The sequence below is a fragment of the Tinamus guttatus genome, unplaced genomic scaffold (assembly GCF_059628265.1).
Source record: "Tinamus guttatus ecotype Peru unplaced genomic scaffold, ASM5962826v1 Tinamus_guttatus_pri_ptg000240l, whole genome shotgun sequence".
NCBI classification, from domain to species: Eukaryota; Metazoa; Chordata; class Aves; order Tinamiformes; family Tinamidae; genus Tinamus; species Tinamus guttatus.
The window spans coordinates 12,814,050-12,874,997 of NW_028288774.1; the positions used below are offsets into that span (position 1 = coordinate 12,814,050).

The 60,948-nt window shown below is 37.0% G+C and overlaps 2 protein-coding genes across 3 annotated transcripts; both read left to right on the top strand.

Annotated features, from left to right (window-relative positions):
* Positions 1–3,080: 3,080 nt before the first annotated feature.
* On the top strand, positions 3,081–4,643 carry FSHB (follicle stimulating hormone subunit beta). Its single transcript, XM_010226635.2, has 2 exons — positions 3,081–3,275; positions 4,407–4,643. The coding sequence occupies exons 1-2, from the start codon at positions 3,117–3,119 to the stop codon at positions 4,641–4,643; spliced, it is 396 nt and encodes a 131-aa protein (XP_010224937.1). The 5' UTR covers positions 3,081–3,116.
* Positions 4,644–28,433: 23,790 nt separating this feature from the next.
* Positions 28,434–35,960, top strand: ARL14EP (ARF like GTPase 14 effector protein). 2 transcript variants are annotated; one of them, XM_088525896.1, is made up of 5 exons: positions 28,464–28,537; positions 31,610–32,115; positions 33,145–33,275; positions 34,698–34,921; positions 35,716–35,960. In XM_088525896.1, the coding sequence occupies exons 2-5, from the start codon at positions 31,693–31,695 to the stop codon at positions 35,796–35,798; spliced, it is 861 nt and encodes a 286-aa protein (XP_088382022.1). In that variant the 5' UTR covers positions 28,464–28,537; positions 31,610–31,692; the 3' UTR covers positions 35,799–35,960. The 2 variants fall into 2 exon arrangements, with proteins under 2 accessions (XP_088382023.1, XP_088382022.1); XM_088525897.1 differs by lacking the exons at positions 28,464–28,537; positions 35,716–35,960 and adding an exon at positions 28,434–28,451 and having other exon boundaries at positions 34,698–35,380.
* Positions 35,961–60,948: the final 24,988 nt, after the last annotated feature.

Consider the following 60,948-nt stretch of genomic DNA (forward strand, 5'->3'; position numbering starts at 1 on the left):
AAGGACAGGGACCCAGGGTTTCCAGACTCGGCAGCTGCCAGAGCAGGTCCCACGCACCCCATCAGCTTCAGCAGACAGGAACTTGAGTCAGAGGAACCTGAAGCAACTCCGCAACACAAGCCAGCTATCCTTCCGTGACCATTTTCAAGCTTTTGTCTTTGCTATCCTAAGAAATCGAAAATTTACAAGCAGTTCATCCTCTCTGTAAGGAGGAGGGAAACATTGCTTCCATTCACATTGGCTTTTCCTTAACAATCCAGGAGTAAATCCAGAGGGCCCTCCGTTTATGCACAAATTATATAACATTTACCTCTGAATGCACCAAATGATCTTATATAGGAAGTCAAGATCACACAGTGTTTTTGCAATAGTAAATAGTCAAAGGTTGCAAGAATCACATCAATCATTAAACTGGGAAAGAAAATGCAATTGTTTTCAGATGTATTTCGGAGATTTGGTATAAATATCAGCCATGAACGAATCTACATCATCTGAGAGCTATAGGAAAAATAGCTGTTTATGCCGATGATATGCAGTTATCATCCCTTATGCTGTTCTGTGTTTATTAAACTTTTCAAGAGGATTAGATACTGCTGCTGTTGATTTCACACAGACTTTTAGAAAGACTGTTTGTGCACTTATTTGCAAACTAGGAATGTACTGCCCTTTCTCCACGCAACAGAATGTGATATCTCAACTAATACTCAAGATGACATATTCTGTGTGCATATGGGTGGGTCTGTCAAGACTTCATTAATGATTAACTCTTTATCTGAGGTTAATTAGTTTCAGCTACCTAGCTAAATGCTTGGCAGGTGCAAGTCACTTAATTCTGTATCATCAGTGCCAGGAAACTAAAATGTCAGTAAAAACTGCAATAGTGACCAAATACTCAATGCAATTACCACCACGGCAATGAAAGTGTCTCCAATGAATTTAATGAGAATGAGCCCCAAGGAGATAGCAAGCAAAAAAAACACCAATGAATTTAAAAATAAAGCACAGACCCCACTTGGAGATTCCTAGACCAGATTCTCAAGCATACGATAATCTTTGCACTCCAAAGATACCGATTCAATTGTTCAAACCCCTAGAAATGTAATGAATAAATTCCTTTAAGTGTCTTTAAAACTGCCTTAATGAATACTTTCCATACAGAAGTCAGGTATTAAAATCATAAAATTTACATTAGGAAAGCGGCAGATATTTGCTTCCGCAACTTTACATTTTTCATCGATCTGTTTTCATTCAGACAAACTATAAATAGAGGAGACATCTAGAGAAAATTTGCCGTCACCTTCTAACTTTGGTGCAAATAGGAAATTCATTAACAAAAGGCAGGTAGTGCAAAGTAAAGGGGAACTGGGACAGATGGCCAGTACAGCACTAAGTGCCAGACACTCAAAAGCTTCATTTGTTATAGCCATTTTGAAAAGTATCCCGTTTGCAGGACAACTAGTAAGTACATGAGAATTTATCATGATAAAGTGCTTTTAACTATATGTCCTTGTCTAGTTTTCTCTTGTGGATGGATTTCTGTAAAAGTCAGACTGACCATAATAGAATAGTCATAATAAAGCAAGACTGGCTGTTCTGGGTGCAGACAATAGTAAACACAGTGCTACCGTGAGTCACTTTCGCCGAGAATGATCATATGTGAAAATCAAATCTGGTTCTTTGTCAGTGCTCAAGTGAGGAGGGACACTTGCAACCAACCTGGGGAAAGCAGAAAGAAGGGCAGTAAGAAATGGAACACTGACAGAAACTTTTATCATGGTGAGCAAGCAGAGAATGCCTTTAAGTCGAGCTTGCACTGTTGCCTGTTAGAAATACTAGAAATAGTATTTCCCTTGTAGCAGAACAATACTTGAAATGAGATCACAGATAAAAAAAAAAAAAAAACACCCACATATCTGGAACCTCATTATGATATCTTTCGAGTCCCTTTCTATAATATAGACATCCTTTCAAAAAAATTTTAAAAAGTGTGACAAAGTAAGAGACTGGTACCAGAACTGCCTATATTGGAATAGAAATCTGAACTGTTAAGGATACAGTTGTACTTTACCTGGTTAAGGAAAAAAAAGTTGTTAGCCATGGTTTACCAGATCTCATACTGTAAACTTCCTTGGATAACAGAATAATAAAAAGCATATATGCATCCCACTGGGTAAGGTAATCAAAAAAAGCAGTCAAGATGGTTTCAGAGTTTTTCAGAACATATTAGTCATTAGCCTAGAAACCCTGTGGCAATGGCTCTGCTGTAGATGATCTGAGGACAAATGCCCCAGCATATCAGTTTGGACATTGCTTTAAAATATACTTAGCACACATTAAATTTTATTTCCAAAAATAAGCTTCTAAAACAATTTCCAATTTGCAGAATGCCCAACAATTTCTAAAGACCATTGAATCAAATCCAAAACGACACTGAGGCAGTAACCTTCACCACTATTTCCTGAATGTGTTTTGCTTTTCTTCTTTCCTCTTAACAAGGCTTAATCTGACTGTCTGGCTGAACACTAATCCTCTTTCACCAAGTACCAAACTAATGCTTGCTTCATTAATACACCGCAAATCCTCAAGGTATAACTTACATATGATTCAGTATAAAAGGCACCATAGGCTTTCTTTTCACCACAGCTCTTACCTGGCAAGCAAGGAGAATACAGGTAAGTTCTCACCATGCCTTACTTTGGAAGGCATCTTTTGAACTGCAAACAGGGTATGCAATTAGTTGTTTTTTAAAAAATAGATTTTTTGCTCTTGCTTCTTTTTCTTTTTCATAAAAGACAGGATGCATTCTCTGTACAGAAACAGCACTCAAATACTTGACTAAAAATGTCAAGTATTTGCTTAGATGATTTATTCTGCATAGGATACTTAAAAGTCGTTCAGGAAAAATCAAGCCACTTTAACAACCACAGATAGATTTGCAAACTCTCTTCTCCTTTCTCCTTCTCTTCTTCTCTTCTCACTCATTTTTCAAAGTTTGCTGATACACATACTTGAGGATAATATGAAGAATCAGTTTCTGCCCCTTTCTATAAATAATTCCTGTTAAAAATAATTGCCTGCTTCTCCAGTAAAGATGTGTTTTCTGCTTCATATACAGGATGAAGACAGTTAACTATTACATGCTGCTCTTCTGTTGGAAAGCAATTTGCTGCAATACCTGTGAGCTCACCAATATTACTATAGCAGTGGAAAGAGAAGAATGTGGATTTTGTATTACTGTGAATGCCACGTGGTGCTCAGGATACTGCTTCACAAGGGTGAGAATCCTAAGTTTAAAACTCAGGATAAAGAATTCATTATTGCAAAACATTGTTCAAAGGAGGGTCACCAGCTCATAATGAGTATGTGGGGAAGAGTAAGTCTTGTGAAATAACAAGTTTAGTAACTGCTGGGCTATCTGATAAGAAAGTATAAATACAGTCAATTTCAGATAAGGATGAGCAGATGCTAGTAAAATTTACACTTTTATATGGCTATATACATGGGCTTCTTAGCTATAGATTATGCAAAGCAACAAATAAAAAAAAAAAATCTTTTAACCTGGTTTGAAAGCCACATACAGTTGGGTTTTCCTCATGTTTCCGTATGTAAACACATTATGGAGTATACTGTGATATTTTCACAATGAATCAGGCATTCCCTCAGTTCATTAAAAATGGTCTTAAAGAAATTTAGGTGCCTACATTACAGTGAACTTAGGCACCTCCAAAGCCTTGTGGTTCCTTCTGTGTCCCTGAATTCCAATAAAATCAGCACATCCTGTAATCCCCAGAATGTTCAGCATCTGATGGGATTTATAGGGAATCTTATTCCTTTGTAGACAGCTAGCTTACAACAGCCACTGGGAACCGCTCCAGTACTGCTGAGATGAGAATGTAATCCTATTAGTTTGAATTTAAAGTGATAATGTATATAAATTTGATAAAATATGTTTCAGAGTACAAACTTTAGTAATATTATATTAGGTGAGCATGTCTAAAGTTTAGACTACTGACAAGAATCACTGATCATAATTCATACATTTTATTACGCTTATATTGAGCAACTGGAGTTGGAAGAACATTAATCTGGATCTCTGCCTTCTATCCAATTTGTGATCGCAAACAGATACAACAAAACAGACATTGCTCTGTGGACTTCTCTTGCTTTTACAATAGGAAATAATTTGAAGATTCAAGCCACTAATCTGTAGGCTGATCTGGTACTGACACAAATTTTACTGAAAGGAGATATCTAAAGGTCTTCAGTACACTTACTAAAGTTGGTCCAGAGCTTTTAGATTTTATTGGTTTAATTATGTTTCACATCAGAGTCTTTTCTTCAACGAAAACTCAGAACACCTACCCCATGGCAAATTGTTAAAAAGTTTCCTTTTTTGTAATTTTCAGGATCCAGTATATAAATACCCACCAGTATCATCTGTTCAGCAAACATGTACCTTCAAGGAGATTGTGTATGAAACGGTGAAGATCCCTGGCTGTGGTGACCATGCGGAATCTTTGTATACTTACCCAGTAGCTACAAGGTGCCACTGTGAGACCTGTGACACAGACAGCACTGACTGCACTGTGAGGGGACTGGGACCATCCTACTGTTCCTTCAGTCAGAATGCAAGCAACCAATGACAGGTGCTCAAGGTGGCAGTTTGGCTTTGTTTGCTTTAAAGATTTACATGTACCGAAAGGGATTGAAGGGGAACATAATAGGCAAGGCTCTTTAGAAACTGTCAAGTTTGAAACAAAGCCTTAAGGCCAAAATGGAGAGCTACTGACTAAATTTGTCTTCAGGCCTCACTCTCCTACCTCTACCATTAGTTTCCTTCAAATCATTTTCATAGGGCTATAGAGCTCAGCTGCTGATTATTTCACTCACATTCTTTACATTTCTCTATTTCCTATTTAGCCTAGTTCACAATTTTATGATATCCTATAGGCTTTTAAAAAGTTCCCAATCTTCCATGTTTCCATCCTTTGTTTTCTGTCTCCTCATAGACCTCACTTTAACAACGAACATCTGTGCCCTTACTTTACAACTGTTAGACTGTAAAGTTCTCTTAGATGAGATCTTGACCTTTTTCTGAAAAATATTTCATATAGTCATTATGCTCCATAAACAAGAACAGCATGTTTGTTTCAAAGTTTCAGAGCCAAAACCCAGAGTAACACTTTTTTAAAGCGACTTAGGAACCAAAGCCCTACGTTGAAATGTTGAAAGTCGCCTGAACCTCGGTGCCCTTTCAGTAAGGCTTGTTAGCTCGGAGTCACAATAACTCAAGTGACGTGCTCCCTATTTCCTCCCTGGATAACTTGGAGCTTTAAGAAAGAGAATGCTCCACTGTGAGCTTGCTATTTTCACCTGTGAAACATGTCTTATGTCATTTAAGCAATTTTGTCAGCTTTACTATGTATCTTATGAGAAGCACCATATTTCTTCTTATTGTGAAATAGAATTTAAAATTCAAGTTTATTTTAATACCGATTAATATAGACTCTTACAAATGATTTCACAATCAATTTGGAGGCACCTGATCCAGGCAGTGCAAACCTGGTATGGTAACATACCTTAAAAGCAGTTCTCAGTAGCTCCCTCCAAGAGCAGAAGTACACTGAATTCTGCAGAAGTCTAATTCCACAGCAGGCAATATGAAGTTGAGATGGACTACAAGCAAGCTGAAGCACTGAAACAGAATGGAAAATTACCTTAAGATACTGCAGAAATGATCTGAACACGACAGAATGAAATTCCATCACAAAAATGGAGATACTGCTCTTCAGCAGAAACAATCCTGTTCACAAACAGAGACTGGAGAACAACCAGTTCAGGAGCACTTCTGCAAAAAGGACTTGGGGGTTATGCAAGCTGAGGATGAGTCACCAGTATCACACTGCTGTGGAAAAGTTCCAACAGAGAAGTAAAGTCTACAAGACAAAGTAATTCCACCACTCCATTCAATATTAGAAGGGCATCAACTGTGTTTCTGGACACAGAAGTTGCAGGTTTTTTCCAACCATACTGATTCTATGATTCAAGATCATCAACCCATGTCAATGCCATAAAGACAGAAAAACTGTAGAAAGTCCACAGAAGAGTGGACTAGAAAAGATGGCTTAGGAGGAAAAGACTTAAACGTAGTTGAGACAAGAAGAGAAACTTTTACACACTTGAAGACTGTTATAATGAGAAGTCAGTTCCCATGATCATAGCGAATGGAACAACTAGCGAAAGATTCATGAGTATTCATTAACAAAAACTTCCTAAAGTTAAAGACTGCTAAACACTGAAGTTGTCAGTGGGGTAGAGGAGTCTGTGGAGTACTGACTACCATGGGCATTCAAGAACAGGTCAAACATGTAATGGGAATGACAGAGGTACAGCTGCCCTCCTACAAGGCAAGGGAATTAAGTAGATGACCTCCTGAGATGCATTCCAGTAATACTCTCTACTACATGATAGCTTAAAAATACTTACACATTTAAGGGAAGTTTGTGTCTGTTACTCTGTATCTCTCAACATAGATAATTTATTTCATTTTTTAGTTTTTTTACTGAAATACCACAGTTCTCTTAATATTGTTTTATTTATAAAACACATTATCATGGACATTTTCTTCAGTCTACTGAGTTTTAAAATATGTAAATAAGATTTCCTCTCACTTATCTCAGTTTTACAGAGGAGTTGGCTTCAGTTAAAATCAAACACACTGGTCACATCAAGAATTATTCCTTTTGAGATGAGAGAATTTTGAACAACAATTGCAAAATGGATAGTAGCTTGCAGCAAAAAAAACACGGAAAAATATTTGCTTTCAAAATACATCTGCAAAAAAAACTGTATTGTGTGCTGTGCCTTTTGGAATAAAAATAATTGTTTCATTTCTGTTATGTTCTTCTTCCTTAATAGGCCGATCAAATTTTAGTCTGTGTAATTCATTATGCTATGAATAACACCTTTTTCCTCACCTGTCATTAGGTTGCTCATGTAACTAATAACATGCCTATCTTGTCATATTTGCATTGCCCTCATGGGCGAAATATGAGTCCCATCACTTCACATAAATGACTGGTATACTGTATTAATGCTATGAGGAAATGCTACATAATTTAAAAAACACAGAACTGTGGATCAGAGTCCAAGTTATCAATAAATATCTTTCTTAAACTATAGGAATTAGACCCACTCCATAGCTGTGTCCACACCTGTCAAACTACATGAATTGTACATTGTACAATTGTACATCATACATGTCTAAGGATTTGTACATTGTACACGAATACAAAAATTATATAGATCACATTTCAATCAGAAATGCAACCACTCATTTTTATTCTGCAAAGAAATCTAGTCAGAACTTGAGAACTGAAAGTGTAATGAACAGTGTAACTAGTGTAACTAACACAGCCAAAAGAGCAGAGGTCAGCATCAGAGCACTAACAAAGGCAAAGCTAGTCATGAATCAATGCAAGCTTCCAGACTCTCACTTCATCTTTCACACATCTTCGGACCAGAGCAGAGTTAGATGCCAAAACCTGAGACTCGAATGTACAAAGAAAAGGTGCTTTCCGTACAAGCACCAACACTTTCAAGCAAGGTGCTTGAAATACCTTTTTCAAACACTATATTAACTCCTATCCAGAACCTATATGTGAATTCAAGCGGAATCTTTCTTGAAACTTTGAAGACATGCTCATCATACATCAAAATCTTCTCTCCCCACGCCCCCCCCCCCCACCAAATACCAATAAGGAAGCAGAAACTTATAAAATTTATCTTCTTTTTCTGATCACAAACAATTCCACAAAGGCAATATCTATATACATATGCTGAGGTATAGATAAAGAACAAATGGGTACATGTCAACATTAAATATTTCTGATAATATCAGTAAGCTTTGAATACAAGCATCCAATTAAGTGTAGATTAGAGTTGGTCTTGTATCCTGATGTGGCATTCATTCCAAATAATGCTAAACAATTATTTCTTTTTCTGTAGACTGACTGCAGACATTTTATTATCAGTAATTTTAATAATATTCTTCCAATGCTGCCTTGACCTGAAGAGATCTTCAGCTACTTTTGATAGTTTGTCAGATTTTGACTTTATTTTCTCAAAACATACTTTCTGCACAAGCCCAACAACCATTTCTTTAACTTACTTACGCATCAGTTTGTTTCTAAAATCTCGAGTAAGGATATCTGCAAGCCATAAATACTAATGTAGTTTGGGTCTAAATCTGTTTTGGATTATTATTTCAGAAAAATATTTAAGAAGAATTTGTATGTTGTTTGCCTACTTCTATCATGACAAATATACGACAACTTTTTCAAGAGGTGAAGCCTTGCTATATAATATGCTACTAATTGTTAAATTAGTGAAAATGCTTCTAGACCTATTCTTAAGATTCGGAAGAAGATTTTCAAAGGTTCCCATCAAGTGTACAAATCTGCCCACTGAAGTCAACAGGTAATGTTTTTCAGCTGCAGTAGAACTACTTTGCCAAGATGGAACTTTGCAAAAATTGAATTCCAATTTCAAAAATAGGCTCTGCAAAAGACTTCCTGGAGAAACTTCACGTTTTTCGGGAAGCAAACATTAAAATGGCCTGAAGTATCTTTACTCTTACGGTACCCTAGGTAAGCAAAGCTATCTTTTCACATCTCCTTGAAAAAACAGCATCTCCAACTCTTTGATGAATACATACTGCAAAGAGGGAGTACATACATGTTGAATTGTCCCTTAAAGGCTTTTAAGAGGGACAATTAACTTAGGATTCACTGTGCTGTAACTGAATCTTCCAAATACCCAGGTGTATAGATAAACCACATGAAGATAAATTATCTTTGTTACCACATTTTTGAATGAATTACTATTTCCCTATCATTTATTAAGCAGACGGTTTGGCCTTGATCTTATGAGCATGTGGCAGTTGTATTGAAGCTCTCCAGACATCAAGATGGGAACATGAAGTGCCACAACCATATTCATAGCACTAATAATTGAAACAATTGCTTAATCCCTACCACCTTTTAGGTGGAAAGCACACGCGTACTCTAAAGCCACTGATAAAGTCTCAGCATAACACTGCCTTGTCATTGCCAATGGTCTGCTCTCATTCCCAATTTAAGTTTTATAATCTTTCTTTCTAGTTTAAAATGGGTTAATACTTGGCTTTGTGATTTTGGAATATAGCTGGCCTCATAAAATGTAAGCATGAAATACAAATGTCTTCTCTGAATTTAATAAATTCTCCTTTAAGTTGTCATCTACAAATCCTTAGAAAATTCTAACCTAAAACAGAGAATAAATACTAGTTCTAGGTGGAAAACAGCACCTCTAGGACTCTGAGTGATATAAGTGAGTTTCAGGCTACACTTCCTGTGGGTTTTTTTTAACAAAGGAGGAAAGATAGTTGACTATGGCATAGTAATCCAATTTTTATCTCAGCAAGTCCATTTTTTATCTCAGCAAGTCCATTTTGCCTGTCAGTATTCAATACCTAGCCACACATTTCACCTTCTTAAAAAATACAAGGAACTAACATAATTGTTAAAACTGCAAAGGAAAGAGCCGAGCAGTTAATCTGAATAATTGATTTGGAAATGGCAGCCTTGAACCTAGTGGCTCCCCTCTACTCAGAATGGGAACTATAATTTTTTTCTGTATATCTCATGTTTCTCTTCAATTCATGTTATTAATATTAGCTATCAAAACCTTGGTCTTTCAGTATGACTTACACTGATAGACACTACAACAGCTCACAAGGCTGCAATCTCTGGGAAATACAGCAAACCAGACAGCCGCAGGGTTAGAGAAAGGACATACTTTCAAGAAATGAAATGTCAGTGTCCCAAAATGTGTAGGCGGGAAAGAGGAAGAATTAACTAGCTATGCCTTAGTCATTAACCATTGGTTTTCTTTCATATAACAACTTAAGAGGCAAGAGCTAAGTACTTTATGCTTATGGTCTAATTTGCTGAACTGTATTGTTTTTGCTTTTTTGCCCCTCTCCTGCCCAGCAGTATTACTTGTGTATGAGAAAAAACTTCAGCTCTAGTATTTTAAGATTATATTATTATGCTTATTTATGTTGAATAATACTACAGAAAGAGGTATTGCTCTGCCTGCAGCATTACCAAAAGGCTTTCAGCAAGAACGATGAATGTCAATTTTTCCTTGTGCTTCTATAGAAAAATCTAGATTTGAACAGATACATAGCTCTACGTATTTACATTTCAAGTTTCACTGAAGCATAATCTTAATTATTTCATCATCTCTCATTAGACAGGATTGGTGAAAATTTATAGATGCTCTGAAGAGCCTGGAAATACATACAGAAAGCATAGCACAATTTTATATAGTGACATTGATGTAATGTTATAGAAACTCCCGATCAAAATAACACGATAATGAAAAAAGTAGCAATAAAGTTAACTTAAAAATTAAAGAATAAAGATTGCCTAAAATTAACTCTGGGACTGTTTTTAAGTGGGAGAAAGACAGCTGTTAAGCTACAGATCCAGCCCAATCACCAAAATTCCTTCACTGTCTGCTCCTTTTGGAACATATTTTAGATACATACATTATTTCTTATATCTGTGTGTGAATATATATATATATATATATATATTTAAAAAATCTTCGTGAAGATGCTAAATCACATGTGATCTAATGCTTTAGATGGGAGGCTGAATTACGCCAGTGTACTGCTTTACCGTATTGGTTTTGTTTATGCAATCTAGCCTTAAAACAAGTAGATTCTGATCCGTAGTATCTGGATGTGTTCATATACTTGGATTATTATGTCTCGAACTTGAAACCACTTCACACCGTGATGCTTAGTTCAGGGACAATGTAAAAGCACAATCACATTGACTCCTACCTATGCACAATCTATTTGTTGGAGAGCATGCACAACAGCGCTGCCATTTTAGTAAGGCACATGTTTGTACAAACACAAATACTAACAAATGCTAATTTGCAAGCTATATTGAGAATTGCAGATTGATTCCACTAAAACTGTTAAGTACAACAATATCCCACAAGTCTCAGACCTTTTTTTTTTTATATATATATATATATCCTATTCAACCTACACCTTTGATGTAGCAATACTTGAAAGGAGACATGATGAATATATCAAGCTATTAAAGGTCACTATCATTCTTCTCATAGAAATGGAGTGTTTCTACTATCAACAACAGTATTATCATCGTTATCTCACATTTCTACCATGAATCAGCATAAGAAACACACATGATCTGAAAACATCTCACCTAACTTTAGATATGTATAACCAGGTTCATCATCCACTTAGTGAATAATTAATCCATACATAGAAGAGACAGAGAGATCAGTTTCCAAAGCAAGATAGACACTTAAGGTCAGATGAATTACCTTTTGGCAGGAATCATTTTTCTTCATGGACTATAAAGGAAGTCTTGGATTGCCAGACTCACTTTAAGTCAGTAAAGTTAGATAAGACAAATTCCACTTGAAACAGCTTTGAGGATCAGATCCTTAGCTGATATAGATCAGTTTTGTTTCAAAGGAGTTCTCAATGATTTGAATTTAGCTGGACTGGTTTCTAGAAAATACTGTTTCCAAATACTTCAGTTAAAAGAATGATATTAAATATTTTTTATGACAATTTAATGAGAAAAAAGATGCAAAAATGCCAGCAGTCTCCATAGATGTCAAAAAAGAAGCACTTTTATAATTCTGTTTAGTTTGACTCTGTCATATTTATGTGGATAAGTCAGTTGACATATCTGCATTGCCAAAATTATTTCACATTTTAGAAATGTCAGTAATTCTACATTCCTTTAAATATAACTGTCTCTGAGGACAGAAAACAGGATAAATCGGCAGGCCGTGGAATTAATTTTGATGACAGACATCTGTACAGTCTTGAACTGATTGTGCATTTCTAATTGTTTAACAACATTTGACACATCACTTCGATTTCTTCTTCTGGCATCATCTTTTGTATTAATGATGCTTTCTGTTCAGTCTCTAGATTACTCCAGTTCAGCATATTCTTCTTACATTGATAAAGTTACATTCTTTAAGAAATGGACATAACTGGAAAGCGTGCTGAAACCAATGGGAAGGATCTCAATTAAGTTCAGCTTAGGTCCACTACCAGAAAAACTATGGGAAACATTCCTGCAGTAGAGCTAGGGGTGAGAAGAGCTGAGAGAGGGAGAAGAGATAAACAGACACAGAAAAAGAAAAAGCAAGAATGGAGTTGACCCTCTCCATACGCAAACCACCCTAGCCATCTGTAAGTATATAAAGATACAATTCCCCTATTCGATTCAGTTTCTCTCCACAGGAAAGAAGTCAAACTCTGCCCCAAGACAGAAAAGAAACATATCCATAATCTCATATTGTCCTAACAAAAAGTATTGGCACATCAGCAAGATGCACTGAAACCTACCAAAATGGTTCTACACTTTAATAAACAGAGTACAACACACTTAATTTACCATTTTCATCCTTTCTTCTCAGCCCCAAATCTACCACCAAATCAGAAGAGAAAATTACTATTGTGTTTTTTACACAGAAACCTTCATTCTACTTGAAACACTTGATGCTAATGAATTTGTTTTCATAGTTCATTATTTTTTGGCAGACTTTATTCAAAAGCACGGGACTTTAGCAATCTTTCTTGGCACAATTTGTAAATATGAATGAAAAACCCTTGAGGATAACGTATTCTGTTAGTTAGCTGCTGTTAGTGGCAGCCAGCTAAGTGACCTACAGCTGGAGCAGCCAGCAGCATGCCACATAACATACAGGGAAGTGCTTTTTATACTCCTCTCTAAGCAGGCGGAACTATCCTGTCAAATTCCAGTATCCAATCAACAAACTAAGTGACAATGAAGATGCATCACTTTGTTCATTCACTCCAGCACAAGCTCCAAGCAGCACTGCTGAGAACAAGCACTGTGGTAGAAAGAACGATGCCTAGGGTGGTCGCAGACTCCAGAGAAGCACTTTTTTTTTCTTCAGAAAACATATTTGGCCATATTCTGTTTTTACTGCTACTAGAAAAATGCTTCAATATCTCCAATATTCTGTAGCAGTTCTATTACCAGATATTCTAATTTCCAAAAGAACAAAAACTGCTTACAAACTATCCTTCAGCTTCCAAAGAAGGAAGTTGGCAAGAACTTTACTTTAATACAAAAATCACTATACTCCTAATGTATGCTCTGACTTTAAAGCGTACCCCAGCATTATTCATAAAAAGTTCAGTTCTCCTTATTTAGATGGGCTGAGACCTTACCCTAGGAATCTTCCACTGAACTTTACAATAGTAGCATAGTTCTTTTTCAGGTGAAAAAGTTTCTTACAAAGAATCTTTCTGGTACGAATTAACACAGGCATAAATTGAACATTTTAGCTTAGAGTAATATAACAACAAGTCCACAAGATGGCACTACATCATGATCAAATGAAGGAATGTTAGGGAAGACTATCAGTGACTAGCACATACTGTGCTTGCTTATATTCACAGAGGATTCACCAAACCACTTGGAAATAGCCCACAGGAAAACAGACATAGTAACTTCTGGTAGTGAAAGTAACATAAGAAAACAAATAAAGCAAATGAAAATGCATACCAATAAAAACTATTTTTCCTTTTAGAAAATTTGGAAGAGTCACTTCATAGACAGGATTTTATATAAAAACAAACTGCAGGTGAGCAGTCTATGACTTATCAGTATTCAGGTATATCCTGCGCATTGATGTTCACTAAGTTCCAAAAAAATTCTCTAGCTGCAGAAGTATTTTATTTATTGATTTTTTTTTAAAAAAACACTCAAACTGGCCGGTTCCTGGGTGTCCAGATGGTCATTTAAGCACAGTGAAATTTAAAACAATCCCTGTGTTGGGGAGCCAGCCTCTCTTTGCAGCTACTAAGAACACTTAGTAAAGCTAAATGAGAAAAAAAAAAGTGTAATTCAGTATTCTCATGAAATTTAAATAAATTGTTCTTAAATTATTGCAAATGTAGAAGATACATGCTATCTCTGCAGTAGAAACATGACAAGATTTCAGATCATCAAGATTAAGGCAATATCTTCTAAGGCTTGGCAAGAGACTTGGCAGGAAAGCAGTCTTGAATGCATGTGTGGAGACTGACACAATCCTACAGCAGGACCCTATGAACTGTAACACTGCAGAAGTTGAGCAAGAAAATCTAGGCAGCAAGAATTAGGCCTCAGGCTACACAGCTCCAGGTTGCTTGCTCATTTATCTAATTCTACTTTCACTTCTTTTGAATAAAACAAACCAGATTCATTCCATAGTGGTCAGTTAAGGGTTATCCTGTTTAACAGCACAGGAAATCTGCAGTACAGGGTGGATTAAACTACCAGCCTCAGGGAAGCCTCATATTTACTGACATGCAGCACTAAAAAATAGGCTCAAGTGATAGGAATACCTATTAAAACAAACAGCTATGGGAGCTTCCTCTGCTTTACTGCTATTTTCATCTGAAACACTGAGGATCAGATCTAATTTAGAACTACCAGCTGACTTCACTGGAATCTAGGATCAAGCCTTGTCTGAGAAATTTTTTTCAGTTAACCCTTTAATAAAACACTCAGCAGATTATCAAGTCTCCTGCCTACTGCTCAGATGTGAATGCTTTTGTTTTTATGCTCCTTAGGGCAGCAGGTATGCTAGTACAGTCATCAGCAAGAGAACTCTTAACAAACAGCTGTATCTGCAGCATCCTCTGGTGCATTTGCACTGCTTAGCAGTTTTGAAAATCCCCATAGCATCATCAGCTGGCAGATCTACATTTCAGGATCATGCTATTGCAGGACTCGGTGAAATGCTGATTCTAACAGAATAGCCGATTTTGCAGGGCTTTTTTCCAAGTATCAAAAAAAATCTGATATTACAAATCAAATTAGACAACCCTGAAAAAGAAATAGCTCCAAAGATTTTCTAAACTGAAGAGATGAAGGAAGCTTAATAAATAAATGAAAAAAAATGATGAGCAGGACACTGTCAGCTCACTTTTCAGAAGATATTTAATGGATTTAAAAACATTATGAGAAAGATATTAAATAGCAATTGATTCCAAAGAAGCAAAAGTTTGTAAAAAAGACAAACTAAGTCTGAACAGAGCAGGACTTTATTCCCACCAGGAGGACTATAATTAGTGTGTAAAGGAGGGAAAACAATGGTTTGAAGCCATTTTTAGCAGTAACAAGCAAAGCAGTCTGAAGTTGTCTACATCAGTTTATTCCTTATCTCATATTTCAAAGGAAACATGCATAGCTTCTTTCTTGCCAAACTGCACTGGTAAGTGGTAAATTGAAGGTTGGCGCAAAAAGCCAGACATGCACAGCAGGTCTTGCCTTCTGTGGAATAAACCCAAGAGTAAAGTAGCTAAATGCTCATAGTGCAGTTGAAATTATCCACACTAGTTATCGCATAGAACTTCTTCCCAAACCAGAAAGAATTCAGCATGAATCATCTTGTTGGCAACTCATAAAACACACATATCCTCCTTCTCCACAAAGACTAAGTCTCTGTCACTGGAGTTAACAGATTTCTTATAACTGATAGCACTTTGGGAATACAACATGAATTTTAACTGAGAATCGGTCAGAAACAAAGAGGCATAATAGTTGTTCAATTTATCTTAATATCTACCAGCAACAAATGTATTTAACAGGAGCAAATCCACTTATTTTATAGAGATTTCAGGCATACGATTCAAGTCTATTCTAGAATTTCACCACTTATTATAAAAATAGGAAGTAAATCTAGTTTTGACTACATACCTACAAAGGTAGCAAGTGATACAAAATAAAGCACATTCTGCACATGAACAAGACTTAGAAATATAGGTAGATCCTTTACAATCTCATTCATAAAGCACAGCTATAGGTTTAAGAAGTAGGAAAATGTTTTTGACAGGAATTACCTTTTCAAAAAAAGAAAAAGCACAAGAAATAAAACTGATCACAAAGATATCCTTTTTGAACTTACAATATTTGATTTTACAAAACTATTTATATCTGTAAAGTTAATAAATATAACTAGAAAAATTAAACTGCCTGTTTATTTAGGGCACAGATTCTTAATATTTGTAGGAGTCGTCTTCTCCCTCCACTTTAGTGTGATCTGAGGTGAGCCCTCATAAAGCAGACAGTATATACCCTCTTTGAAACCTCCTTTTGATAATTGTTAATGACTGTAACAGAAGAAAGATAAGAGAACTGGGTCTACATCATTACAGTCTAGTAAAATGACATGATGTGCTGACACTTCTTTCCCTTCAACAACATAAATTAGAGGATATTATCTCCCTCCTGCACTTGACATTCAAATGAGTGATTGGGAACATAATGGGAAGCATAATTACATGGGTATGACAACATATAATTAGTGGGATAAGACTGGTAAGTCTTGCCTAAGTATCCCAGCCCTAGCATCCTAATTGTCTGGTCCTTGGTATTTGAAAACCAAGCCCACCTGGCTTAGTAATTTGAGATGAATCTTTGATTGCAGATTCATTCTGTTTAATAACCCTCTTTATGCTTTTCTTCATTTCCCAGGATTTATGAAAAATAAACTAATTTGTCTATTGAATAAATATCCACAATTGCTCTGTCTGCTACATTTAGCTACAATGTTAACAATGCTTCCTGTTTTCTCTCCCACTCAAGTCTATTACTTGATTTTCATTTTTTGCTACAGACAATTGAAACATACTTATCTCAAAGATTGTAATAGTCTCACATTCATCCTAATATTTCAAGTCCCACACCAGGACTTTGGGCCTATATCAGTCAAAACTGACTGATGACAACGAGTTTTCTTCCTCAAATTTTAAATATACAGAGTTTAAAAACCAGCACCATCTAATAGAAACAAGAAACCCACTAGGTAAGCCTGCTCCTCATGTTTTGGTTTTACAAAACAAGACAGAATGGAATTTTACACTAACAGGAACTGAGGTGAAAAAAGATTTGCCAAATGAGCACTGCAGGCGACAACAGCAGTGATTTATTTTAAGAACAGCTTACAGACAAATTAAGCATGTTGCTCTGTGATACTACCAAGCAGCACCCGACCCTGACAGAACCTCTGAAGAGCAACTTGTGACTAGTTACACACACCTAACATTCCTGAAAGACCATGTCTGTAAGCAGAAGGCAAGCAAAATCTTAAATCAGTGTTTCCATATCACCTTCATCCCTGTAACGGGTCTTGTGTAACATGAGAGGCCTTGATTTGGCCCTTCTTATATTCTTAGCTTTTTCCCTTTTGAACTTCAGTGACACTTTTTGATCACCAGAGGAGGAAGAACGGGCAGAAGCCTGGCATATTGAACCATAATTCACTATAAATACACTCTACCCCAAATTCTCCAGTTTAGAGAAATTATTCTCCTGCCTCCTCCTCACCAATAACTGCCAACAAGTGCTACTGACTGCTACAAAGATCTCCTGAATTCTATCCAAGAGCAGATTTATTTCTGGTGGGGAGACTTACCTAAGAGCACAATTTTGTACAGTATCGGGACCCATTTGAGATCAGGCTGTTTTTTAGTTCAGTGAACAATCATAGAACTGTTAGAAAATGTTCTCTTCTGCCTGAACTACCATGTTTTAGTAGCACACACCTCCTTCTCGCCTTCTCTTCCCGATTTGATCAGAGACAAAATATAAATATGTTTAAATAAGTGAATCAAAAATCTTGACATTTCTTAACTTACAAGCCCCCAATATTTTATTAAGAAGGCACTACATACATAACTTCATCTGCAGGTACCAGAAAAACTTTAAATTTTATCTTCGAGCCTTATTATTACATGCCAATTTAAACTTGCTTGCCTCAGTATGTGAGCCAAACTAGAATGTGTAAGCTTCTTCTTAACCCATTCTTGTGCAAGAAATACAAAAACGTAAACAATTGGTGAAGAGAAAGATGTTTAGCATCACCTACTTGACAATGACTGGCCCCTTGTGAACTGGAGAGGAAAAAGACATCTTACAGGATTTTTTTCATGCTTACTTCCTGAAGTTAAGCTCTTGTCTTCACACTATTCCTCTATAAAAAAGGGTGTACCTCATCTACCAGAATGACCAAAGCCAGATTTCCCATGTATTGAAATTTTATCAAGTTAAAATTTCTAGAAAAAAACAGAAAGAAACTGCACTACTTTGAAGACTCACTTTTGTTATTAATATTTCTCTTGCTTCTGCCCTTTCTGCTGTTTATATCTTTATGCTGTTTATATCTTTGCATGCTTTTTTCCCCTCATCCCTTGTGTCCTATCTTCCATTCTTGGGCCATCTCAGAGCTGGTTCTCAGTCCCAGTGTTCCTCTGTTTTCTGCCCAAGCCCAGCTTACTCTCCCCTCAAGTGTGGTTTTCTCCCCTTATTCTTCATCTTTCTTACTTCAGGCATAAATACTTTTTGCCCCAACATCTGTTCTAACTTCCCAGAGCTAAACATTTTCTAAAGCTCAGGTTTTCCCACATGGCTACTTTATACAAGCATCACCTGCTTCTGCTTAAAACAAAACAAAACAAAAAAACAGTTTAGACATCATTTGGTGCTTGGAGAAAACATGTAATGAAACTGACTTGACAGCTGTAATATTTCCACGCAAACTATTTCTTTTTCCTTGGTCCTATTTGGAAGATAACCACAAAACAGAAGTTAAAAAAAAAAAAAAAAAAAAAAAAAGACACACACACCTAACACCAATTCTCTCCGATGATAGAAAAATATCTATTCCGTACAAAATTTTTATCCTGTTTTTTGAAAACAGTTGGCCATTATTTTCCAATGCTTTCCACTGTACAAGCATTCCATGCCAAGGCACAGAACCACACTGAAAGCGATGTTAAATACAGCACTCCGTGATAGAAGCAACTCCGGAACACTTACCCTGATCCTAGTGCAGTTTGCGGTGATCATATTTCACCGCAGAAAACTTGCTTCCCTCTCCTTCAACAAAGAGCCAAGGAAAGAATGAAATACTGTGTAGGGTACAAGTTACTTCATGGGAACAAACGCTGAACAAAGCAGAAGCTTCTGAGTACTTCACTGAGTTAAACCACTGCAAAGAATTTGTGACTGCCAAAAGAAAATGCACTTCTATGCACAGACATCTGATAAATACAAAAAAAAAAAAAAAGTGAATTTATCAGAAGATACTCTCCTCAGACAGAAAAGCGCAGTCCTGTTGCGTAACTCCTGACACCGCTCCTATGAGCCAAGATAAGCCTGAACACTAGGGTCTTTCAAATCCCTTTGAGAAGGCTCAGATTGAAATCCAGATAAACGTGTATTTTACAGCTATCTCAGCACCAGTCATATCAATACATAAAAATATCTTAACAATTTCAGCTGAGACTTTCCAAGATATTATAAAATATCAACCATCCAAGGTAGTCCTTTGGGACAGGAATTTCTTCAACCAGCCTCTCATAACCTATTTCATGAACCTATTTTTCTGGATAGATTTCTAAAACTTGTTTGCTTGCACCAATGCAAAAATAGCTAAACTCTTGGGTTAACTTTTTTTTTTTTTTTACATAGCAAGTGACACAGGAATTCTATACCACAATTGAAGCTCGTTCCTGGTAGACCAATAAGTAAACAAAATAAAATTATCGAAAAAGACATATAGAATTTGAGAACTCCATTGGCTCTCACTGCCTAGATGCAAACTGCTAGGTATAACAGTATTTCTAAGTGTCTGGATCTGTACATGCAATCCAAGCACAACTTGATTTACAGGGGAAAAATTCAGTCATTGACAACTTTTTCTCATCTTTCCCACTCAGTCGGGAAGGTATTACAAGATTAATTTTTAAATAGTCATCTGCATAAAGAGTTAAAGTTCTCTAATTGCCTGGTGTGAATTACAGGTGACAGATTTGCTAATGATCCAGATAACTGAATATGGATTTTTTTTTTCAGATAAAAATAAGTAACTCATAAGTAACTAATTTTTAAGAATTCAAAAATTCCTCAAAAATTGGGCAGGAAAGAACAATATCCCTCAAGAGTGCATCACAGATTAAAGGTACAACACCAGATGTTTTTGAACTGAATTCTGAATTTTATGTACCAGAAAATACACAAAAAAACACATTAATCAAAAATAATGTTTTTTAAATCTGTATTTCATGCTGCTATCAGACTGCAAGAATAAAAATATGCATTTACTGATTAACAAGACAAGTAATCAAGGCCATGTCAAATCATGTCAGCTCATTTCAGGCTTTTGGAGATAGTTAGAGAATTTCATAAATTCTGTAGCTACTGAATTTACTGTTGCACTGTCTTTATTTAACTACAAAAACAAAACTCTCCAAAAATCAGAATGGTTATGTGGTTACTCCTTTGGTAATGCTACAGAAAGCCAAAAGACCCTCTGTTGAAAACGACAACAATAAAGTCATCCACACCACTCTGTTCTACAAACTCTGGTGCCTGCATGTATATTTTCTTATGGACATTATCTTATTGTCAGCTGTTGAGCTGTCTATTGACCTTCTCAGACTCTACTTGTACATGACTTTTGTCTTCAATACTTCAGACACCTATACAAAACCAAACAGCTTTATCATAGTCCAAGGACTTATCAAAGGACTTGCTAAATTTTCAAAATCAACAGAAAGCATTACAAAGTAAGCAAACACATTCACATAAGTTATAACAACAGATATTTCAAATATTCTACTAATTACAGACCAACAATGTTAAGCAGTCACATGAACATTATATATATGTATATATATATACATATAAATATATATATATATACACACATATAAATATATCAGAAAAAGCAAATGAAATCTAGAGCAGCACAAGCATACAGATTACAGAAGGCATGAAAAGCAGACAGTCAAACAAAAGAAAAATAATGTTTTGGGCACAGACCATTAAAATAAAGAAATAAGAAAACGTTCCATTAGTGTGTTTGCACACTTAAAATGATAAATGGCCCAAATGTTTGTTCCCTGTAGTTGGAGAAGAACTGAGACAGGAAAAAAGATTTAAAAAAAAAAAAGTGTAAGGAAAGGGCAATATTAAATTTAAATGTCTGGAATACCAGCCTTTTAATTTTGCCTTTCCATACAGCTGAGTAGCCTTCTGATTGGCATCATGACTTTAGTTAATGCTATTACCCAATCATGGATACCTCCAAATAAAATAAAAGTATGTAAGTCAATTCCTCCCAAATTTATTTAGCACAGATGTGGTCTCTGAGAACACTTTTCTTTCAAGTCGTCCCACAGAAGGCAGGAGCTGGCCCTCATTTTCAAGGGTCCCTCGACCTGGACAACTGGAACTCAGTCCACAGCAGACAGGGGCACATTTTTGGCCTGCAGTGATTGTGACCCAGTCCTAGAAAGACTGCATGAGACCAGAGGAGTCTCCTTGCTGACTCTTTGAACCACCTCAGACACACTGATCACATGTCACTGAGGTGGAACACTGTGAATGGAGTTGGTTAAAAAACATGGGCAAGGAAACTTGATTATCTTACATAACGACAGTATTAACACAGCACAAAAGTTGAAAAAAAGAAAACAGAAATAAGGAATCTCAGTGAAGTGTATGATGTCATCCTCTCCTCCTTCCATAAATATATGTTAAGTATACGTTTGAACAATATTGCTATGTTGCACAATATTGCCGTCTTGCTCTCTAGTTACCAGGAAGAATAAAGTGTCATAGCACAAAGACTTGTAATTTGAAAAAGCCAGAAAAGCTTAAATAATATTGAAATTAAGTATAAGCAGCTTTTTCTTTTTTTTTTTTTTTTTAGTACAGTTGCATCACTTCAGATTAGCAGTAAGTTTCTTTTTTTAGGATTGCTGTTTGCATCAGCATGCATTGTTATCATGCATACATGGAGCCAAAATGTCCTCTTCTAAATATATCTGCTTGGTTATAATAAAGAAAACTGTTGCTCTCATTTATGAAATACAGAAGAACGTTCCTGCTTCGCTATAGGTTGATGGATTCATTTTAAATTGGTTAGTTCCAGCAAAAGAGATAATAATTAGTAAGTAGGCTTTGACACTCAAGTATATCAATCAAGAAGTCTCAGGTTGGACATGTTTACCATGTTTGTGAGGAGAAAATACACCAAATCTGTTACCCACCATTTATTACAGACTTGACTATTTTTGCTCTCTAAAAGAAAAAGATATTGAATAAAAAAAACACTTGCTTGAAGGTTTTAAATTAACACTCATTGGTAAAGTAAGCAGTAGATTTATGTGAGCTTCTGGAAGTTAAAAAGACACTCTATTCAGACTACAACTATATGTGCAGGTACTTGCTAACAGGCCCATCAGCTGCAGTCAAACAAATGTGCTGTTTTCATTCCAAATACATAATGATGCATGAAATCCTGAGGTAAACAAAGTGTCATCAGGTCACTAATTTGTCACAACGCTCTTCGCCACCCAACAATGTAACTGTCTCCCATGTTTTAGGGAGAAATATAAAAGCAGAAAGTATAATAAATAAACTTGATTTCAAGTAAAGGTTTCATGGGACAATTGCCTCATGTTTCTATGACGTTTTCCAGAAACCATGGCAATTCCCATAGCTACACTTGAAAGAAGTTTGATTAGAAACTTCAGTCCACAGCAAGTCATGGAGCAGAATGCTGCAGAATTAAAGAATATTTATAGAATTTTGTCTAGAACCAATCACTGTAGTGGAAGACCACCGAAAAAAATGAGATCACAAACACGTTTTGGGTTTATGAATATACCCAGCTTCACTGTCCCATTTAATACTGTTCCCTAAAGTTTGATAAAACATTCTGCAACAGTTAAATTTACAAGTCAGTTATCAATATTTCTGACACAAGCATTCCAAGACTTGCTGTTCTGGAAATGTAACTGAGAAAGAGCGGTAGAATTATCTGCTGGGAATAGCAAGTTCAGAAAGCAAAGGTATTCTTGCAGCTAAAGAAGGATTTACTAAAACAATGGTCTATACTAAAAAGTGCTTGTCACGTGTATTTTACTAGTACAATTGCATCAGTAAAGTTTTGCACAGATACTCATATAGACACCAGTCTACCCTGGAATTTCCAAGATACTCTGCTACTGAACTGCACATTAACTTCGCAACTCTATTGCCCTTGTCGTAATAAAACGGAGATATTGACTAGAACTTTCTTGCTAAGTAACAAGCTAGTGTTAAGATAGGTGTTACTCACCCCAGGAAACACGCTTTTTACAAAGTGAAATACATATCAGGTACCTACAGTAGAGAAAACATTTTTATGCCAGTACATCCATTTCTGCAAAGCTTCTCCTTGTCTAAGTACACCATGGGAAAATTTCTCCCCTTACAGATGCAGATACTGTACAGATATATACTATATATGTACAGATATATATACTGTATGTATATGTATATACACACAGATATATGCTTTCTTTATCTGTACAGATACAGAAAGTTTCTGGTAAATGACTAATTGCTGCCAGGAGTTTGATTCAAACACTGGGACTTAACTACAGTCCTTGCCAATGACTGAAGCCTTGCAGCAGCTACACAACTAACACCTAAATACTGAGCTATCCATTCCTCTTCCTGTTGAACTTTGGTGTTCTCTTAAATCCACGTAAGAGTATTCTCACTCCAGAAGAAAGAATAAAAGCTGTGTAATAGGCACAAATCAGAGCTTCCTATCTAATAGGAAACAGTTTCACCAGGTCTCCTATAACAATGTACAACTCAACAGCCCACACTTGCATTCAGACTTGATGCTTCCTCATGGACATGCATTTGTTATCTGTTATTTGTTTCCTCAGGCATGCCAGTGCATTGGGAAGAAGTAAAACAACAATCCAAAGAACACTTGAGCATAAATCAAGGGAAAAAAAAAAGCAGCTTCCACATTTCTGTTTGAGGTGCCTACTCCCAAATCAACAACCTTCATTTTCCATTAATCTAAACACAGAGAGGACTTATTTTCCTTAAGCAAAGGTCAAAACCTAAATCTCTTAAACTACCCAACCTAGCCTGTTTTCAATGAGTAAGCATTAACTGAAGTTAGGACTGTACAATCATTAGCTGTTCTCTAGGAGACTGAAAAAGAGACTGAATGAGATTGTTGTTAATAGCAAGAAAAACAAATGTCCCTGCTTTCTGAACCAGAAATAAATTCAATACTTTTACAGATAGGAAAAAAAAAAAGACTTCTGCTGCAAATCATCACCATCCAAGACAAGCATTTTTTTTAATGTTATTTACTGCAGCTTTCTAATGAGATACAAACCTGACAGAGAGATGTTGCAAAGATTCCAGAGCAAGCAGACATCCATGTTTCAAAGCACATTCTCTTTAGCCTCGAATCAAAAAACACAGCACAGTAGCAACAGGATGATGCATTCACTGCTACATCATCTGGGAAGCTTCTCAAACAGGAGCAGAATGGAGCCTGCTTGGCACAGAAAAAAAAGACAGACTTCACTGAGTAGACAGAGCATTGCTGACAATAAATTTATAAAGGATATCAAGAAAACAGGCTAAAAAGGGCAAAAGATTCCCAAAGAGGCATCCCACAGTCAGGTGCCAGTAGGGCAGATGACTCACTGCGAAAGACAAGAGAATCTAAGCGTTAGGGAGATTGAGTACATTTGTCAGCTTGACAGGAAAGACCCTAAAAATGAAGCACAATAGGAACCCAAACACTCCAAATATTTTTTGGTCAAAGCTTAAATCCATATTTTGAAAATATTCCATAATCTTTAAAATAATGCCAGATTATAACAAAATCCATGTACAGCAGGTCTGAAAAAGGTGATTTATGCTATTTTTATATCCATATATCCATCTGCAATTTTTATATCCATATATCACAATATAACAGTGACTGTGATACAGAACTTTGCAAGAGACTTTTTTTTAGACCATTAGCCTTATGGCAAAATCCAGATTTTGACAACTTTAAGACAGGGTGCAAAAGAAACTGTTTTTCTGGTCTTTGGTTTATGACTCTTGGTTAAGAGACAGCACTTGACATCACTGAACAAAAAGGACCAACTCATTATGTGGGCTACTCGTCTGCAGCTCTGTTTAGGGTTTAGTGAATGTCTTTATGCTTTGCTTGTGTAGGCAAAAAGGTAAAACTAACATTTATTCTCATTTCTATAAAATGCATTTACTTATGTCTTATTTAAAAATGAAACTGCAGCTCCTTGTAAAGGGTAAAGATTAAATAACTTCAAAAAGACAGCCAGTTCAGCAACTACTTCTGAATCTTTGCAAGCAAACTAGATTTGAGATCGGATTTGAGAGTATGACTTCTACTATTCCACAACATAATCTATTGAAAAACACTTTGAAAATATACATTCTTTGCAGTACAGGCTTTGACTGAACAGTTTTAACACACATATACATGAAAATGTCAGATGGAGTCAACCTGCACTGGCACAGAAACAAATTTAAATTATAGTCCTTTGTTACTGAAATAAACTAGAGTATTTGTACTGAGCCTAGTGACATCTAGGTCAGGACCATGATTTTCTATAATCTTTTTTTTTTTTCCTAAATGCAAAGCTTTAAAGTTCAATTCATTTATATAGATAAAAACTAATGTGATCAACCAAAGAGTCTAAATCCAGGATGACCAACTTGTTACACCTTAACACAAGAATAACTGAAATCTGGATCTAGCCTCATAGATTGACATTAGAAATGAAAAAGTGAATACACACACCCCATTGCCTCTTCCCATATTTATTTAATACAAATTGATGTCACAACCTGTATCTCAAAAATCTCATCTCATGAATTATTCCCCTTCATTAATTCCACACATTTCATTCTAAGCAATACAAGTCAGCCTTATTACCTTCCTTGAATGATAGCCCTTCAGTCTGTCAATACTGAGCCAGCATATGACTTAAGAAACATAAATGGAATTTAGAATGGTTTTCTATTAACAGTCAGATGGAGAAAGAGAAAATGCCATAGCCTACATCCTGTTACTGCCACATAAAGATTAAAGCATTAGATTCCAATGCTTAGGAATCCTGATTCCTGCTGCAGTAAATAAAGAACTCTCACTCACTTACATAGGATATGAATTGCTTTTAGAAAATCATCACACAACTCTTCAATGTTGTGGCAAAAATAAATGAAAATACTTCCTGATCTGCAGCCTTATATTTCAACAGGACAAAAAAAAATCATTTCTACCTGGACATATTATTTCATAAGTCTCATTACCAGTAATGACAAAGTAATACAAATAACATCCTGCTAGAGAAAATTCTCACTTTGAATTGAAATTTGAAAATTTCTCACTTTGAATCTTCTTTGCTATTGCTAATATTTGGTCCCAGATGGTTTCAGTACTTTGCTATTTTTTTTTTAAATGGGAAAATACAATCATAATATCTTAAAAATGAACTCAAGGCCTTACAGTAAGCTGTATATTTTTATATGTTATATACCACATATAAAATATATCATAATTTATATTTTATATACCACAGCTCATTCCTGAAATCTTTTTACAGTGACTGCTGATGAAAGTACTGACGTCACCTACTTGCTTAGAAAGAGAAACTGGTGTCATCTGTTATCATATTATTCATCAGCTGTATCTTCCCTCAGGTAATGGTTATATTATTATTCGCTATTCCATTACTAATGCTTTCTATAGCTCATTAAAATATTTTTTGCTTTATGTCATCCCTTACTGCATTTCCTCTAACAGAAATCTTCTTTACTCTTCTAATCTGCTGAAAAGGCAGTCACTATTTACAAATGACTAGGAAGAGAGACTTAAAGCTCTAGAGTGACTTATTTTATGGCTGTAATTGTTACTGATGTTATTGTTTTGTGAGATACAGACGTATGGTTGGGAACAGGCCTTAGTGAACAGGAACAGAACGGTCTCATAGATCCTTTCTTTTTCATGGTATCAGAGTCCAGCAACATGCAATATTGTGTGCAAGAACACCACCACAGTTAGAGCAACCGAGTGAATAACAAACCTGCATATCACATCTTATTTATTAGAGAAACATTTTCAAAAGCCTATCTAGCCCTTTGAAGAGGTCTGGAATGAGCAATAATATTCTCTAGTCTGTTCTTGTTTGAATCCATTCTGGAACAGAAGGATGAATGAAGTAGAGGTAAAATACTCTTGTCCACAGGTTTTTTTTCTGAACTCTAAAAGTTCTAAACAGATGCACTTGAAGATAATTTATCATTCATCTAACTAAAAGCATAAGCTAATTAAGAATTACTATAGGCCTAACTAGTAACTTAAAGCTTTCTTTAAACATCACAAACACCATTATAATTTGAAAATAAATTATACTATTTTTAGTATCAGTATTATAAATTTAAGGCACATATTAGGATACCCATGTTCTATTTATCACCTATCTATTCATTGCTCCACAAGCTGAAATAACAAGTAGGGTTCTTTGCAGCTACTCATCTGAACAACGAATGAGTAACAGTCAAAATTTCGTACCATTTCCCTGGAATGATCCATTATCCTAAAGATACTCTAAAATTTAAAAGGAAAGTAAAAAACACTTCTGAGAGAAAGCCTCATGACTAAAATCCCTACAACTCCCCCAGACTTTCCTGATGCAGTAATTGGGGAATTCCTCATTAAACAGCATTAGCCGTATTTGCAAAACGATGCACCCCCAGCACCCTGCCACTGCCCCATCACACCTAAGTATCCTTCTCAGGGGCCACTCCTCTCTGCTCTCCCCACTTTGCCGGGGAAGATAACAGGTGCACAGCTTCAAATTCCACTTTAAATCTCTCTGGAAGGTGGCACAACCTGTGCTAGTTCTTACATACTACAGACTAAACCCTGCCCTCAAAGTACCACAGCCACACAAAACAAGGGCCTTCAAGCATTTTGGTCTGAGAGCTGAGCATCCCCTGTGGAAATTCCTTCCTGAATGCATTCACCAGGCCAAGACGTGACACCACTGGCTGCAAAACGCCTGCTCAGATCAGGGGCAGCCACCCCAGAGACAGCAACACCTTTTCCCGACAGCACCAGGCAGAAGTCACTACGTTTCTCCCGCTCTTTACCTGCCCAGCAGCCCCTGCACAAGCGAACCATTGCTATCACGGCCTAGGGCTGTCGCGACAGCGACCGTTAGCGACAGATGGGGAAACAACCACCCCACCAGGCGCCTGGCAAGCGCGACACCCTCCACACCTTCCCGCCACAAGCAGCAGCGCATGCGCTGCACGCCCCGCCCACCGGCGACTCGCGTGAGCAAGGGCGCATGCGCCGCACGTCCCCCCAGCTACGCTTTGGATCACGTGATCCCTTCCCGCCTCCTGAGGGAGCAGCCTTGTTACTTCCTTTTTCCTCTCCGAGGCGGAAGTGCCTGTCTAGGCTGCCGCTCTATGGTGGGCTGGTGGTCAGGAGGACGGGAGGGCTGCGGTTAATGGCTGCCACTGGCGGCGGCGCTGTCACGGTTGGAAGAGCGTGCAAGGTGGGTGCCGAAGGCGGAGAAAAGCCCCCGGCTATGAGGATTGCCCTATGGCTATGGGGGCAGAGGGAGGGCAGGTCTAGACCAGTGGGACCCACGTGGAGGCGGCAGGGGTGACTGCTCGTGTTTTGGGACGGGAGTGTGTGTGGGAGAGTGATGTGAGGCGACCGTTGGCGGCGTTGGGGACGGAGGACAGAGGCGGCCGTTGGGGCGGGGAGGGGAGAGGAGGGGGGGCGCGAGGCAGCCGTTGGTGGTGAGGGGAGGGGCGAGACGGCCGTTGGTTGGGGGGCAGAGGCGACTGTTGGCGGTGAGGGGCGGGGCGAGACGGCCGTTGGTTGGAGGGCGCCGCGTGGCGGCCGTTGGGTGGGTGGGGGGCGGAGGAGGCGGCGCGGGGCGGCCGTTAGCCCTGAGAGGAGGGGCTGGGGGAGAGGCGCGAGGCGGCCGTTGGCGGCGCGGGGCGGCCGTTAGCCCTGAGAGGAGGGGCTGGGGGAGAGGCGCGAGGCGGCCGTTGGCGGCGCGGGGCGGCCGTTAGCCCTGAGAGGAGGGGCTGGGGGAGAGGCGCGAGGCGGCCGTTGGCGGCGCCGTCGCAGACGTCGCCTCAGCGGACTGGTAATTTTAGGTTTAAATGTACCTAATGCAGAATGAAAAGGTATTTGTTTACCTGTGTAGGTAAACAGAAGAACATGTATTAGAAATAAACAGGTATTAGAAAGTTAACTTATGAAGACCAACATTAAAATAGCTAATACTTTATTTAGGAATAAGCACAAAGTAACTTATTTTAAAGACTTTACTGCCTTGTCACTGTCGAAAGTGCAATATACAATTGTCTTCAGTTATCTTAGAAAGCCAGACGAGTTTACTTAGGGCCTAGAGTGGAAAACAGTTTTCATTCATAAAATATGAACAGGTTCAACAATGTAGAAATAGATGGGGTTTGAATTAAAATGAATTTTAAAAAGTGAAGAAACAACAGTTTTTGGCACCAAGTTTTTACACAATATGTTATTTTAGAATTAGAATTTTGATAAAGTTACAGAGGTTGTAACTAGTAAGGTGTACTCTTCTACTTAAATAGACACTTACTGGTAAACGGCATAGACTTATATGCAGCAGATATTCTTAATGACAATAATATTTTAGCCCTGCTACAGGTTTCTGTCATCTTTGTTATTCACATAGATCAGAAGAGCTGTGCAGAACACAAGAAGTATCTTTAACTGACTTAGATTACTAAAATTTTAGTTAAGAGTTCAGATAACCTAGTAATTGATGATTAGACCTGTAGTCTTTGAAATGCAGCATTAGTTTTTTTTCCTTAGAAATGCTAGCATACCACTTTTTCAATTTCCAAATAACTTGCAGGAGCGGGAACTATATTTGCTTTATTTTCAAAATGAAATACACCCTCTGTATTTGCAGCTTGAGTGCTTAGAACATCATGGCCTCCACATCTAGCACTCTTATTGCTTCTATGAATACTTAAGAATCTAAAAGTTTATATTTAATGATAAGCTCAGACAAGATGTCTAGATATTTGTTCATTAATATTCAGTTCTTTTGTGATTCAAATATAATTTTATACCTTAAACAAGGCTGCCAGTCTTGAGTATAGCCCAGTGTATCATTTATACTTGGAATAGTTATATCAATACACAGTATTATGTTCTATGCAAGACCTTTTAACTACTGTATGTACAAAACTGATGTATGTACAATTTAATATAGGGAAGTGTGTTATGTAATTACTTCAAATACATGCATTTAGTTCAGGAAAACTAAAGCATTACAGTAAAAGTGATTTCTCATGCAAAAATGCTCCAATTAATGGCTTTGCAGAGTGTCTTAAAGGCCTATTAACTTCTCATTATTCTGTGTTAAGATTTTGCCCTAAAGCTGCTGTATTCATTTTTCTGTGTGTAGAATAGATCTGCACATTTCAACATCATGTCATTAGACTGGGTAGTGCTATTTGCTTTATTTTATTGAAAATGGCATTCCAGAATTTTTCCATGACACATACTGGATGATATTTGTATTGATTAAAAAGTCATGTTACGCTGTCCAATGGTTAGCATGAATGGCTGTGCATTTTATTTTGTCTGATTTTCTTAGAGTAGTTTGTAGATTAACTTTTAAGAGCCCAGATTATGTTCATTTAGGATAGGGTTCTCAAGTGTTTTGGAAAGCAAATGAAATCTTTAATTTTTCCTAGTAGACATTTCTTTGTTGTCATAAAAATAACAAAGATGGGCTCGAGTATGATGTTTTAGGGCCATCGCTAGGTTTGCAGCAAGCTTTAGCATGGGTATGAAACCACTGTTTGGCAATGTTTAAATGACTGCTTAGCATTTACATCAGATAGACATAGCAATCTGTTGTTGAGAGCTGCCTGCCTAAGACTGTGTTACCAGAACATCTGCACATGTCGAGAACTACTAATCTTTGTGTATATCGTGGGCAGATGTTTCTTGAAAAGGTTCATGTTGTATTCTTTCATGGTATATTCTTTCTTCCCAGGAAGAATAGTGGGAAAGAGCACATGGAAAAGCTGTTGGATGTAAAATAGTACCACCATTAGACAATCTATGCAACCTAATTTTATCTACTTCCTTACTGAAGAGCTACTTGGAAACAAGATGGATAAATTGTTTAGCTAGCCATAGCCGCCTCCTGGGCTTTCTTTGTCACCTTCCTTAACTATCTGGGATAGTGATTTGCCTCACATGCCAAGAGAGAGGAGCCCTTCCAGAAGTTGATGACCCCAGTAGACTGCTGTCCAAACAATTCATCCAACTCACACCCTGTTTTCCAGATTACTTTTGAGAAAGTAGTACTAATACTGGCATGAATACTTTTAAGTTGGTACATACTACAGCTTAAAATTATCCTTTCAAAGGAGTATAAGGTGCATTTTTAATTTCTAGAATTAAATTTAATATGTTTTTATTCTGGACTAGGAGGCTGTAGTATATTGTAACTTCTTGAAACTGTTTTAAAAGCTAATTAAATTTTACCAAGCTTGCCGATAAAGGTTTTCAGCACAAATCTTATTCATGTTAATGTTTTTTTTAGGGTGATCTTCATAGAAGCTACTAAAGACTACATAGAGTTATTTTAGCAAAAATAAGTGGACTAAATTGCTTTGAGCAAGTAAAATGGATCCTTGCTCAGTTGGGATTCAGCTTCAAGTTACCAATGAGTGTCATAAGACCTACTATACCCGTCACACTGGTTTGAAGACTAAGCAAGATATATCTTCATCTGACCTACTGTTACTTCAGCTTAGGACTGGAATGACCCTTTCAGAAAACAATACAATTTGCTTCCATCATGCAAAAATATACATTGAAAGATTTGAAGACTTGCAAAAATCGTGCTGTGATCCCTTTAATATTCACAGAAAACTATCAAAAAAAAACTTACGTGCAATTGATTTAGATGATGCAACTTTTCTAAGTGCCAAGTTTGGAAGACAGTTTGTACCAGGCTGGAAGCTTTGTCCCAAGTGTATGCAGATAATAAATGGAAGCGTGGATGTTGAATCTGAAGATCGCCAAAGAAGAAAACTTGATTCAGATGTAGGTATATGGGCCTGTTTTTTACTACCTCTGAATTCTGTAAGCTGTTGGAGTTGGGCTTCATTCAAGTTCTATGTAAAAATTTTTTTAAGAAGAATTTTCTAATAGAAATATGAGAGTGGAACCTTTTAAATGTCTCTATTTAAATGCTCACTATATTTAAGCCTTCATTTTGAAGACTCTTCAGTTGATTGTGTGCCTGTACTTTGAGAAGACACTGAACTTTTTAAATTAAAAAAATCCTCCTTCCTAAAAAACTATTACTATATTTTTAATTCAAGTGTCTGTTCTAGGGCAATTTACCCTAAGTTTATATAAATAGCAAACTGCTACCGTGTATTAAACCTGTTTTTCACGTCTAGCAAAAGACAAGCTTGTGCGCTTAAACTTGGACACTGCAAAGATTGCTTCTGAGGATGCAGAGATACACTGTGTTGGTCTCTTTGGTTTAAAAATAGTGTCCCTAACAGTTCATTGCCAAGAAAACCTGCACTAAGGTGAATTAAATGTACTCTGCTGTGGTGTCTGAGCTGTGAAGGCCATGGCCTTTGTTCAAGGGCAGTAATGAACTGGCGTGGGAGGAAGATTCTTTAAGAACAGAGTCTGGAATACGGTTTGTACATTGTTGGAAGTTTTGTTCAAGATGTATGCAGATAAACAGCAGAAGAATGGGCAATCAAAATCACAGAAGCTTGTACATATATGCTCTGTAGCACAACAAAACTGCAACCTAGAAGCAGCTACAATTTCAGCCCAGGCAGTCACATGAATTTTTCAGATGACATGTCAGCATGCTTTACAGACTCATAGCATATGAAGCTGAAATTTGAAAGCATGCATTCATTACAACTGCTACGGTAAAGCTTGTACCATTGGTTTTTGGACTTAAATCATTCCTGCTAGGAAATTCAGTTCAGAGTTGAGACCAACAATTTACCTAAATTGTTTTAAAAGCCTAGCTTGACAGGCCATTTTCTTGTGATGTAGGTTGGTGTTCATATTCAAATGAGATTTTCTGTTTCTGTTCAGGGGCGTACAGCTAAGGCTTTGAAGTCTCTGCAGTTTGCTAATCCGGGACGACAGACCGAGTTCACTCCAGAGACCAGTAAAAGAGAAAAAAGAAGGCTGCAGACAAAAAACACTTTGTTTAATTCAGACAGGTGGGCTGTTTCCAGTATTTATGTTACTATCTTTCATTTCAAAATGGAGTAGCCTTGATAATCAGTGTCCCTAAAAGACTAACATTTTCTGCAAGGAAGATAGGTTGCTTGTATGGTTTTGTGTTTTTTCAGTCAGGAATAGTTTAACTAAACTGCTGCTATTACTCACATTATTGAAGTAAACAAAAGAAGGTAAAACAAAATACAATCTGTATTTCAATCAAATAAGAAAAAGTATTTGTAGGACCAGACATGGCAATGCTACACAGACTATAGATGAAACTATGAATTTATATGTAAACTGAAAATAAAATATTTAGACTTGAATAGAGAAAGGTCAAAGTAGAGCTATAATCAGTTTTGGTAAGCTCAGGTGAAAAAGCATTTAAGTTAGGGCGAACCTTACGTTTTTTAAAATAAATTTAGTGAATTGTTGTCTGACATGCTGGGCTCTCCTGGATGGCAAGTTAAAACTTCTCATGCGCCTGACTTCAAAATCAGGCATCTGACAGATAGATCTGAGTTCTGTGTCATTTTCCAATTAAGTCTTGATGTTACCCAAATTTGAGAGTAACAGAAGTCTCAGGTGTAACTCGTCCTATAACTTTATATAAAGTAATGCAAGAAAAATGTTTCTGCTGTCCACCTGAAGTTAACCTTACAAGACAGAAACCAGACAGCACTACCTGAGCTGCTCACAAAGCTACTTTCCTTCCATTTTTTCCTTCTAGCCAATTTGGACACAAGTTCTAACCAGGGAAATTTTGGTAAGATTTCGGGAAAAGACTTTTTCCAGGATGCAGTAGTCAGACACTGAGTCAAAGATATGAAACCTCTGACCTGCGAGCTATTCAGAACTTGACCTAAACCACCTAATCTAGCTTGGCCAGACTTTAAATACAGGGTCAGACAAGACTACTTCCAGAGGTTCCTTCCAACTTTTTCACTGATTCTGTAGCTTAACAGAGCTGTAACAGATGACTAGTGAGTAAAGCATAAAGAATATATTTTAATTATTGTGTGCACCCTAAAGGATTCTACATTGCCTCCTTTGAATTGCAACTATACATGTAAAAGCAATGAAAGTAAAAGCAGATTCTTACATCACCTGAAAGGTAATGTAGAGTTAAATTTACTTCGTAACTAAGAATAATATTGAAAAATGATTGAATAAATGATTGTAGTGTTAAAGAAGCTCTAAAACATTCCTATTCTTGAAGTGAGTTCCAAAGCACTGCAATAGTGTAGGTACAGTTAAAGAGAGGGAATGTTTTTTGCAAATAGTAACGTGTGTACATTTTTTAGATCAGTTGTGTTGCTTTTAACACCTAAAAAAAGCAAAATTCTGTCTATTATTAACATCTTCATATCAAAATAGATGGATTTTTAACATGGAAATAACTGTTGTTTTTCATTATGCAGGCAAGTTATACCAGCTAAGAGTAAAGTCTATGATAGCCAGGGACTTCTCCTTTACAGTGGAATGGACCTCTGTGATTGTCTTGATGAAGATTGCCTGGGATGCTTCTATGCTTGCCCCAAGTGTGGCTCCAACAAGTGTGGAGCTGAATGTCGCTGTGACCGCAAGTGGCTTTATGAACAAATTGAGATAGAAGGAGGAGAAATCATTCGCAATAAGCATGTGGGTTAGTGTATATATGCATTACTTAGTTCATATATTCCATGTATGATTAAACATAGTGCATTTATCACTTAGAGCTTGAAGCCATTGGAATTTATCATGATCCATATGATCAATGCCCTCATTTTGATATTTTCAACATCATTATGTTAATATTTGGTATCATATTGATATGTTGTCACCCCTCATTCTGCCTTGTAGTCAGTCTTGTTTAGTCATATGGGAAGGTTCTCACTGAACTGCATTATTAAATATAAGATGGTAAATTCTTATGTGACCTTCTTGGCCACTAACGCCATTTCATACACTTGTGTGGAGTGTACGATCTCTATGCATCCCTTATTTATCCTTCTCTTTTTCAGGATCTCCTGGTTTTGATTGTTTTATTTGCGAAATGCACTTCTCTGTTGTAAATTTTCAGTAAAATTACATACAGTATTAATAAAGTTTTCTCCAGTATTAATAGTGAATGCTGTATTTTCTATAGATTATGCCAGCTACATATGATAAATGTAATATATATTACTAACTAAATTCAGAGGTATTTAGTTCACATGTCCAAGTTACTGAGATTTAGGATCGAGCTACCAAAGGAATTCAAATCTCACTGTAATGCTTATTTGCATTGTCAAAGCAACTGAAAAAGCACAATTGTCAAAGCATTGAAAAATATTTAAGCATGTCATTATGGTACTGTGTTTAGCTAGATTCTGCATAATACAAAATAATATATGTGTAACTGGTAATTGGACCGGCATGTCAACATTTCTGTCCTCTTTCTTTTTGCTTGTTTTTAAGGTAAGGGTTTCCATTCAGCTGAAGGGAATTCAAGTGTCTGTTCCCAAGCTAAGGCTATAAAGACTGGTACAAAAAACAGTTGAAATTTTTAGTTGATTTAATATTAATCCTCAGAAGATTGTTATTTCCTGGCATTTTTGTTTTTGTCTAAAGTCTACATGTAATCTTGAATCATATTTAAGGATGCTGTTAACTATCGCCTTCTGGAGTCTTCAGCTTGGTAAAGCTGAATAATCTTGCTATTTTCTTTTCCTGGTAAATGATGTGAAGGAGGTCACATTTCTGAAACATGAAGTTATGCTTTGAGTTGTACTGACATCTGCTGGTCCTAGTGAAGTATAAGCATCAGCTTAAACTCATAGTACATTTGTTAGATCTTCTTGGAAAATAATCAGTCTTTTCATCACAACAGGGGCTCTTCTTCCAGCATGTGCCTCACTAGCCCTGAATTCCAGACACATTTATCACAGGATTTATCATGTGCTTTTGTTTTTGGACAGCAGCATGCTGTTTACATTTTTTCAGATGGCAACATCACAAATGAGTAATAGCTGTTCTATTTGTTAGAAACAAAGTTTGCTAGCCATGATGTTTTCTACATAAAAATTACATTTAATGCATTGCATTATGTTGGTTACTGAGTGTTAATCTTAACACATCAATTAGCAATTGGTGTGTTTTTTCCCGGTTTGGGACTGTTTCAGCTCTTGGGCAACTTTTTAAATTAGATGAAAAAAAGAAATAGATATCTATCTATCTGTGTTAGAGTGAAGAGTAGAAAGCTGCACTAATTCAGTATAAGCAATACCCAATGTTTAATAAACATAACAGGCTTCTAATTTTTATTGAATATAACTTCTCACTAAAGCCTAGAGTTAGACTTTGGATTCAGTAAATGCTTAAATACTTCACTAAAAGGAAAGTAGTTTATATTTTCTAGAGCGCAGAAGTAGTCTTGTACTGCTATATATCCAGTAAATCTCTAATAAATGAATATATTCAGTGTTTTGGTTTGCAAATTCAGTATTAATGACTTCAGCAAATAAATCACTCAAGATGTTCTCAAAAAAGATGTGCAGGAATACTGTTTGAAAACTTGCTTTAAGTACTGGATACTATTGAATGCTGTAAAAGCTGCATAAGGCGTAGCAGGATTTTTTGGTGATGGTTGTTCGGATCTGTTAGCTATGTATGAAACAGATAGGACAGAACTTTAGCTGTCCTATTTCTTAACTTAAGAAATACTACTAGCAAGACTTGAACACCTTAAGTTTCCTCAGCTATTAGAAATCTAGTTATAGTAATCTGAAGTATTTCACTTCATCCCAGTGAAAAAAGAAGAGCAGAAATAAATAACTTTAATTAGGTGGTTTGTGCTTGCAATGGTCACGCAAACCCAGTTTCTCTAAACTTACTCAAGTGAGATCTGGTGTCTTCTTTTCAGGTTTTATCCTCTATATGTTGGAAATTTTGGTGCAGTCTCTGGAACTAAGTGCCTAATCTGTTAAAGCTGGAGAAAAGGAAAGAACATCCGTCTTACATCACAGAGCAGTAGTACTGTCAGGAACATTCTTGTAAGTGCCAGAAATGTAGCAAGGGTGGTAGTGGCTGGGAAAAATAGAAATCAGGATTATTGCTGTCCAGTGCCCCTTATTTTCCCTAGCTTGCAATAGTGACTGCGGATAAGTATTGCCAAGTTCACATTTCCTTCACATTTGTCTTGCAACAATCTAATCAATATTAAGTTTGCTACTCAAACCATTGAGAGAATGGGAGGTAAATGGTCGATAAAGAATGAAAGGCTAGTATTTTAGGAAAAGAATCCTTCCCTGGAAAAACTGAGAGCAAAGCCACATAACCATTCTGGCTAATAAAAATGGAATCACACCAAACAAGTTAGTTCCATAGTGCATCCTTTTAGGAATACCATTTCTGTTTAAGTACCTCAGTCAAGAGCAGGTTTTTAATCTAAAGTTCTAGATTGCTGAAAGAAAGATTAATAATGGTAATGATTAAATTAGGCATCTTTCTTTCACACAGAATGAAAAAGAAATCTGACATGTAGACAGTTATGGCACTGATTATATCCCTAAACGAGAGGGCCACAGATTTTAGTTCATCCAATTGCCACATAAATGTATCTTTTTAGGTATATGTACTGTTAAAGGTGGCAGTGTCCAGGCAAGATTGCTACCCAATAAATTTGTTGCCCAAAAAGTCAGATTAATAGCCAGTTTACGATATTGGTATCCAGTGTAGCCATATTTATGTTTAGAGTAACAGGAATGTACAATGACATTTTCTCAGTGCCTGCTATAGTTTGGGTCTTTCGAGTTTTAAAAAATAAGCTAAACTAGATCGTTTCCCACACCATCTTTTATTTTTCTACTGAAATAAACTTTAACTTTGCATACACAATGTGACCAAAATAAGTGTCTAAGCTTTAGGGTGCTTGGAACCCATAATGCGCTTTTAAACACTTCCATGTCTTACTCATCCATTTTCCAATTAAAAGATTAGATTTTTTCAAGGCAAACTTTACTATCCTGCAAGGTTTTAAATGTTCACAGCTATGAAATATAACCATGCATTTATATGAAGTTAAATGCCACACAATCTTCTCACTATTAAGTCTTCTATTGCAATCCAAAAGTAACTGCATATTGTATGTACATAGTCCCCAGTCTTTTTGGATTATTCTACAATTAGGCCTGTTAAGTTTTTCTTTTGAATATAGCCAAATGAAAGTTTCCCATACACTAAAGGTTACAAAGTAGCTACAATCACTTTAAAGTGTGTGTAGATCAAAGAGAAAAGCCAACTGTAGATACTGCATTTACTGTGTTAAAATTTTTGCCTGCTGATATTAATTGCAAAAATTAATGTCTTAAACTTTACATATTGAAAAGAAGGAAATCAATGACAATAAAGTAATTTTGTGGATAATATCTACCTCATGAAGCAATTGAGTTGTTTAAACAGACTCCTGATACGTGATGTAAATAGTTTTAAATACAGTTTTGATTTCTTGCACAGAAAAACGCAACTATTTAAAATAGAGTCAAATTTAACATCATCTAAAACCAGCAGAAATCATCCTATTGGCATAATGAGGTTTACATCAGAACCTTGCAGCCATATCTAAGATATGGTGTGCCCCATTTTTGGTGGATTTGAAGGTTTCAGACTGTGATGAAGTATTATCTGGGATGTTCTTTGTCAAAGCTCAAAAAGCAATCTGCATGTTCATTTACAGTAACTTGTATATAATAACTTTGATTCAGGTAATTAACTTGGAGAAGGCATTTTATTGACCCCTTAAGTATCTACGCTCCTGAAAGGCATTTATCTTTCGGAAAGGTGGTGAAGGGGAAATTAATGATGACAGCCAACTAAGAACAGAAGACTGGTCTCTTAAAAAATGTGACTTCATTGAGTAGAGAATGTAATTCTCTTTTGTATTAATCATTGTAAAAATTAATAATGTTCTTAAAGGTTTAGTTTAATACTTAGGTTGTTCTAGATACATCTTCAGTTTTCACTTTTTTGACTGCTTGACTTTCAGGTTCAATAAATAAGTTTCTGAATAAAGCCAAGTATAGGAGATGAGCAAAATGAGAGTGTGCCTCTCAGCTAACTTTCTCAAGAGCCATACTTCACTGGAAAAACAAAGTATTTCTACTTGAGTGGGCTCAAGTATTCTAACAAGCCTAAGTTGAAGACTTCCGAATGGTCTGTAAGTCCTTGGCATAATTTGAATTTATGCTCCCGAATGTACATGAAAGAACTCTAGTACTCTGCAAGAAAAAATGAATTTCTTTTCTAGTGGTTACTTCCAACAGAAACATTAAAGGAAAATATAATGGCATATAGAAAGCTTATAGAGGTTGGCAGGTCTTTCCCATATGGATTCTGTCATAACTAACAAAGTGGCAGGTACACATTATAATGTTACTCAGAGACACAAATGAGTTTAGGTTTCTTTTAATCAGTTTGGCTCTCAACACTCAGACTAATATGGGGAAATTCCACTTAATTTTGAGTGGTCATGTGAGTGGACAAGCTTGCACAAAAAGCAAGATTTAATAGATCCAAAGGTCAGACTAAAAGCCTTTAAGGGGAAAAAGAAAAATACAGTTAAGGCAGGACTATTTTCCCCTATTTTTTAAAATATGGATCCTATGGATCCTTTTTTAAATATGGATCCTTTTTATAATATGGATCCTATAAATACTCTTAAAGAACCAGCGGACAACTGCACATGAGCATATGCTGAACACCCTCGGCTACGCTGAGGTGGGGCAGTTGTGTGCAATCTGTCATATTTTAGGTGACAGAAACAGAGCTATAATTGACCTTGCTAGAATCATTATTAAAGTTCTTAAATTGCCCAGTTAATTCTTCCAGGAGTTTTGTTTGAAAGTGATTATTGATTTCAGAATACCCAGGTTTACATTTTGCCCAGCAGAGGGCATCAGTTTACTACAAACCTGATCACTTAACTTTTTTTTTGGTGCACTTTGTAGGGGGTGCATCTGCATTCACTTCAGCAGAGCGGATTTCATTGTAGGACAGATTCAGGAATCGTGTCCAAGACCAGAGATGCATTATTCAGGTCAATGAGGGTGCAAGAGAACAGATTCAAATACAAGATTATCATTTTAAAAACAGAAGGACTAGATTTGCTTTTTGGTTTTCCTAAATATCTTTTTCTACATATACCTTTTCTACATATACCAGGTGTGTATGAATACAAGTCCTCATAAATGAATTTACAGTTTACACTTCTCACTATGATAATTTGATCTTAAAACTCCAGCCATAGGAATTCAGTGCTAAGTAGTGTAAAAGAAGCCCATTCAGAACAGAGTCCTGCAGTCCTTAGTGAAATGAAGGCTTTCTGACATCCACACTTGCTGCTGTTAGTGTGCAGTACACCACTAAAGGGTTGCACTCATTCATTTTCCAGAACAAACACTTGTACTCTGGCGTTCTCCTCTGTTCCAGTGTTTAGAGCATACATTAGCACAGCATTAAAAACAACATGGAATACAAGTCACCCATAAGCAACAGCACTACCTACAATAAGCTACTGGAAGTAAACAATGGGAGGGATTTACTGTTTGTGCAGAGTCCTAGGCTGCACATTGAACCAGCAGAAAAAAAAAATGTGCAGTTTTTCTCCTTGTGTAATTTTCTCCTTGCTTATTTGTTCTTGCCTTCTTTGCGTAATAGCTGTGCCCACTTTAAATCCTTCATATCAGCCACCAAACAAACAGCATGAAGCAGACATTAATTTGCTTATTGAAAAATATAAGAACAGTTGCAACAAGCATCAGCTAAACATCCCAAGTTAGCCACTTATTAGCATTATCACAACCTCAAAAATTCTAGAAGAGAAATTGCTGGGAATTCAATGTTTCTACTCAATTCACAGACTGTCGGGCCTCACAAACTACCTAAACAAGTGGAGCTAAGTGTCAAAATATGCTCTCAAAGGTCAAAGTCCCAAATAAAAACCCTTTTTGTTTTATAACCTCATAGTTCTCTAACAGTTTCTAGACAGACAAGCTAAATCCTTCTATTTTCATTGTTGCTATGACCTTTTGCTTGACGACCAGCTCATTTTAATAGTAGTTATATTGTTAATCAGTGATTATATTTCAGTCTGGTTTTCATTTGTTTTCTTTGCCGATCTGGGAGTTTCAACTCAATCTCTTAAGAAAAGAAAAAAAGTAGAGTTAGTCTGCCAGATACTTTGCCTAGTATGCCTAATCTCAAGACAAACTCCCAGGTTGTAAAGACTTCTTAGATCACTACTTAGGTAAACCCCCAAGTCTTAGCTCTACTGTTCTGGCAAGTTTGTCTCACAGTTTTTTCTGTATTGACATTAGCAAGTTGTTTTCTCATAGCAGTGCATTCATATTAAGTCCTTTTGACTTAAGCAAAACAACATGTGGGTAAGCAATCCAGGCTAATAGGTCAGTTCTGCACAAGTGTAAATGGCAAATCTGACTTGATGAAGTGCTGAAGCTGATGACACTGTTCCCACAAAGACACTGTTCACCTTCAGCTGTCATACATGCTTTTGTAATGACAAATCAGTAAAAATTGCACCAATGATCTGATGAAAATGAGCCTCTTAGCCCCAGTGGAAGGTGGCTACTAAGCAACCATCAATATACAGCTAAAATAAAATATTCTGTTACTGGGAACTCCTAATAAAACGAGTCTGCAGGACTGGTCCCTGAAGACCAGTCGCTCAGAAGCATTAAGTCTCTGTAAAATCATTAGAAGTTGAGTGCCAGATGCCTGAATCTGGCCTTAAATATCTGGGCCTCCCATTGCAGTTCAAAATCAGATTTGGAGACAGGGACAATACAACAGAACATGGGAAGACAGAATAGATTACTTCTCCTGTCATTTGTGCTGGATATGGTCCCAGTAAAGCGAGGTAGAAAGCTAAGTAATTAATTGACACTAATGCAAGCTGGTTGTAATTGTAGGCAAACTTGGAATTTTATTTTTCTCAAGAGAAAGTTTTCTTTCTACTGTTATGCTGGGGTTTTGACTGTGCCAACGGTCTCTGCTTTATGACTCCCCTGTGTTAATTTCTTGTCTATAAATTGCTGATTCTTTAAGGTAAAACATGGGGCTAGATCTGCTTTGGAGTAAAGCAAACTGCAGGGCCACTGACAAAAGAAATTAATTGTAGGAATCACTGCAATGTGATTCAGAAAATGTCTACAACTTCTTCTCCAGATGCGAGTGAACACAACATTCAGTTTTACACACATGCACCCCCATCTGAACTGCGTATCTCTGTCCAAATGCGAAATAATATACTGAGCTACGTATTTCCTCATATACCGATTGAGTACATAAGGAAATCCTTATTTTTAAGTAATACTTTTCTCCTGTAAAAAATTTCTCCAAAATGGTAGAAACTAAATCATTAACTTTGTGGTTGTAATTGATTTAATTTTAAGTTGAGCAATGCCCCAGATGGCCTAAGGCTTATTCAGATCCTGCACACCATCAGGTAGTTTCTGCTTATTTCAAATCTTGGTAAAGCTGTTTGTATGTGTGTTTTTCATCTGGTCCTTGTACGCAGTTTTATCTAGTCAAACTAGAGGGAGCTCACCTGTCAGAAATTCAAGGCGCAAATTAATTCGTATGAGTTGCCGTGAATTAGAGTAGATTTGTTTAAATCCTCCTGAGAGAAGCTGACAAGGAAGATGCAATGATGCTTTTCTACCCAAGTGCGTGTTCTCCACTGTAGGGCATGGCTACAATGAGTCCAATACCTAAATGTAATGTTGGAAAATATTGTTCTGCATCTCCTACTTCAATGAAAGGTTCATTCATCACACAATTGCAACAGTGAAAGAGACAGTTCTCCCTAAGGATTGGAACTATAGCTCTTGTCCATCTTAAATCCTCCCTTTCCTCCAACTCTGCCAGTTTCACAATTTGTTTTTCTCTTTTAAACTTAATTGAAAACCTTTGTCTGCGAGCCAGCACTAGTTGATGATGCCTCTTGCATGTCAGAAATTGCTACTGACATTCCAATTTTGCTTCATTTTTCCCCATTCTTTGGATAGCATTAAAAAGAAATTTTGTATTTGAGTAAAAAACAAATAATATATGCCAGAGTAAGCATCAGAGAATGTCAAATTGTTTTTTTTTTCTCCAATTACAGCTCCATTATAAACAGAGTAACGCAACTAAAGGATAATTGCTAGGAGTGCAAAGCCAAGGGTATGATCATAAATGGTTACCCTTTCACTAAGTGCTGTCTTACTAAATAATATACTCTTTCAGGGCAGGTTACTTTGCATATCTGTAAATATCTGGAAGCAGCCAAATGGCACTACTAGTTGAGTGCATATTTGTTTATAAACTACTATACTAAGAAAAGAAGACAGTTATAGGTGGCTATTACTGATCAATAACAGCATAAATTCACCCTTTATCAGTTTCCAGTTCTATTTCCAGTGTCTAGAACACTATAAGGAATGGTGATGGAAAGTGGGCTGTTGTTTAGTTGGGCACCAAGAAAGCTAAGGGGAGTTTCAAAAGCTGCCTGAAGCTGTTTGAAAACAGTGATAAAGGTGAAGCTATAAAGGCACTAAGCTTTTCTTGATAGAGCCAGTCTGTATAATAAGGAGCAACAACCACAAAGTAATACTTGGCAGGTTCAGACTGGACATTAGGAAATTTTTTTTTCCCTCTAGAATGATAGTGCAACAGTGGAATAGGTTGCAAAGAGAAGCTGTGGAATTTCCATCCTTTTTAAAAGTTTTTAAAGATTTAGTTGGATAAAGCAGTGGCAGACCTGTGGCGCCTTTTCAGGGGTGGGGTTCTTCAGCAAAAACATAGATTTTCACTAGCTTCAAACTTTGAAAAAGATCCATGGACTTACACTCTACAAAAATCTGCCTTTTTACATGGCAGCCTGCTGGTATAAGGCTTCTGTGTTATAAACCATTACTAAGGTTTTTTTCCAATATGTTTTATTTAAGTGCATAAAGTAAAACAGCATTTATTTATTATTACCTACTTTACCTGCCTGATAGTAGTGCCCAAAAGAAGCCAGGACTCCGGTTTGCTGCACTTTAAACCATTATTTGCTGTAAGAACACATATTCTTATTCTCTGTGAGTGTTTCAGTGGTGTAAGGACTAAGCCTTAATTCCATTTTCTCTGTGTTTTCAATTATTGTAACGAGGAGGTGGCTGATAGGACATGCAAACTGAATGCAAAATACATAATATGAAAAAAAATAAATATGAAATGTTCAAAACTAGTGACAGATTAGGTGAAAAATTCTCCTACAGGATTTGTAACTGCACTGTACTAAGCACTAAGCACTGTAACTGCACTGTACTATTCCTGTGCTGTACTAAGTGCAAACTGCAGATTGTGAACTAAAGGTTTCTTAGACCCTGGGAGATAAGAAGCCTGAGATAATGTTGACAAGCTTTTAACAAACTCCAAGCTTTCTGTTCGAGGATTACTTTTGTGGCTATTTATTATTCTGACAAAAAGGGAACCCTGCAACATCATCTTGTAGGGACTACTGTTGTCTAAGCTGGAACTTTTCAAATAAGCAGCTAGTTCAGGAAAAGGTGGGGTAGTAGAAAAGGGCCTAGGAGGGCAAGGATGCTCTATAGAATACAATTGTTAATCTTCTTGTGCTCAGTTAAAGAGAAACCAGAAGGTGAAGCTGACTACAGAGAGAATTTGTTTCATGACACAAATGTAACAATGTTAGGACGTAAGGCAAGCCTATAATAATATCTGTTTATTTCTAATATCAGTCTTAATTCAAGGAATTGAGAATATATTAAGAATATATTCTGCCTGCAGGACAGCTGTTTTCTCAGCCCCATCTCAATCACCCTACTCTGCCTGAGGCAGGAAAAATATTTCTTTAAGCACAAAACAGGGAAATGGGTTATAATAGGACACTAGAAAATAATTATCTCTGTGGAACAAATAGAGAGCTTCTAAGTTAAGGTGTTTCTCTCATTCCCTGAAGATATGTCCTTATCTCGATAATTGGACAAATAATAAATAAATAAGTAGTCTTGTTTAGTCACATTGTTGTTGGAATCCTTTGACTGTAATGTAGTCAGGAAAAACTTCAGGATTGATCTGGAGTGCACAGGCCTATTTTCTATTAAAGTGTATTAATGTCAGGTTCTGTGCAATTAGTGAAAAGTCAATTCCTATTACTAGTTAACACTATTGAGTATCTGCTTTCTTTAATAAAAAGTCATGTCCAGCATAAAGACTATAAATCGATTAGCAGCCACTTTCTAAATCTATTCTGTCTCCAAAAAAATGCAGAGAGCACTGTAGGAGAGAAGACAAAACAGATTTAGGAAAAAAAAAAAACATGCTCTTTGAGAGACAGAATATCTGTTACAGATCCTGTTTTCTCATATGCTTCTGAGAAACATTCAGTAACTGCATGCAGATCTTTTTCAGAAGTAGTTTACCATTTTCTAATAAGTGTACAAATGAAAACCACTGTTATAATGCTTGTATTCATTTAGTGGCATTGAATATAAGATTGGCTGAAATCCTTCACGGAATGAAGTCTTCTGTCGAGTTTGGATCACATATATGTTTAGTGACCCAGCAGCTGCTGTTAGGACCTGACCAACTTGGAGCAGAGCATCAAAGGTATCTAACACCTCCTGACATAGGTGGCTGGACTATCCAGCGTTTGTAAGATAGGGCAACTAAATAAGGTTGCACACCCAGGTCTTGCTTTTCAGATGAAATAGTAAAGGCTTACGCTTTAGCAATTTGCAGTACATCCACTGTTCTTGGCAGGAGCTCACCTCATATGCTATATGAATGCCATAAGTAATAACAATTATTTTTTGTTAAACTCTGTTTGTCATTGTAGATCTTGCAGGCCTTCTGCCTGAACAACAGTTGCCAGGATGGCACATACACTTAATTCTTGCTCTATTTTATAAAATAATCTACAGGCTTCATACACAGTTGGATCATATGCAGTGATTGCTTTGGTAGACAGCTGAAAGTTATATTGCCATAACAGAGCATTGTCAAACAAATCTCTCTCCTGCTCCTAATTGTGCTTTAGCAATGTTCTATCCTGTAAGACCATTTATTTTCGTGTATTTATTTTTCTTCTCTTTTGAAAGTAGTATTTGATTTATTCCAATAGATACTTCTTAGCAATGGTGTAACGGTGTATTGTGAATATCAATCTATTAAGATACCAACGGATTCCTAGTTGAGCTTTGCCAGAGGCTTTTTTTTTTTTTTTAATTATTATTAACTGATACGGCTATTGCAAGATTCTTTTCTTTTTTAAAAAAAAAAAAAATCTGTTTATTACCAAATCATTTTTCTATTTTTTTCTATTTTTTTTTTGTGTGTGTGGAGACCTGTCAACTGAAGAGCACAAATACCCATTATTTGACGAATAGGAGGAAAAAAAAAAAAAAACAGACTATGTTTCATTAGCATGGATGCCACTTCTGTATTAGTGCAAACATACAAACTACAGTGTTTCCAGCTTTTGGAGAGCAAAATGCTCTTATCCTCATTGGAGCAGTAAAGAGTACAAGTTACACAGAACATGCTGTGAGTAAGGGATATCCCATCATACAAGGCTCAGCCTCAACCCCCCAATAGGATTTCAGTGGATTTTTGTCTTTCTCCAGTGCGGAGGAGGCATGGAAGCATCAGCCAGGGCACCCAGGTAAGTAGATTTTAGAGGAACAGATCTTATTCTAATGCTGCAGCACAGGCTAGAAAAAAAACTTTAACCAACTAAACAAACAAGTAGATAAATAAATTTATACTACAACATAGGCCAGAACAATCTTTAGCTAACTAAATAAATCATTATAAATCTAGTAAATTAAATAATCTATTTTAACTTCTTTGTCCCTGACAGTGTCTTGTCCAACCGCAGACATGTTCATTTGTCCTCTCTTGATTTGACCTCACATTCTAACACTCCACACCTGCACCCAGGAATAACTGCCAATAACTGAGTGTCACCTGGGTTCCCCCCAAAAAATTGAGTTCAGTCTTGAGTTCAGTCAAGAGAAGGGTGATGGCCATAAGTGGATAGGTGAAAACAAAGTACACACTACATGTCAAATTCTTTTTGCAAACAGGCAGACCTCTTGTAGCAGTAAAGAATTTTGTGTGTGTGTGTGATGGACTTTAAAAAAAAAGCCAGTCAGAAAATAGTCTAGTCTAGCTCTGCCTCTTCGCACAACGCATACAGAGCTGATGTTTTTGTCCCGCTGCAGGGATAGTGTTGCAGTAGCATAGCATTAATTGCTGGAACTGCAAGCTGTGCCCCAGCAAGAATTACTAACAAAACGGGGAGAGAGGTGGGAGCAGTCATGGTGCTTCCTCACAGAAAGTAAAAAATTCAGGGGGCCTAACAAGAACTTTTATTAGTGAAGTTAGGAGGTGGTAGAACTTCAGTACCGCTGTTGCATCACTATGGAGAGAAAAGGAAGAAATGAAAGAGTCGAAGGGATGCTTGTTGTTAGACATACTCTTTGGCAGATAAGAAAACTGAGGATAGAAATTCATCTCTTTTGTTGGGTATAAAATATTACTAGATTCTGTTGTGGAGTGATTTACTCACTTCCTGCTTTCTTGATCTATTCCTTCTGGATGTCTGTTTCTGCCTACTAAGTTTCTTTACCTAACATGCAGGCTTGGCACTTAGCAGCAGCAAAACCTTAAAGAACAAATTTGTTTCCACACCTTTCTGCATTCTGAGTGCAAAGACAACCCTAATTTTAGGCAAAGCCTTGCCATTGCTGGCAATACCAGGCAAAAAATAAAAGCCTCATGTTTTATATTTGCAAAGTCTCTAAACTTCCTTCTCTGAGTTATTTTAAATAAAAATACAGGAGAAAGGATAACAGTGAAATTAAAGTGGTTTTCATTTACCTGGGGTTGATCAGGTGGTGGCAATGTACCTCACAGTGTAACACATAGTGATTTTAAAAAAGGCTAAAAAATTGCATTCAGCTGCATGCAGTTTTGGTGATTGTCTCAGCTGCTATCAGTAGTGAGGACTCCTTCTGGTCTCTGTCTTTTGTCTGTGCAGAGCTTTTCAAGATCCTGATATCAGAGCTCCTACTACAATATGATCTGTGATAGCAATAAGGTAGTTCTAATTATTTTTCTTCCCCCTCCCCCCCCCCAGTTTCTAAGTAGAATTTATTGAAATAGTTCATTGGTTAAAAAGCAAGGTTGAGCAGTTATGCTTAAAAGTCATTCACCTAAGGGGATTGTTTCAGATCAATTTGTTTTTCTGCTTAGTTTTGCAATAATACTGTAAATAGACTTTGGGATAGTGGAACCCTATCTCTTTAGTGGCAGTAGGAAGAAGTTCTATCTTACTATGCTGGTGAAGATTTCTGAATGTCAAAGGAACATCTAGATAGTTGACTCAGTTGAAAATCAAATAGGAAGAAGTGACAAACTCTTTTATACCTTTCAAACATTTTTCTATAAGCAGTTTGTATGTAATTTTTAACTTGTCCTTTTAAGAAAAAAATTCAAAAAGAAAACACAAAGCAGGAGGAAGGAGGATTGAGAGAAGATGTCTTATTCTACTTCTGATAGTCTGGGTTGCCTCTTTGTTGGTTTTAGTTGTGGCCCACAAATCCTTACTGATGGCTTTGGCTTACTTCTAAGAAATGCCCCAAAATTGTCTAAAAGGAGTCCTCGGGCCTTTGTTGGGGTTAATGGCCTTTGCTGAACCTGTGAGGAGGAGAAACAACTGTATATCAGAAAAGATTAGAAATTTGTAAAGGAAAGAGAAAATATTTTCTTTCTTTATGAAGAATCAAGGGAGTGAATGCACTTTGACCATTTTAATGATCATTTGCTAAACATGTGAGCAGTTGGATTGTTAATCTGAATAAATGTAGATAAAATTCAGCCACAGACAATAATATTTGTAGAAACTTGAATTTTATGTCCACATGGACTGTGTTTTTCCCAGAAGTTTTACAGTTTGATCTAGCCGAGGAACTGAAAATAATGTGATTTAATTACGCTGTTGCAACCAGCGATTTGTTTCAAATGCCAAGTCCTGCATATGTGAAGCAAAATGTAAGATATCTAGAAGGAAAACATTTTAATTTGGTGACTGAATTTGGATAATGGATAGATTTGAAGAAATTGCAATCTGCTTGTGGAAATTCCATAAAAAGAAAAAGGAACTAAGCTCATACTGTAAATTATTAAATTATTTGCATTGCTGCAGTTATTTGTAACATAGGAAATGTGATTTGTGTGTATATGTCATTTTGATATTAACTCAGTTGCCAACTCAGATCTAAAATAATATGAGATCCAAGGCTCTCCTTTCCAAAGAAGAATTTTTAACGCAAGCAAAATCAATATAGCAAAACATTTCATCCAATGAAAGGCGAAAAAATGAGAGTACATATTTCTGAGAACAATAGATTTTTAGACCCTCAATTAGTATCAACTGAAACAGTATAAGCAAAAGTTAAAATACATATGTACAGCTGACTGTGTCTGAGCCAGAATGAAGAGTTACTGAGTAATAGTCTTGATGGGATACTGTTGGAGAAGCTTGCATTTCAGCATGAATATTACAGAACCTCTCTCCTTACATCTACACCCCTCCTTATTATTCATAATTACAATTTTCCGTGCCACTTTTGACAATCATTGTAAATAACTTCATTTACAACAACTGTAGAAACAAACTTGTGTTAAAGGGAATTGTAAATTACAGCCATATTTTTATAGCTGAGCTTTTTGTTAATTTAACATAGGCATTTCCCAGAAACACTGTGATTTTAGTGTTTGTACCTGGTAACTGCATGACAGCTCTGGACTCTGAAGCCTTATATTTATAGCCCAGAACATACAGAGAATCTTCATAACTTTTCAGATTTTTGTGTTACCAGTGTGTCCCAGAGTGGAAAGGATGCCCTCTAGAACTGCAAAGATTATTTAGAGTTTCATAGACCTGTTAAAATCCAGGCAAAGGCAACGCTGCTTTTTGTGTTGTTAAAGAATTTTCCACATCAAGAAAAGTGACTGGCTTGTATTTTGATGTCAGTGTGGGTGCAGAAAGGTGATAACAATGCATGTGAAAACAACCATTGCAAAAGAGCAGATTTTCTGCTCCCCATACCTTTAAAGGTCTCTTGAGTCAGGTCCTTCATCTTTGTCTCCACTGAGATTCTGGTCAAGATGCTAATCACACAAGGGAAACAGTTGGAAGTCTATGTGCTAACATTGTATAGGCCACTGAAATACCATCAGAATGTGTTAGTACATTACTTGGTATCCTGGGGTCTCAGTGTTGCCTGAGGTTTAGCTAGCATGTTTGAAAAGACCTGACATTTTTGTGTTGATTCTTCCATGTAAGCTGTTTTCTGTTACTTTTCTGCAGCTCTCTTCCCCTTCTCTCTTACATAGTGTGTGATGTATTTGTATCAGAAGGGGAAGCTGGTTGGAGAGCCAGTTGAATCTTGCAGGTTGGCTGAGCTCCAAATATCCCTGTCAAGACAGGATCTGTGTGAATAGAAAGGGTTGTAGTTCATTCAGCCTCTGTGTTCAGGCATTGAAAGAGAACTTCAGCCTCTACAAAGAGGTCAGGTTAGCTTACTGTCTTTTCAGAGACCTTTGCAACTTGCTTAGATTAGTATGTGATTGAGCAGAATGCAAAAGCAAGGAAAATTTGGTTATAAGAAAAGCTTAGACCATTCTGTATTGCAGGGTTTTGGCTTTTTAGACTTGAGAAACATGCAACATCTTGCTGTGTCCGATTATTTCATAGATTTTGAACTAGTGGACTCCATCAGTTAATCGTTAATTGCAAATAAAATCTACTGCTATGCAGTCCTTTCTAACAAAATAGGCAAATACACATTCTGCAGGTCTGCTTCTCCTAATGTGGAATGCAGAAAACAGTACAGTATGCAAACTTAGTACTATAAGTAATTTTTCCAAACATAAAGTTTACTGTCTTAAGTATTTCTGTTATCTGCAGTGTGGTCACTCCTCAACATTAGCCCCATGCCTGGTGGTTAGAATTATTAGGCCTGGGATATACTGTACTAATGTGTCAGATCTGTATGCTCTAGTGATGACTAGTGTGGTATGGCACTGAAGTATTACCTACGTGGTCCAAAATCTGCTCTCACTAGGACATGTATGGCAGAAACAATAGCAAGAGTTGGCCCTTCTCTTTTTTTTTTTTTTTTGGTGACATATTAAAAGCCTGTGTCAAGTCCCCTGGAAAGATTATCTATAACTTTTTAATGAACTCAAAGGATGCCATACCAGAGGTAAAACCAATGTAGTATTTGGTTATGTCTTCTCATTTTCAACAGTCATGGATGTACATCTCATGTTGTCTTGGGGTTCATCCAGATTTCAGACTGAGATTTATTGTTGATTTGCCCTGCACAGAGGCCAGGAGTATGCTGGTTTCTTAAAGGGTTAGAAGTTTCCCCCTTCTTATTTTCCACTGACTGATTCTGTATTCCCCAGAGGCTTCTTGTTAGCGGCACTGGCCATCGCCAAAAATTAAAAATGAAAAAGAAGGGGGTGAGAGGACGGATGCGAATAATAAGACATACCTGCTGCAGTGCTTGCTGTATATTCCCTCTGTGTTCTACTGACGGTGTCATGTGGAAGGGAAATTGTTCTATCAGTGACTGTGTTAGATTCATGACCCCACCACAACCTTGAATTGGCCTTTAGTTGTCGCTGATGGGAACTGAAGAACAGCTCCTGTCGACATGATTGCTGCTCTCCAATGAATCAGAACACGTAGGGCACAGAGCAGCACATTAAACTAGCAACAGAAATATATCACCGTACTTTTATATAGATGTATTGCTTTTGCCCAGGCATATAAATGATTGGGCTATCCACTTATTTTTTTTCCAGGGACTATAAATTAAAATAAGCTAAGGGTTTTGAAATTATGCTCTCTCTTTTCCTTTCTCTCTCTCTCTCTTTTTTTTTTTTTTCCTTTTAAGCTGGGTAGCTGTCTGGAATCTACAGTAAAACATTTTAAAGGTAATCTTAAAGCCTATGTCTATTTCACTGTCATTTTTGTGAAGAAAATCTACTACTATGGTTTTGGCTCAAGTAATTTAACACTTCAGTGTGATCCCAATAATGTTATCTATTCTTGTGCTTCTTTTGCTGAACACTTACAAGGCTGCATTTTTTTAATTTAGTAAGGCGAGTTTTTAAAACGACAAAATCCATCACATGCATTTATACCCTAACAAATATTTCATAAACTTAGATTATTTCAATCTACCTTAAGGTCACTTTGACTTGAAAGTTGGTTTGATGTATGGCTGCATAATTTAATGTAGTGTCTCAAAAACTGAAATGTTTCACCATTAAACTGCATTTAATTTTTGCAACCTTTTCTTCTCCCAAATTGAATAATCTTTTTAAATCATCCTTTTAATTCAGAAGTTGTATCACCAAACTTGCAATATAAATGCCTGCAAGAAATTGTAGTATCTTTTGTCCCCTGTACATTTCCAGCGTGACCCTAGTTTAACACTTAACAAATTTGTACATGCAGGAAAAAAAAAGCTGCTTCCCTTACATTATTACCCCTTCTTACATTTTTGAAATGGGGAACTAGAGATGCTAGAAGTCCATTTCTTTATACTATGGGAATAAAGTAGAAGGTTTCACTGCCTTGGAGGTATGAAAAGATGCAAAGGTATCACAGTGTTTAGTTCAGCTGTCAGAAAGCAGTGCTTCAGCTCAGCCTTCAAGACCCTCACACACATATGAGTACCCTTGTCACGGATGTGGAACAACCAACTCCTGTGAGGCAATTTTTTCTTGTGATAGCATGTTTTCTTACAAGATTCTTACAAGACCTTTACATTTTTAACTTTCCTTTTTTTGGACTGCCTGATAAGAAGATTTTAAGCACGTGCCTGCTCAAATAAAAAAAGACTACACTGATTACAATCCTTTCTCCTTAGCAGAGTTACAAACACTGTAGTAACAATTCTTACACATCTTTTTCACCAAGGTTTGGATGATTGAATTGTTACTGTTAACCTGGCTGCACTGTTGTCTTTAAAAGAACGGTAGTTTCCACATCTAATGTGGACATCATTAGACATTTTGACAGTTTTAGACAAACATTATTCAGAATGGCAGTACTTCATCACATCATGGTCTTGACAATATTTAAATCCATTTGGTCCTCTGTACAAATGCAACTACTATTAAGAAACACAGATACCAAGACTACTTATACTTAGTCTTTCTTAGGCGGGGAAAGCCCATAAAAAAACTAAGCATATAACTGCCTGAGAAGTAATGAGACCCCAGTCCATATGATCTGTTGCCACCTAGCCACTGTGCTTTAATTCCTTAGGAATTTAAGTGCCTATCAATAAATCTGCCTAAATGTTCTTGGCGTAGCCAAGGTTCGCTGAGATCTTTTAGAGTGCTGTGCACTTCAATATCTAGCTTGTGCTAATATCCTATCAAGATCCACTATTAATTCATGGATTATTGACTAACGGATTGAGGAGAGCATCTCCTCTTCTGTGTGCATTTCAAGAAAGAAATTTAATTGTGGGAGAAAGGATTTATAGCTGTGTACTAAGTGAAGACAAACACTTAGCTGTCTTTGAAGAAAACGGTTGAGACAGAAGCTCAGCTTTTCCTTTCTGGTCATTTTAGGCTATTCTCTGCTAAATGCGCTGTATCTTCCAAAACGTGGGATCTGCAAAATCTCAAGTGTTGCCCATAGAGACTAGCTATCACACACAGATTGTTGCTTTCACAGTGCCATCAGCTGGACAGATGAGTACTTAGTCTATCAGTGGATTTGGTCCAATGTATATTCATTCTTAAGATGCAAAATGCTGAATAAACTACTCTCCAGATTATTGGTTGTTTAAAAATATATGTCAGTCTATTCTAAGAAAAAATATTTCTGCCTAAAGTACCACCCAGAAGCATTTGTATTCATTTTGTGTTATGCAGGCAATTTGCCACATGGCCAAGGGAAAACTAATTAACCTCTTTGTACTTGTTTGCCAAGCTAGAGACTTAGGAAGTACTGTTTTTTTTTCTTCTCATGTTATAGAGTTAGAAGTCTTGACTCTCTAATAGCTTTAACACATGATAATTGTTGACAAATTAACTTTAGAGTATAGCTGATGCTCAGTTCTAGACCTAATGAATTTACATGTCTGAAGTTCACTCATAAGCGGCTGTAGATCAGAAAGGGAAGATCTTTTGTCATATTTAGGACTGTCTGGGGTGCTTTCTCTGGAAGAAGGCAGAACTGAGGACTAAGCTATGACTGTGAGGCTGCCCAGTCTGGGGGAGTACTGTTGTCTGTTAAAATTCTAAGTAATTCTCTAATCTGTTCTTAAAAGGCACATGAAAATCTCTTATGAGCAATCGTAAAACAGAAAAACAGAAGCAAAATGCAAAAGTATCAGAAACTGACCATTTCAAAATAGAGTGGCGATATGCAGAGTAATATAGCTGCCTACCAACTTAAGTCGATGTCCAGAACTATTTAATTGAAATGCCAACTCAAATCTTGCCAAATAATCTTCAGATAAAATACTTCTATCAAATAAGTAAAACTGGCACTTGAAGGCCACATAGAAAGTCATTACTGAAAGGTGCTAACTTTTCTGATAATAAATTAGTTTTCTGACTCCTTGAACACCATGTCAGCCCAGACAGTGGATTGTTTTATAGCACAGGTCTGGTGTGCTGTTTGCTTACTGATGTTATGAATGTCTGTGTTTATATTTAGGGTTTAGGTTATCACCAGATATTGAGATTGTACAGAAAAAAAATCTTGAAACGCCCTAGCTTGATCTACACAGCTGTTCATCCAGCAGCTCATGTGAAGGGGAAGGTTGACAAATTTCTGATATCAAACCCAGCTGTCAGAACAACACGAGGTAATAGCTGTCCTTGTCACATGTGCCAATTAATTCACCAGACTGTCAATGTTGGTATAATTGATAGACTCCACAAGCTGGCTGAGTAATGAAAGTGGAAAGCATTACTAAGACCATTTCACCTCCTAAGAGATCTTACAATGTAACCTGAGCTGTCAGCACTGCTGTGAGGGACACTTTAAAAACAAAATTTTTCTACAGTGGTTAAGTAGAGGTTTCATCTGAATCAATTTAAGGGCAAAAAAATGTCTGAAAAGAACCTGAAACAATTACACAGTATTGTGGAACAAGAGTTTACCTAAATACTCTTTAAAGAGAAGAAAAGAATAAAGAATATTTTTCTATTCTTTTCTATTTCTATTTTCTATTCTAAAGAATAGAAAATAAAATAGTTGTTTCTCTGTGTTTTAATCAGTGTGTTTTAATGAGAATTGTTTTTAGATGAAAACATGGCCATAGCCTTAAAAACTATGGATGTTGGAAAGTAGGGTCAACTAAACTAGCATATAGGAAGAGCAACTAGACTAGCATATCTAATATAGAAATATTTGTTAAGACCAACAAAACCAAAAATTGCTGTTAGAATTCCCTGACTGCAGTGCTAACTCACTACTTCCAGTGTAGATTTTGCTTGAGTTCTCTAGGTCTTCGAGAGCAATTTTATTTAAAATCACTCATTCATAAATAAATAAATAAATAAAGAGCTACCTTCTTTATCACAGCAGCAAAGGGATAAGTTTGCTACATGTAGAACCAGACCCACTTACTAGTGGCACGTGCAATCAGAACTCCTGTTATGTTAGCTGTGCCAGCTGAAGAGAGCTCATTGCTGAGGACTCAATAATATCAGAAGAAAAAAAATTTGAGGAAAAAAATTCAAGGCCATATACAGTGGCAAAACAATAGTGTGAAAAACAAGGGATTGACATTGCCAAAAACCTCCCAGCAGAACTGATGCCGTCCTGTTGAACTTGCTTTGTTTTGTGTTTGAACTAGACCTGTGCGGACAGAAAGTAGCAATAGGAGTGTCAGATCTCAGAGTTTCCCTTAATATACAGCCTAAATTTGACACAGGAATCTATAATACACCTAGATTCCCTTGGGGAATGAGGAGGTACATTCCTGTACTGACCCATGAAATTTATCCCGCCTTCCTTTCACGCAGTGCATTGGTTCGACTCTTTCTGGGATATCACAGATATGGGATAGTGCAAATGTGTCTAGAATCATCAGTATCATTTAAATGGACTCGAGAAATGCCTTCTTGCTACAAAGAGCAGGAGGCAAAATGAGATCTGCTTCTCTGCTCTTAGAAGTGGTACAAAAGCATGTCAGAGAGCCCTAGGGAGCTAATTCTAAGCCACCTGGGAATTTAATGCATGCTCTGAGAGAATCTGAAATAAGAAAACCGAGCTTCTAAAGAGAATTTTGGCCATCTTTTTTTTTTTGCAGGGGGAGAGGATTATAAGGGGAGAGAAAACAAAAACACTAATATTTGTTGTTTACACAGTTCAAGGGATGATTGAAAAACACTGCAGCCAGTGATAACGATGAGAAAAGCAAGTAAAAAAGCGACTCCGTGTGCTGCATAGCTCTGCTTTCCTGCTTCCTAGGATTTATGTACTTACGGATGAATTTAATACTTGGTGATCAAAAGAGTTCAAATTGTGGTTGTATTAATGATTTCCACATAACCTCTAAATCCCAGGGTAGCAGTAGAAATTTTCAGTTCGGTCTTAATCTTCTGACACTTTTTATTAAGAGCTAAATTAAGCGCTGCTGCCTTATGATAAAGCATCTTACAGGAGTGTGAATTGTAGTATTGTCACTACAGTATATGTACACTCTGTGCTTGGATCTAAACTGGTCAGACTGGCTAGATCTTTTCTGAAAGAGAATTACTAAAGGGAAAATTTCTGTGTTTTTTTTTTTTTTTGGCCTTTTTTGGTGGCATTTGGTTAATTCTTACCCAGTCGTTTTTATGTATGGCTCTGAGGTTGTCTACCAAGATGCAGATTATTATCTATGCTGTTAGAGTGCGATGCTATTACATGTGTTCTGGGACAGGACAAGGACCCAAGTCTTCTGGTCAGTGCAGAATGCACTGGCTCTCAGTTGCCACTCTTCCTTTCTGTTTTCCAAATAAATGATTGGTACCTGCTCAAGACACCTGTAGAGCTCTCAGCCCATTCAAGTATTATGCATTTTACAGTGAAGGCCTGTCTCATTCTGGAGTTTAGGACACATGTACTGATGACCTTTTGTGACAAAGAAAACACTAATACGCTTAGAGGAAATAAAAAGTTCTTCTCAAAATTGCAATTTTATTTTTTCCCCCAACCTGTTCCCTAAAGTTCCTTAAAGCCAATAACAAGACTGTCTGAAATGAGGATAGAAATAGGTGATAGTTGAAGCTTTTCTTAAACCTCAAGACAGTTTATTCTGGCACTGCTTCATCAATCCCAAAGGCAACGTGGTTTCTTACTTTGGGTTTGTCTCAGCCCCCAGTTGTAGGTAACATCATCCCCAAGGTCCAAAACTGGCAACAGTAATTTTTATTTGGGAGCTATAAGTAATCTTAAATTCTGATCCTGAGTGCCTTTAAGTTAAAGTCAGGGACCTTGAACTTGACAAGCCATTGCGTTCCTTCTAGTGTAGTATCAGGGGATGTTTAAAGACACTCTTATTTCAAAAACTGATGGTAGTACTGAAGCCAGATAAAATCTGTTCTGAGGGAAGCAGGTGTAGAGCTTTTGGTCAAGGAAGTCCCCCCACACACACCTTTTCCAACTTGTAAGCTAAGTGTAATTATTCTATGGACTAAATAGCATGGAAGTTGTATACAAAAAAATTACCATGTCTAATGACCATGTCTTGATCGCGTACAAGAAATTCAGAGCGCTGAACTAAAATTAATAAAACGTAGATCCTATTTGCAACTCTGCCAAAAATTTTCTGGATAAGTCACCTGGGCTTAAATATTATTTAAATTATATTTTAGGAGGAAAATTTAAATTCCTAGTTTGAGTATGACATCACACATAGTTAAAAGGATCTTATGACCAAAAAAAAATGGGATTGTTAATGCATAGTCACCATGTTGTAAAATCTTTTCTCATGTCTGCTGGTAAAATGGACACAGATCTTTCTTGCTTGTAAATGTAAATAATCAACTGCAAGGGCAAGTTTGTTTGTCAGGTGGCAAGTGTAAAGCAGGGTAAGAGTCTCTGTTCCTACTAGCATGCAGGGAGTTGGAGTTCTGGCACTTGCAAGAGGTGTTTGCATATAGGGCTATTAAAACAGGCTGTCTTTCCTCAACAAATGACCTGGTTCTACTAATTGATGGGGGAAGACGAGTGGTCTAATTCTCCTTTAAGCATATTTACCTTCATTTCAATTTTTTGGTATGTTGAACAGGGTCAGCAGTAGGATTTGTAGGTGTTCGACAAGCTTTCATCTTTGAAATGACCAAAGATGTCTGAAGTGCCACTCCTCTTCCCCCCCCACCCCCCCATATCAGAAATGTTTAGAGGAAAAAATACAATTTAATTCTCTGTTTTGAGAAAAAAAAAAGGCAAAAAAAAAAAGGGCAAATTTATATTTCTTAGACTAATTCCGGTTGAAGGGGACCTTGGCAGTTTATCTAGCCCAGCTTCCTGAGAAGGGAATGGAAAGGGAAAACTTTCCCCAGTGTCCAGCTGGGCAGAGAAGTGACATGAGGTCCCCAGATGAACATCCTCCTCTGAGGTCCCTCTTCCCCGGATGCTGGGCCTTCTGTGCCGCCATCCACACTGCTGGCTCCTGTCTGCTCTGCTCTCCATGGCAGCAGAGCTGCCCCCACAGCCAGACAGGCTCCAGCCTGCACTGTGTCCAGGCGTTAGTCCTTTGCATATGTCCTTGCTCAATTTTGTAAGGTTTCTGTTGCCTACTTCTCCAGTCTGTGTCCCCCTTGCACACTTTAAGACCTTTGAATTGAAAGTGAAATGCTAATGTTATTTTAATGCTCCTGTGTGCTCTGTGAGCAAGGCAGAATGCTTTATGGCAGATCATATTTCTTAAAATGCATCTAGAATATATTCTAGACAGGAAAAAATGGGGGACTGAGTGCCTTGCTTTACCTCCCCCATCCAGAGGTTAGTTGATATGCTGGTTGGTATAAGATATGTGGCAATAATATCTGAATATTGTGGCCTTCGGTGAATGCAAGGTTTAAGACTTGAGGGCGAGGCATCCATAAATTCTCACACTGATGAATGGTTGGCAGTTTCATTTGAGTATTTTCTGCTACAGAAATTTTACATTTTTTTTTCAAGGGCGTATGTCAGGGAGCAGAATCAGAAGACTTCATCATATGAGTACTTGCATCTCTAGTATGAAGTGGGCATTTCTTGTGGGCTAGCAGCGTCTAAGTGTTTGAATATGGGGTACCCAAGACACAAAGAGGAAGAGGGGGAACATAACTAGTTTATGTTCTTGGCAGAAGCCTGAGAATAATGTGATGTGCTTTGTTGGGCAAGGTGGAAGATGTTATGTTCCCAGCTGGCAACTGACGGTAACTTAATACTCCCAGATGGAGGCTGAGGATGATATGATAGTCCCAGCTGGTAGCCAAGGCCTGTCTCAGTGTGTTCCCATTTGTGCATGTGGCTTTTCTTTACAATGGGAAGGGGTGGGTAAAGTATAATAAAGCAGCTGCTCTATTAGAAGATAAGCTTTGTGAAGAATAACACAAACACACAGAATCCCCTTAATCTTAAACTTTATTACCCTGGATAATAGGCTTTAGTACTGACAACAATCAGTTGAAATGCAGAATTATCTTGGTTCCTGAGGCACCTGCCATGTCAGTCAGTCAAAAGCCATCTTGTTCTATACAAAAAGGTGCCTGTTTAGAACAAACTTGAAGTTGTGTACTTTGGGGGAGTGTTTTTGAACAGGCAAAGGAAAATGTGGATTTGCTATCTTTGCAGATTTGAGAATGCACTCTGAATTCACTGTAGAAGAGAGACTAAAATGGTGTGAAAGCTTGTTTGCGTTATTTAGCTCAGAGGAATAAGTCATCTTTTGTCCCCTGAAGCCACCTTGAAAGCATAGGAGTTTTGATATTCCTGTTCTGAGTTAGGCCTTATTTTCTAATATTTACCCACAGATGAAGAAGGGCGAATACTATTTGATCATTTTGTATACTCTCTATCTGTGCCATTTGCAATATCTCTGCCATAAAATCAGTTTAGTCTGAGGCACAATTCAGAAGTGGCTTCTTTTAGCTACTGAAATGCAGATTGATGGAAAAATGTAGGTCTGAGCAGAGAAGCCCAATATACACATGCACTCCCCATTCCTGTAAGTGGGTGGGTACAATGAACTTTCAAATGAGAACAGATTTTATTTTTAAATGGCTTTGACTTTATCCATTTTTTATCTACAGTCCTACTATCAAAACATTTGACCAAAAAATCTGCTTACCTCAAACTTTGGAGATTTGTTTTTCTTGTTTAGAGGTAAAATCTTTTTGTAACTACAGAAGAATGGAGGATGACTGTACATCTATGAGAAAAAACACATTTGTGCCCATTATTCAACCTGTCAATGTCTTCTAAAAACAGTTTTCAACAGTTACTGTAGCAAAAGTTCACAGAGCAGCATATATAAGGCAGATAGAGAGGAATTTTCTTTTGCAGGAAGGGAGTGACACAGGTCCAGGTAGCATAGTTAAGTAAGACTGAACATTATG

What these genes read in the sequence shown, in the direction of transcription:
- ARL14EP (XM_088525896.1), top strand. Translation starts at nt 31,693, where the DNA reads ATGGATCCTTGCTCAGTTGGGATTCAGCTTCAAGTTACCAATGAGTGT. An exon ending in GAAGAAAACTTGATTCAGAT is followed by an intron (nt 32,116 to 33,144) that starts GTAGGTATATGG and finishes GTTTCTGTTCAG; the next exon opens with GGGCGTACAGCTAAGGCTTT. An exon ending in ACTTTGTTTAATTCAGACAG is followed by an intron (nt 33,276 to 34,697) that starts GTGGGCTGTTTC and finishes TTCATTATGCAG; the next exon opens with GCAAGTTATACCAGCTAAGA.
- FSHB (XM_010226635.2), top strand. Translation starts at nt 3,117, where the DNA reads ATGAAGACAGTTAACTATTACATGCTGCTCTTCTGTTGGAAAGCAATT. An exon ending in CAGGATACTGCTTCACAAGG is followed by an intron (nt 3,276 to 4,406) that starts GTGAGAATCCTA and finishes TGTAATTTTCAG; the next exon opens with GATCCAGTATATAAATACCC.